Raw genomic sequence first — 72,089 nt, 5'->3', positions numbered from 1 at the left:
ACCATACCACTATACCCCCCATCATCCTCTTGTTCCATCATCATACCACTACACCCCCCATCATCCTCTTGTTCCACCACCATACCACTATACCCCCCATCATCCTCTTGTTCCATCATCATCATACCACTACACCCCCCATCATCCTCTTGTTCCACCACCATACCACTATACCCCCCATCATCCTCTTGTTCCATCATCATCATACCACTACACCCCCCATCATCCTCTTGTTCCACCACCATACCACTACACCCCCCATCATCCTCTTGTTCCACCACCATACCACTATACCCCCCATCATCCTCTTGTTCCATCATCATCATACCACTACACCCCCCATCATCCTCTTGTTCCATCACCATACCACTACACTCCCATCATGCCCTTTAAAACAAAAAAATCTTTACTCACCTGAATGGTTCCTCTAGTCTTCTTGTCACGCGCGCTGGCGGGCTTACCGCGGCTGGGGGCGGGGCTTCCAGCGGAGGGGGCGGAGCTTCACGGGACCTGTTTTTTTGCCCTCAAGATGCTCCCAGCCCCGCAAGTCAGCCGGGGGCCGTCCCAGCCTCCTCTTGTGATCGCAGGCAAAACATTGCTTGCGGTCACAAGAAGGAGCGGGATGGGAGCAGTACAGTGGCAGTACAGTAGCGGCCCGGTCGCGGCGGCGACCGCTGCGACCGTGGTAGCTACGCCACTGAATGCCGCCCCCATGATAACAGCTGGTGGCGCCGCCTGAGGCAGACAACTCAGGTCGCCTCATCATTGCGGCGCCACTGGGTGTTACAGAGTCCCACCCACTGCCTGTACCAAAAAACAGAAGAGGACAGCGTATGCCAGAAGAGCAGCATCAACAGGTAAGCATGTGGAGGGTGAGTTGCACTTGTTTTTGTTGTTTTTTTCCCCATCATTTATTGCCATCATGGGGGGACATCTAACAGCCCGAGTCTTGGGGTACATTAAATCCAGCACTGCATGTATACATCATTAAACAAAATATACAAGTATACAAGCATGGAGAAGCAAGGGCCCCATTGACTTGAGTGCCCTAACATAATCAGCTAGTGACTATATTTGAGTCACATATACGTCTGATTAATTACCCATATGCAGTCAATGGCTGACTTTGCTAAGGCCATTGCAGTCAATGGGGCCCATACCTGTCAAATACATTGGCATTCCATTTTGACAAGTTGCCAACATATATGCGCCATACAGGGCACAACTTTATTGTGAAGCCGACCTTATACAGACATACATGTAAACACTTCCACTTTCCCAAATGTAAATCAGACCTGGTCTACAATGGTAACAAAGGTTACGATTAGTGTTGAGCGGATCTGTCAAAATGTTCAGGTTCAGCAACGTTATCTAAACCCGAATGCTCCGAGTTTGATTCCCCGCGGCTGCAGATGTTGGATACCGCCCTAGGGAGTCTTAGAAAACATCAGCCAAAGGCTTTATCTATGGTTTCCTGGTAGCCCTAGCGCAGTATCCAACATCTGCAAATGCGGGGAATCAAACATTGAACGTTTGGGTTCAGATAACATTGCCGAACCCGAACACTCTTACTGACCCGCTCAACGCTAGTTATGATGGATTTGCCCAAATGGCCTATGTATTATCTATATATGTTATCTGAGTGTCCCTTTCCCTTTAAGCTGCTTGTAGTAGAAGACGGAGAGGTCCCCTCCGGTCTAACACATGGGACAGCAGTTTGTTTCCAGCTTACATATGAGTGATTTAACTTCCCCAGCTAACAAAGTCTCCATTCACTTGACTAACTGAGCAGCTTTAGGAGCCTGTGGGGTTTTCTGCAAATCTTTCCAAGTTTCCATTTTTACGATGAGATGACCGGTGTGAAGTCAGAGCGAACATCTGGGCAACATTGACTAATTCTCCGGCCCTCTTCTGTAGAGTCGTTGATAATTAGCCAAATCTGTAAAACTGCTTTTACATCACATTTCACATCTGCCCTTCATCCTGAACAAACTATATACATATGTATAAAGATCGGTGACTACACTTTCCTCCAGGGTCATAGGATTCACCATCAAAAATGGTTCCCAATGTCAATGCGTCCATGACTCATAGGCGTGCCAGCAACCATTTGTGGCTTCGGAGGGGAAAATGTAGAATACAATCCATTCTAAACCTTTGTTAAGTAACACAGAGCAGAGAAATCGTCGGGAAGATGTCATACCGAGAACATGGAACACTAGGGTGGCCTGGCCTGATTCCCACACTTTCCCTTGGGCCTTCATAATAACATAAGAACTTCCTGTTATGTAGAGTCAGAGGTCACCGTCATGTGTTAAGCTTGGCAGACACCATCTGGAACACTTCAGCTAATACCAATTGTGTATTTAACCCTTTATGGTCTTCCTTAAAGTATCATTTAGCTCCAAATGAAAACCATCTTGGGCCTAGGGGATGTTTTTTTTTAGCATCGGTTCCCTAGGTTAAAGGATTAGGTAAAAATACCCCTCTAATGGGTGACCTGGTGGTTTCCGATGACCCCACAGCTGAAACATAATTTTCAAGGTAATGAAGATGGTGCAAACAAACTTCATGCTGGAAAATTGATGCAATTTCGACTTTAGACATCACAAGGAATTGTGGAATCTATCATGTTGATCCCATGACAGCAAAGATTGGAGTTTCCGATTGTAATTATTTCCTAGGGAGCCCCTCAGATTTCATTATATTCCCTAGTATATGTTTTGGCACACTGTGTTCTAGAGAGGGCTATATATATATACTTGCGCTAGTGTCCCTTTAGATCAATTGGTTAGCCGAGTTAAAGCGGGATGAGGTAAAGGGGTATTCCAGTATCAGAAAATGTAATTTAAATAAAACTATCACCCCAACACATATAACACAAATATAGAGTTATCACTAGTAATACTGTAGTACGATTCACCCCTGACAGGAAGTTGATAATTGAAGATCTACAAGATGTGTATTGTCTCCAGCCCTCCAGCTCATCCCTCTCTCTTTGTAGACAACACATTATCCTCTGATGTCACAGGAAGCTTGTCTGGATCTTATCCCTCAACTCTACCCCTGCCCCCAGTGTTATGTCACCATCTCTGACCAGCTCCCCCAGCCTATATCATTATCTCCCAGTCATAAACACAGATACATATATCTTCTTTGGGACAGTTAGGGAGATTGAGGTAAGAAGTATGATGTTGCCTGAATGTGCTGAATGATGCTACAGAAAAAGGAGACAGAGATTGAATGCAGCAGGTGCTGCAACCTTTACCAAATCTGCAGTAGTCTACAGTGAAATGAGATGGATGTCTGGCTTTGGTATGTCCCTTGTCATGGCGCTATACTTGCACCTGAGTTAGACTTTGATGTAAATTTTCTGGTATTTACCTATTTGTAGCAACGGGCTCAATGATTGTTGTGTTTTGCTGCAACAGCTCTAGACAGAAGTGATGTGCTGCGGGAGGGCAGTAGGCAGGGTGGGAGGATTGTAATGAAGACCTGGCTGAAAGCAATGCATTCTGGGAATTGTAATACTATCCAACTGCTCATCCAAGAACTATAGAACAAAGATTTTTGGTGGTTTAGGATCTGAGGCTGAGAAGTAAGCAATGCTATATGCTTCCGCAGCAATTTATGTTTTTTACTTGATGTCAGAGTACCCCTTTAAATGACCCCAACTTGCATATTATTCCATCATCTGGTACTGTATAGATCTTGGATATTGTTATATTCAGATGAGTCATGTTATAAAGGGATTATCCAGGCTTTAAAAACACATGGCTCTTCGAGAAACAGCCCCACTCTTGTCCTCAGTTTGGGTGTGGGGTTTTGCAGATCAGTTCCGTTGAATAAAGCTGAAAGGCGCTGTTTTTGTAAGAAAAAATCTGTGCTTTTTCTAATCCTGGATAATCCCTTTAAGTTATGAGTGCATGTTAAAATGGGACTTTGATACAATGAACCATATTGGGATGTATGGGTCGGACCTCGTAGTGTAGCGACATCTGAGAGGCCCCCACAACGCGGAACTATAACATTTTTCTCTCTTGGACCCTGTAGGACCATCTGTGCTTTTTGGCATTCCTGTGACTCAGCTTGAAAACCCTTGAGTCCGTGGGCTACTACCCTTATAGGATGCAGTGTAATAAAACGCCAGAGCCTTCATATATATGGAGGAGGAATGCAACCGACGGGATAGGTTAGACGTTCCTGGGCTGAAATACTGCGAGTCGTTCCTTTGTGCGCCTTCCAACGTTGGCCTGGGAATAATAAGGAATGGTAACAGATGTAGTAAATGTAGAAAATCCTTGTGTGTGTAATCACGCTTTGTGCAAGAAGAGCCGGACAATGTGTCTCTCTGTAAAACAAACACACACAAAGAAAGTGTCCTATGGGGGTGGGGATGAGGAGGTTGAAATAAAGTCCATATGCCGTTTTACTGTGCAATTTGTCTAATGAGACCGGTCCTGGGGCCAAGAAGGGTTCACGCTCACATCCACCAATGGCCTCCCGTTATCATGAAGCTGGATGGGAAGGGGGGGGGGGGGTGAAGCTAACCAAGACAAGTTCTGCTGAGTTAACCATTTTCCATCCAGAAGACCTGGCCCGATGCCAAGAACATCTGCAGTCGGAGCACAGTGACAGGAAAGTCAGAAAATACGGGCAGCTGGAAACTTATGGAACAAATCCACCCAGCTTTAGCTGTCAATTTGTCATGAAATAGTAAGAGGAAGAGAAATGGTATTATTACCGGTTTATATGGATGTCATCATCTTACAGATTTCAGGGCAGGGGACCAGAAATGTGCATAAGTCTGTGTACCGCCCCGCCTAATCATACATACTATGGAAAGTTTATGGAGTGCAAAGGAAATCTATGTGACCATAGTGAAAATGGACCAAGATCAAGTCCAAGCTTCCAAGATATTCTTGGTATGACCTTCCACCAGGCCACCAGTCGTACAACATCCAAAGGGTCTAAGGCATGGAGTCATGTTAAAAATATTTTCCCTTTATTTCATACATCTAAGAGGGGCAGCAACGTTTCGGCCAATATGGCCTTTATCTAGCCAAGGGAGAAGGGTAAGATCCTGGTCTTTCCAAATCCAAGGTGGAGCGACACATGTGTTGTCTATGTACCACCAAGACATTTGCACTATTATGGGTTATTGAATAATTCAGTAGAAGCTTTTATGTTGTGTCTGTTAACTCCAGTATCTGGTAGCCCCATCCAAATCCATTATGTATATGGAGGAGCCAAGGGTGAAGCTAGGATTCATGGGGCCCCATAGCAAAAAACTGTAATCAACCCCCCCCCCCTCCTTTGCACAACACAAAGCACTGCATATATGCAGAGGTCAGGGGTTATCAGAGCAGTGAAGCAGAGATCTCCTTGTCCTCATCCCTTTTTTGTGTTGCAGCATGTAAGTGAACCTTGGGTTCACTTGGGTTCACCTATACATTGCAGTACATAAGGGGTTAAGCAGAGGATGGCTCTTATTTTCCCTGTGCATTCCTGGGCCCCCCTCCCCCACAGGCCCCATAGCAGCTGCCTACCTATGGTAGCTACGCCACTGGGAGGAGCTCACTAGGTGCACCAACACTGGTCTCAAAATGGAAGAACTGTACCTCACCTACAGCAGTGTTCTTTCCTGGGCCCTGGGATGGCCCACCAAGTAATGTGCAGCTGCAGGGCAGTCCCTTTACTATTCCAACTAGATCTACACAGGGCGCCATCTTCTATAGGGGGACTATACAAGGGGCCATTTACTAAAGTGTGATCTACACAGGGGGCCATCTACTAAAAGGGAGACTACACAGGGGGCCATCTACTAAAAATATTTTTCCTTCATTTATTCATCTAAAAGGGGCAGCAATGTTTATCTTTATCTAACCAAGTGAGAAGTGTAATGCTGCGTTTACACGAGCGATAATTCATCCAATCGATCGTTTAACGATTTTGAAGCAACAATTTGGTTTATATAACGATCAGCATTTAGACGAATAAATCATTAGAAAAATCGCGATCGTTTTTAAGATCGCTTAAGCCCATCTTTTACATAGGGTGAATCTTTGAAAGACTGTTTACACGAAACGATCTGCGAATTTTTGGCGAACGATGAACGACGATTTGAGAACATGTTGAAAGATCAAAATAAACTATTTTTCGCTCGTTGCTTGATCGTTTGCTGTGTTTACACAGAACGATTATCGTTCAAATGCAATCGTTTTTGCGAAAATTCGAACGATAATCATTCCGTGTACACGCAGCATAAGATCCTGGTCTTTCCAAGTCTAAGGTGGAGCGACACATGTGTTGTCTATGTACCACCATCTACTATAGAAAGTCCTACACAGGGTGCCATCTACTATAGGGGGACTATACAGGAGGCCATTTACTAAAGGGGGAGTACACAGGGGACCATCTACTAAAGGGGGGATTACACAGGGGGCCATCTACTATAGGGGAACTGCATAGGGAGCCATCTACTAAAGGGGGGACAACACTGGGGGCCATCTACTATAGGGGGAATACACAGGGAGCCAACTAGTAAAGAGGAGACTACACAGTGGTCATCTACTTTAGGGGGACACAAGCAAGGTCGTTGCTTTAAGTTCTCACGTTAGTGCACCTGCATGTTATGGGGGGGGGGGGGCAATATGTGTGGACCCCAGGGTACATTTAATCCACCCCTGTCTCTAGGAACCAGAAACTTGCTGAGCAGTACTGAACTCAAGATCTAACTAGGAGAATTAAGAGCAAATACAAGTTACAGAAATAAGATCTATGTGAGGATTAAACAAGAAGTAATTGGACTGACTAGGAACAGGACTATTGTACAATTAGATACATACATATGAGGAACGATACAAGACTTGCTGGCTTCCAAAGCACAGCGCATATGCTATAATCCATACCGCGCTGCATGAGTCAGGGATACTTGCAGAGAAGCTAACCAATCAGAAACACTAAATGAGCCTTGAGCTGGTCAGCAAGATCAGCTGATCCATACCAATCATTAAGCTGTGAGGGGGACTCTAAACAATTTAACATTATCAAATGAAAGGGTCTGCAAGTGACAAAAGGCCACTTAGTACCCGTCTGGTGCCATTATAGGGAAAGAAAAAATATTTGGTCCCCTATGACATGTGGCCTCCTGAGGGTGTGGAGTCACGGAACACCATGGAGAGAATTCTGGGGTCATGCTCCACCCCCTCAAACCTAGACCAAGGCATAACAATAAATTAGTTTTGCCCTAATGTGTTTCTTTAATTCTAGGTGGAAATGTAATAAGTCTACTAACTGCCCCCTGTTGGCCATGGTAAGTAGCACCCTCTTAAAAATGAAAAAATAGCTCTTTCTGTCTCTGAACTTGAGGCTGAGCCAGAATCAGATTTCTTCACATGTGTTTTGTATTTCAGCTTCTAAGAACACAGTGCCCTAGATTTTTCCAAGGGAAAACAAATGGACTTTTCTGGATCGGGATCTTCACATGTGAGAGAGCATCATATCTTACATGACTGGCGCACACATTTCTGCAGTCATTCATTATTTGTGTGAATGGAGTCAGAATTTCCATTATGCTTCAGTCTTTCGAAAGTTTCACTTTTAGGCCATGTTCACACAATGTAAGTTTAGTATTATTCACCGCTGTTGTTGCCGATTTGCAACAACGGCCGTGATGAATACTAAACTTACATTGTGCTACAAGTAGAGGGAATCCCACACATAGTATACGCTCTGGACGTGATTCCATCCAGCTGCACAAAAAACAGAACATGTCAGTGCACACAATGGAGCGTTCGGCTCCGGCTGCATGCTCCATTGTGTGCATTGGTGAATTCGGATGACAGAATACTGTCCTGCACTTTAATACTGGTTCTCGGTGTGGGCTGGGATGATCCCTGACTTGTCCTCTCTAATTGTGCGTTCAGCACTGAAAAGTGTGTAGAAGTGCTGCTTTCAAGAAAAGAGTGCTCTTTGGTCCCATGTGCGTGCGTCTACCACCACACTTCAGACTACACTACACTGGACTGACTGTGTGAGTCCCGTAACAGGGGACCTGGCATAGGTCAGGGCCCAGCTTGACCACTGTAGGGAGCTTTCTAGTCTGCGTCCTTCCTCTTCAGAATCTAAGGTAAGACTCACAAAGGTGTGGCTACACTTCCTCTCCCCATGTGACAACTTCCTACATCTTGTAACGTGTGCTGTGAGTGGGTGAGAAGAGAGTGCAAGGAAAAATGAAGGATAGAGATAGGTAGAAAGAGAAAGCTCTCATTGGTGCACAGATCACAGAACAAATAACCATTTAGACACCACAGCTGTGCAATACTTAGGCATACAGTATACATACTAGTGACATCTAGTGGGAAAACTTAAGTAATACTTCACCACCACTAACACTTTAACGTACAGGCTTTTGCGAGAGGTGTAAGAGGTGTAACACCTGTGGTGGGACACCACAATACAGCCATATATAGGCTTGTTCTTTGCTGGACCAGTTGTACTTTTCATGATCATGTCTCATTTTATCATATACTACATTGCAGTACACTTGGGTGAAGAAGATTCATTGGTTAAGGAGAGAGAGTCTGGCATCACTGTGAGTTCAGTCGGGGGGCCCAGGATGGGAGAACATGGCCCTGATACGCAATGACTAAAGCATCTTCAGAACTCAAGGTCAACCTGGAAATCCTGATCACTTTTTGCCACGTTCCTATTGGTTGGGAATTTTGTCATTGAACTGACAGACTGATGGAGGGTTGTCTGCCTTGGTTTCATCCCCCACCCCCCCACACGCACAATTTCACATCTCAGGGCTTCCAACCAGGACATATAGCTAACCGCCTGCGGTTTTAGCCGGTTACAATGAATTCCTGCTGGTTACAGTCACCTGCTGTAAATATGAGCGCAATATTCCATAAACAGATCACATAGTATTGTAACTCCTACCAAATGCGTCCCAGGTGCCGGGACTGAGGCCATCTATTATACCTGACAGTTATTGGGGGATTCGTGGAGACAGATCCACATGTTCTTCTGAAGTTACTTTATTATAAGATGACACCGGTGGGAGAATCTCTCCACTTTAGGGCATAATCAGCTATAGGAGGGTGTTCCCTGGTGTTAGTACTACGTTCGGCTTATTGCACTACTTCAGGCTCACTTTATCAGTTGTATTTCGTATTATTGTGCATTAGGCTGTTTGCACATTGCATTTCTTTGTTGAACCTCTCACATTAGTTCTCCGTTCTCAGTGCTCCATGTGCTATAGCATTTTTCACTGGAGGGTTAAAGGATTTGATAGGGAGTCCCTCAGAGTTGGGCCTTAAAGGGGTATTCCCCTCAGGTAAAATAAATGCTGAATCATCCCCCCTCCTGGAGACTAACAATTAATAGTATCTATTAAGTATCCTTCCCTTAGTTCTGAGCTGCTTCTTTCTGATGAAGACACAGAAAACTGTGTCTGAGCTTTTCTCTCCATCCCTGCTCTGAACCCCTCCCCACCCTCCCTTCTGAGATGGCTCATATGGACTCCTCGTTCTCCGCTCGCTGCTGCTGCTATTCCACGCGGCAGCAGCGAGCAAGTGAGTCCGGGGAGGGCCGGGGGAGCTGCAGGGGGCTGTCCGGGTGATTGCTGATCGCCCGGGCAGCCCATAGAGCGATGGCAGCAGATCGTTGCTATATAAGTCGTTTGTCTTTCAACATGTTGAAAGACAAATGACTTCAACGATCAGCAGACATGAACGATGTTGGCTGATCGTTGCCTCCTATTCCATGGGACGGTTATCGGCCGAAAACGGCTAATAATCGTTCCGTGGAATAGGGCCTTTACTGCATGTGTTTACATTAGCAATCTAAAAAAGCAAGAGGGAGCAGGGGGAGGGAGAGAGAACAGCTCAAACACAGTTTTCTGTGTCTTCAACAGAAAGCAGCAGCTCAGAACTGGGGAAGGAGACTGAAAAGGTAATAACAAGTATCAAACAAATTGTTACTCTCCAAGAGTGGGGGAATGATTAAGTATGCATTTTACCTGAGGGGAATACCTCTTTATTGAGACACTGTTGCAAAAAAATAAAATTAAAATTAATTAACAGGGGTTGTGATCGCAAGAAGTTTTGCAATATACTCTCTTTATTTTTATAACTGTTTAAATCATTATACATATGGCCACTAGGTGTCTCCCTTTCTGGCAAACTACAGTCCATGCTTCCTCCATGCTGATATTTGGTCTATTCAAAAAAAGAGACCAAACACAGGAAGTCCCAGTCCTCGGTTCTCTTCCAGACATGGCTTGGTATTTATTGACAGCCATTCCTGTAGCGGGACAAGTCTTCACTGCACATGTGTACAGCTGATTTTCTATGTTTAAATCCACATTATACATATGGCCACTAGATGTCTCCCCTTCCGTCAAACTGCACTCCATGTTCCCTCCGTACTGATATTTGGTCTTTTCTCTGTTCAAAAAAAAAAAAAGAGACAAAACTTTAGTCTCAGTCCTTTGCACACTCACAGACATGGCTTGGTATTAATTGACAGCCATTCATAGAGCAGGACAAGTCTTCACTGCACATGTCTACCGCTGCTGCGCGTCCACATTCAGTAGGAGAGAATACTGGGGGTGCCTGCATTGTATGGTCAGCTCTCCTGTCACGCCGCACCAAAACCTCTGGAACCACATAGTGAAATTATACTGACTAAATTGTTGCATAACAACAAATCTTTATATAGTATATATATTGTAAATTACTTTTATTTAAAAATATCAAGTCTTCCAGTACTTATCAGCTGCTGTGTGCCCTGCAGGATGTGATATATTCTTTCCAGTCTGACACAGTGTTCTATTCTGCTCAGATTTTCTATGTTTAAATCAACATTATACATAAATTGTAAGTTGTAAATTATTCACAAGATAGCCAATAACTAGTCAATTGGTGAAGGTTCCACCCCATCGATTAGCTTGATTCCTGGCCTAGCCTTTTAAATAAATTTTACATGCCCAATATTACCATTAGCCAGCTACAGCCATATGCATTTCATAACAACCATCTATACATTCAAATACTATGAACTGAAACATCTAGAAAGACGACAGCGGGAAATGTTGAAGTTTTGGTTAGAAGGGAGCGGCAGACGTATAATTGCTCAATAAAAAGAAAACAAGAGAGACGTTTACAGCTCCCCAGTGTTTGTGGTGCGGATCGCATGAGAAGCAGGCGAGGGGATGGCTCAGACATTGGGATAGACAGGAAATGTGGGAGTTTTCTGGACGAATCGGTCATTGTTTTCTTTTTATTGTCAGAATTAATGAGGGGCCTGGCTATCATCAGACTTTTATGTATTCTGAAACATGAAATCCAATGAACTCACTTATTTTAGTGAGCGGCTGCTGTCTCCACCCCTGCTCTCTAATATGTGGGCAGAGGAAAGCGGGAACTGGGCGAGGGGCAATACTCATTGATAGATATGAGCGAAGCAGATGGAAATTCGTTTTGCGAATTTTCAGTCAAACTCGTTAATATTCATGAATCGAAACCTAACAGATTTAATTAAAACAGTCAAAACTATAGTAGACTACAATACTGGGACTATTACAGAAGGACAGATTTGTTAAAGCAGGTTGTTGCAAAAGTGTCAAAAATCGAAAAATCACACTTAAAAAAAAAAATCAGCCAGTCACTCATCCAATCTAATGAAACCCAACTTGTATAACCCAGTAGGAGTGGAGTGCGAGCTCTGATTATGTAAGACGCACGCTCCATTCAATGATCCCAGTAACTTGGTATAACTCAATAGGAGTTTACAGTGCCCAGTGAGTGAATAATATGGACTGTGTCTTCACTGGTGCCAGTAAAAACCTATAGGCACCCAGTTACTTGGTAAACTGGACACTTGGTACAACAAACAATCTCCCACAATTAGCCCTGCTATCCTCTCCTCTCTGTCCCTATATCGCTCTCTTAGTCTCTCCCTGCTCTGCTCTAACTGCCTGCTGCCATCCTGCTCCTCCACACACAGCCGACTGGCCACCTCCTTTACCAAACTGCCATATATAGAGGGGAAGGGGGAGGTGCTAACCACCCACAATCAGCCCTCCTATCCTTGCCTTCCCATTCCTAAATCACTCTGTTTGTCTCTCCCTGTTCTGCTCTTAATGCCTGCTGCCATCCTGCTCTCTCCTCCACAGCCAACTGGCAACCTCCTTTACCAAACTGGCCACCTCCTTGACAAACCATCTTACATCACAGAGGGGCCTGCAGCTGATTGGACGGGTGATAGGGATTATAGTTAATCCCTTTCTCCCATCCAGTGATGCTCCAGACAGCATGTGTGGCCATCTTTTTTTTTTTTTCGCGATTTTCTTAACAAATCCGTGGGAATTTGCTTTGCTCATCCCTATTCATTGACCCCAATGGAGAACAGTTGCCTCGCTGATGGGTCACTGTGCACCAGACACCCAAAGTACCTGCTTCATAGTGGTCAAATAGACCAATGAACTGCGAAGAACAATGAATGGGTATTGGTGATCACGTTAAGCTCTATGGCGAGTACTTTGATTACAGGACATGAGCCTTAAGGAGGATGTACATTAGGTAAAGAGGATTAGGTACATCCTCTTGAATATGACCCAGGGATAGAATGGCGCTGTCGCGGGGAAGCTGGTGCCGCGGTCCATTTTTTGAACCGCAGCCCGATTCCCGTGTACTGCGCTGTTCTATCTTTAGAAGTAATGGAGCTACATCATAGAGGGGCGGGGGATTCCTCCCACTGGGGGTGGATCGGCCCGCCTCCTGTGCTTCAGCCACGGTGCGGTACTCGTGAATAGAACAGTGCCGTACACGGGAACCGGGACGCGGTTCAAAAAACGGACCACGGCACCGTCTTCCCCCAGACGGCGCCGTTCTATCCGTAAGTCGTATTAAAGAGGATGTACATCCTCTTTAAATAATGTCTATTAATAACTATGGTGCTGAGGTTCAGAGACAAATGATTCTATGACTTTAGCCTTGGGCCGCCATAGTCTGTCCCGCCCCTGCTTAGGGAACCATTTCCAGCTATTTTTATATTCTATGGTATATAATACATTAGTAGGTTCTCTGTTTGCCATGAAGATCATTATTGTATTACAAGCCCCAGTGCACATTTGCCTTTAATAGGGATTTATGAAGTATTTTACAATATAGCTGTTCATATGTAAATGACTTTCTCAGCTCTGAATTAGTATTATTAACGCCTCTGCATTTAGTATTATGAGCTCAGATCATCACTTTATTAACTTCTTAGCTGAAGTCGGTTTTCCTTTTCTTTCCCCCACAATACCATTAGACCCATGTTGTTCTCACAAGTTGTGATCCTTAGAGAGAAGAGATCTGGGTCACTATCCTGATAGACGTTAGGGACTGATGGAGCATTGGAGCAGGTGAAGGTCCCAGTCTACAGTAAATACCTATGCAAAAATACTGCAGAGACACCATCACATGTTTTTCAATGTCAATGTTGGGAAACACGTTATGGTGTCTACACAGTGTTTTTGCATATTTTATTTCCCAGGGGGCAATGTTCCTAGATTCATTGATGTTGAGAACCACGTGATGGTGTCTCTGCGGTGTTTTGGTTGATCTCCCTGAATACAACCATCAGTCTCTTAAATGTAATTACTAGGCTTTTTTTCCCAGAATTGTACTCCACACTGATGAGGGGCAAATCCCCCGAAACAGCTGTCTGTTGATGGATACCTTGATTGGGTATTTTCCAAGTCCTATCATTTTGACTGTGGCTTATTGGAAGGTGGTTTCTTCACTGGATACCACCTCTTGGTTAGGTTGTTCATTTCCAGTAGAAGGTCTGGCTAGCTCACTTACGTTGAGAATCACGTGATGGTGTCTCCGCAGTATTTTTGCATATTGGATTTCCCAGGGGGCACTGTTCCTAGATTCACTGACATTGAGAAACGCGTGATGGTGTCTCTGCCGTGTTTTGGTTGATCTCCCTTAGGTCAACCATCATTCAGACCAAACAAACTGGATTTTTTTTCTTAGTTTAATTTACGATTGCCTTTTTGCCACTCTATTTGTGAAAGAAAGTAAAAAAAAGATTTCAATTATTACCCACACTTTTTCACGCCCCTTAAATGTAAATAATCAACAGGTTAGAAGCATCTAACGTGCTGATATTTCCATATAGTACACAGGGCGCTGAGGATGAAGGTGATTTTCTTACCTTCATCCTCAGTGCCATTTTTGGGAACTTAGATATGTAAATTAGGCAGTTTAGTGCACTGGGGGCGGGGCTACCAACCTCAGTACACAAATCCACCTTTTCCAGCCCTGTATACTGATAGGTCTTTGAATTTGTCAGTCAACTGGTGAAAATGACACATTCTTCTTTGAGGAATAAATAGAATCTTGTAGAGATTTGAAGATTTCCCAGGGGGCATAAATTTCATAAAATTAGGATTATAGCACCAATAAAAAAAATGAGCAGATGATAAGGATCTAGTTTGATAATAACTTATTCACAAATATGTGGCATTGTTTAATTGCTTGGTTTGGGGACATAAAGAGGTCCAAGTAAACCAAGAGTTTTGTGTAAACCCAAAATAGTCTTGGTCTTCCCAGATTTTAGATTGTACTCCCTGGCATGTCATCTTCAATATATAAAGGGAGAGGAGGAATCTGAATGTTATGTCTGTTAAATAAAATTAAAGGACGGTTTCCAACATATGCGATTTGAGGCTTTGGAGTCAGGACAATTGGGTATGTACGCCAAGGGTGATGTCCCACTGCAAACGTAGATAGATGCTGGAAGTGGTTGCAAAATATTATGGGTTATATAGGCTCTTTTCTATTCCCCACCTTATGGTTTAACAATAACTGGAATTAATACGATTGGCACATTTAAAGCTATGAATGTGAATGTGAAACCTAACGTCCGGGCTGAAAGGAAAGAAGTTAGTGGCTTCTACTTAAATTCTGGTTGTGAGATAGGGATAGGTTTGAATATATTCAGTTACAGCATGTCAGTCTGGAAAATGACTGTAGTCCAATGCCAAAAATAACTAAAAAAAAAGAACATAAAAGATATTAAGTTTAAAAGTCATGAAGGAGTAGAGAATGAGGAAGGGAAATTGAAAATATAAATATAAGGCACTCTTTAATTAACTTTAAAGGGGTAGTGCGGCGGTAAAAAATTATTCACAGAATAACACACATTACAAAGTTATACAACTTTGTAATGTATGTTATGTCTGTGAATGGCCCCCTTCCCTGTGTCCCACCACCCCCACCCGTGTACCCGGAAGTGTAGTGCTTTATACATACCTGATCCGTGCCGACACGCGTCCGCCATCTTGTGCCAAACGTCATCTTCGGCCGGCCTAACACCTTCGATCTTCCCGAATGCCGGCCGCGTCATCAGCTGCTCAGCCGCGATTGGCTGAGCATAACTGTGCTCGGCCAACCGCGGCTCAGCGGCTGATGACGCGGCCGCACTCGGGAAGATCGAAGGTGTTCGGGCCGGCCGGCCGAAGATGACGTTTGGCACAAGATGGCGGACGCGTGTTGGCACGGATCAGGTATGTATAAAGCACTACACTTCCGGGTACACGGGTGGGGGTGGTGGGACACGGGTAAGGGGGCCATTCACAGACATAACATACATTACAAAGTTGTATAACTTTGTAACGTGTGTTATTCTATGAATAATTTTTTACTGCCGCACTACCCCTTTAAAGAAGCTGGTCACCATATATGGACTCTTTTCTAAAGTGTGTCAAAGGATAATATATGCCAGTGATTTTCAACCTTTTTTGAGCTGCGGCACACTTTTTATACTTAAAAAATCCCGGGGCACACCACCAACCAAAATGGCACAAAATCAGTACACATTATACATATAGTTAATAATATAGATTCTAAATGTATTTATACTTACTCAGTGTGAAACCTGGGCCTGTTTTCTTCTCCCCCCTGTGCTTCTCTCCACCATACTTCTCCCCCCTGCTTCTCTCCTGAGCTTCTCTCCCCCATGCTTCTCATCTGTGCTTCTCTCCACCATACTTCTGCCCCCTACTCTCCTGTGCTTCTCTCCACTATACTTCTCTCCCCTAGTTGTCTCCTGTGCTTCTCTCCACCATACTTCTCCCCCCTGCTTCTCTCCTGTGCTTCTCTCCCCCATGCTTCTCTCCTGTGCTTCTCTCCACCATCCCCATGTTTCTCTCCCCCCTGCTTCTCTCCCCTATCCCTAGGTTTCTCTCCCCCATGCTTCTCTCCCTGTCTCTCCCCCCGTTTCTCCCCCATGCTTCTCTCCCCCATCCCCAGGTTTCTCTCCCCCATTGTTTTCTCCTGTTTCTCTCCCCCATCCCCAGGTTTCTCTCCCCCATCCCCAGGTTTCTCTCCTCACCTCCTCCGAGATGGTCGCCGCTGCTGTCCGCCTCACCTACTGGCCGCCCGTAGGGCCCGCACCGCGCTCCCGGTCTCCGCTGATTGGATAGGAGGAGCACATCCGGGCGCTACAGGCCGCCAGTAGGTGAGGCGGACAGCAGCAGCGGGGCGATCTGCAGGGGCACCATAGTTTGGGGAAAATCACCGCGGCACACTGGTTGAAAATCACTGATATATGCAGCACACTGCTCACGTCTAGAGATGATCGAACATCGCTAATGTTCAGGTTCGTACGAACTCGAACCATCGGTATTTGACTCCCGCTGCCTTCCCGTTCCGCGGGGAAGGTGGAGACAGCCCGAGTCCCGCCTGGAAAACAGGAATACAACCTATGGCCCAGGCTGTATTTCTGTTTTCCAGACGGGACTCGGGCTGTCTCCACCTTCCCCGCGGAACGGGAATGGTTCGAGTTCGTACGAACCTGAACATCAGCGCTGTTCGATCATCTCAACTCATGTCTTTAATTGACCCTAACCATCAGCATTTGAATCCCGCTGTCTTCCCAGTCTATGGGGAAAACGGAGACAACCCGAGTCCTGCTTGGACTAGGTCATAGGCTGTATCTCTGTTTTCCGGGTGGGACTTGGGCTGTCTCCATCTTCGCTACTGTCCAGGGAGACGGCTGGATTCAAATGCCAATGGCTTAGGTTCACACAAACCCAAACCCGAAAAAGTCAGCTCTAGAGATAAGCGAACCGGGTTTGGGTTCGAGTCCATCCTAACCCGAACGATCGGCATTTGATTAGCTGGGGCTGCTGAATCTGGATAAAGCGCTAAGGTTGTCTGGAAAACATGGATACAGCCAATGACTATATCCATGATTTCCACATAGCCTTAGGGCTTTATCCAAGTTCAGCAGCCACTCAGCTAAGTTCAGCAGCTAATCAAATGCCGAAAATACGGGTTCGGATGGACTCGAGCATGCTCCAGGTTCGCTCATCTCTAGTCAGCTCCCCTTCATCTTTCACCTTCATGTCCATGGGCGAAGACATCTTCATAACAATCATCCACAAAAACCAAATGAACTCCAACGCATTTCAAACCACTGCCGTTTTTATTCATGGCATAAATTTCATCAGTTTTTTTTTACAGATCGAGGCTATGTTCACACACAGTATTTTGGTCAGTATTTTGCAACCAAAACCAGGAGTGGATTAGAAACACAGAAAGGCTATGTTCACACACTGTTGAAATTGAGTAGACGATCGTCATTTAATGTCAAATTATTGGGGGTTTTAAAAAAATGGCCGTTGTTTTGAAATAATGGCCATTATTTGCCATCAAATGACAGACGTCCACTCTATTTCAGCAGTGTGTGAACATAGCATTTCTGTGTTTTTAATCCACTCCTGGTTTTGGTTGCAAAATACTGAGCAAAAATACTGTAAGGGAACATAGCCTTAAGATGTTTTAATGTGTCTAATAAAGCCCAGGTTTTTTTTACCTATTGGAGCTGGAGAGCACTATTTCCGGTACTGGAGATGGAGAGTCATGTGGTGCCACATCTCCATGAGTGTTCTGCACATGCCCTGGAAGTAATTGTGATCAATGTATATTACCCAAATCTGCTATTCTGCATGTGAAGAGTAAGAGAATACTTCTCATGCATGTTACATCTTCTGAAATGGAGATCTGCTACTCATCAGAAGCATGGCGGACAGATGCTGCTCTACACAGATTCACGATTGGACGTCACTTGGACTCCAATGTGCACACCTGGCGTAGAGCCTGTTTTCCCCTGCAGCGGTTCCAGATATGCCTGAAGATGTTAGTAATTTCATTGGTGAGCTGCGGCGCCAACTGCAGGACAGGATAAGGAACTGCCTCTAGTGTAGCCTGCAGTGAGGAATGCTGGGAGTCATGTAGCCAGGATGATGCAGGCTTCTCACAAATGACACTGGGGTGTCACAAAATCCCATATTATTGGAAGGACATATTGAATACAATGCAGAATACATTTAAAGGGGATGTATTGTCTACATTTTTTTAGCCAGATACTGAAATGTTTTCTTTTTTATATAATCCGATTCTATTCTCTGAATGTAATTTATGTTTTTTTTTTTTGTATGTTATTATAGGGGTTGCCATCTTGTTATTTTACCAGCACTCAGTAATACTTTTACAGCAAGTCCCATGGTCACAGATTACATTGATTACATAGTGAGTGTATAGTGGGCTCGCTACAGTGGTCGCAGAGGTCGCAGCCGCCACCTGGTCTGCCAGCAAGGGAGACCCCTGCAGGCTGTTCCTGTCTCCTTGTCTGTATCTCTTTATTTATTTATTACAGCAGGTCAGGTTTAACCCTTCTACTGCTCTTCTGCAGCTAATGTAACAGAAGTATCTGGAGGAAAGCAGTTAAAGGGTTAAACTTGACATGCTGTAATAAAAGCCACAGATATGGAGACAGGAGCAGCCAGAGAAGAGAGGGAAGTGTATATTGTGTGTCCCTAATACACACTACACTGTGAGAGCAGCACATCCACATCAGGGCCATCTTTCAAGTGTACCTGTCATTATAAAAAAAAAAAAAAAGTTTGACACGTCTCTATGATGTCTCTATGACAGGTCTCTATTATGTGTCTCTATGACAGGTCAAATGTTTTTTATAATGACAGGTACAGGCACAGCAGGGGACATTCTTACTATATGGAAGGCACAGCAGGGGGCAGTATTACTATATGGAGGGCACAACAGGGAGCATTATTACAATATAGAGGGTACAGCAGGGGGCATTCTTGCTATATGGAGGGCACAGCAGAAGGCATTATTACTATATCGGGCACAGTAGGGGACATTATTACTATATGGGGGCACAGCAGGGGGAATTATTCCTATATGGGGTACAGGGGACATTATTACTATATGGGGGCACAGGGTACAATATTACTATATGGGGCACAGGAGACATTATTACTATATGGGGGCCACAGGGGACAATATTACTATATGGGGGCACAGGAGACATTATTACTATATGGGGGCCACAGGGGACATTATTACTATACGGAGGCACAGCAGAAGGCATTATTACTATATAGGGCACAGCAGGGGACGTTATTACTATATGGGGAACAGCAGGGGGCATTATTACTATATGGGGGCACAGGAAACATTATTACTATATGAGGGCACAGGGGACAATATTACTATATGGTGCAAAGGAGACATTATTACTACATGGGGGCCACTGGGGACATTATTACTATATGAAGACACAGCAGGAGGCATTATTACTATATAGGGGCACAGCAGGAGGCATTATTACTATATAGGGGCACAGCAGAAGGCATTATTACTATATGGAGGGCACAAAAGGGAGCATTATTACTATATGGAGGGCACAGCAGGGGGCATTATTACTATATGGGGCACTGCAGGGAACATTGTTACTGTATGGAGGGCACAACAGGGAGCATTGTTACTATATGGAGGGCACAACAGGGAGCATTATTACTATATGGAGGCACAGCAGGAGGCATTATTACTATATGGGGCACAGCAGGGCACATTGTTACTGTATGAGGGTACAGCAGGGCAGTTGGAATTACTGCTATATGGGGGCACAGTAGGGGATCTTATATAGAGAGGGCAACTAACATACCTACTCACCTTACTGCACATAACACTGAACAGAGGAATTACTACTGTATGGGAAAAGGAAAATGACGCCTCAGATCAAAGAAGATGTCACCTGTGAGTCACTGAATGATGGTTTTTGTACTTTGTAGAACATTGGGAAGGGGTGCCCCAGGTGGAAAAGGTTGGTAACTGTTTGACTGTAAGTTAGAGGTACAGGGAGTTTCACTTTTTGCTTCGGGCAAGCTAGAAGCAGCCCTGCCTGTGCCACCATCGCTAAATTATCACATTTCTGCGTGTGGAGTTGGGTTCGGGTTGCGGTTTTGGAGTTGCGTGGCACTGCATGGGGGAGGGGCACAAGTTCACTTCTTGCACCAGGGCCCATGAGACATTAGCTACGCCCCTGTGAGTGAACACTGTGACCTTTAAAGAGGTCATTCCACATGGGGGAGGACTGAGCTGTGAGCTTCATCAACTGAAATCTATTAATGCTTCCTCCTTATCATCACAGACAGAGAAGAGAGATTGGAGCAATGGGATCATAGACAACAAATTTGGAGGGAGGACTCAGCAAGAAACAATCTTTCTGGGAGGGATGGGTGTAATCTTTACATTTGACAGTAACTTCAAATTTAGAATTTGTACATGAAGAACATATAAATTCAAAGAATAAAATGGTAAAGTGAATAATAGACTAGTATACAGTAAGCTCTTTAGCTTCCCCTAGTGGCCACCAAAGGCAACTAGAAATTTAACATGTAACTCTTAATATTTACAAGAAATTTGGTGCTGTATACCAGAACAAGGGAGCTCTAAGTGTAGATCTAGTATTAAATGAACAGTGATATATAAATATATCATGTGAAGCGGGAGTTGATGAAGCCGTCCTGTCATCATACGTAGCTTAGCTATGTCACGTAGTGATAAATAGCTGGTTATTAATAACTTAATTCCATCGCTTTGAACTTGAGCCTATTAGGATAATTTACTTTATGGACCACATCATACACTTGGCTGAGAACTTTAAACGCTTAAAAAAAGAGGAAATGACTTGGGAAGCGCTGTTTATAGTCACATACTATTGTAGAGCCCTGGGAGGATTAGAGAAGGTCGCGATATTTTCATCATTTGAAGCACATAGAGAAGACAAAAAAATAGTTTTTAATGGTGATGTTCTGTATATGACCACAGCACCACTCCTGTCCATGCGCCATGTCTGGTATTGCAGCTTGGGTCCATTCTATGAAAAGACAGTGAGTATGTCCATATATTCCTGTGACCCCAGCCCCTGTCAACTCTCAACACTCTTGTTGACTACTGTCTATAAGAATCCCTACTGGGCCTGCGCTGCAGAAATGTAAAATAACTCCTCAGGATAAGCTGTCCTGTGTGTACATGAGGAGCAGCATTATTTCTGGCCATTGTATTACTTATATATGGCATTTTGCATCAGTTTTTCTCCTGCAGACTCCATCCCTAACTTTCAGTTGTCCCTGTGCTATCTCTATAGCACACCTCAGCTGCACTATGGATGACATTATAGAGCAGTATTAAACAGTATAAGCTGTGAATTAAGTCCTGGGCTAAAAAATTTAAAACTCACTATAAGCTCCATGGTCTTTGTTCTTCTGTCTCTTTCAAGCTCCTCCTCCAATATTTTGCCCCCCTCCTCCCTCTTCGTAGACTTATATGGGCAGCATGTAACCTTATCCCTAAGTTAGCTGTGTAAACACAAGATAAACATGAGCTATTTTTTTGTATGGGGGGGGTCAGGAAAGAAACATGGTAGGAGGCGAAAGAAGCAATTTTCTCTGATAAGATACATTACAAAGTTTCTTTTATTCGCATGTACTATTGATTTTTGTAAACTTTTTTTAAATGACAGTGACCATTTAAAAAGAGTCTCCACCTTTAACACCATATTGTATTGATATAGATAAAAAAAATTCTGTGCCTAATTTTATAATATATCCTTGAAGATTCTCTCAGCAAATGAGTTCAGCTATAATAATCTTTAGCCATAGGCTGAACTCCTATCTGGACTGCTACGTTACAACAAACAACATAGTATAGATGGATGTTCAGAGAAGGTGCCACTTATTGACCAGAAATCCATCTGGAAATAAATTTTTATTAACCTTTTCATAGTTGTTTGGGATGAGCACCAGCACTCACCCCCCTGTAATATATCTTGGCATCAATGGTAGTGTAACAATCTGGTAACAGTATGGTTGCCCGCACTCATGCTCGGTATAGCTCAGTCCTTCTTTATACATATATAGGATTATGCTGGGATGGAAGCTTCTCTGGTATTATTGAGGTCTCTGTCTTTAGTAGTCCTCATACTCGTCATGTTGAGGTCGCAGGATGACGCTGTAGTAGGTTTTAATGCAGGAGAATGCAGTCGGCGGGATGAGGCGTCGGTTGATATAGTTGTTTTCCAGATGCACAGAGACCAGGTTGGAGTCTACAGATATTCTAGTATCACATATCGAATTTAGAGGCACGTACCTATGGATTGTTAAAAAGAAAAGAAGGTTATTGGGGGTATTAACCCTTTTAGTCACAGGTGATACTACAGCAGCATTTTTTTTCTTGGACTGATTAGAAACTATTATCACCGTGATAAAAGGGGTATTCCACTCAAACATTTCATATATTGCTGCACATAATGAGACTAACAATTTATTCCATACTTGTTCTTATCTATTCAGTCTCCTTCCCTAATTCTGAGCTGCTGCCTTCTGCTGAAGACAAAGAAATCTGTGTGTGAGCTTTTCTCTCTTGCTGATACAGCCTGCCAGGAACTTGTTTACATGAGCTTTCTCAGAAGGGAGGAGGGAGGAGAGGAGACAGAGAGTTAAGCTCACACACAGCTTTTTGCAACCCTGTGTCAAATTGGCGTGGCCCAGAGTGTCTGTTCTCTAGGCCTGCAACGTCTCACCATTAGGAATGTCCCAGGCAGGATCTCTCCTAATCACCACTTGGGCCCTAATGATCCAGCACATGTGCAGTGCTCAGAGAAGTGATGAATAGGAGAAATCCTGCCTGTGGCGTTCCTAATGTTGAAGAAGGTGGGGAGGAGGGATGGAGAGGTGTTGCAAGCCTAGGGAACAGACACTCTAGGCCACGCCACTTTGACACCGCGCAGCACTGTTTAATAGTTGTTTTTTTTAGGACAATAACTGTATCACCTGCCGAACGGACCCCAGGACAGATCTTGGATTAAAGACAGCTATCTGACGGTACAAGTGGTTTTGGGGGGGGGGGGCAGATTGTGGGCACAGAGTCACTTTAAGAGTCTGATCTAATATCGATGGCCTATCCTGAGGATACCCAATCAATTTAACAGAAATGCATAGCCCCTTTATCTAAATGTATTGTTTGCACTTTATGGTTTTGTTCTCTGATATTTAGCCGAGAGTTACTAATAGTTTATTGAGTTGTTTCTTTTCATCCTCATTTGATAGGACACAGATCTTACACCGGACACAACTGCATCTACAGGGGACCCTTTGGTAGAACCCAGGACCCAGCACAGTTATGCTCAGCCAATCGCGGCTGAGCGGCTGATGACGCACAGTTGTGACGCGGTGGAGGGGGGACGGCGGCAAGGATTCAGCCGTCCGTCCGAAGATGACGTTTGGCACAAAATGGCGGACGGCCCTCGACACGGATCAGGTAATGTATAATGCAACACACACTTCTGGGTACACGGGCGGGGGTGGTGGGACACGGGAAGGGGGCGATTCACAGACATAACATACATTACAAAGTTGTATAACTTTGTAATGTGTGTTATTCTGTGAATAATTTTTTTGCGCCGCACTACCCCTTTAAGGGCCCTATTTCACCAAACAATTATCGGCTATATCTGGCCAATTACCAGCCCTTCCAGTTTATAACTGTTTGGTGTAAAAGCACTCAACTAGCCAACATACACGATAACTGCTGATTGTAGTTATTCAACAGATTGAAAAAGAATTACGACAACAATGGTCTGCAACGGACCGCCGCTGACTTCAATGAGCCAACCGGCCGATCTAAGGATTCTCCAGGCTGCGCCCTGCGCCCAACCCCCATGTTCCCAGGTACACCGGGCTTGACTGAGTATGAATTTTCAGAAAAGTATGGGGCTAACTTGGTGGCATCTTATCTTCCCTAAAATGTTGAAATTCATCTGTCCTATCGTTCTTTCCCCAAACGTCATCTGTCAAAAAAAGCCAGGATGCCCCATACACTATAAATCAGAGGTATCAAACTCAGGCCCTCCAGCTGTTACAAAACTTCAATTCCCATCATGCCCGGACAGCCAAAGACAGCCAAAGCTTTAGCTTTGACTGTCCAGGCATGATGGGAATTGTAGTTTTGTAGCAGCTGGAGGGCCTGAGTTTGACACCTATGCTATAGTTGGTGGCAAAGTCACTACTTTGGTTGACAAACACCTAATGGACAGCTTTGGGATAGGCTGTCAATGTAGGGTCAGTAGGGGTCCAACCCCTTGGGCCCCCAATATAAAAATACCCTTTAATCCCATAAACCCACATGATCTGATGTTGCTTCTTCTAGATGGTGTTTGGTAAAATTTTCCTGCTAAAGATATTATCCTCATTATTGTCCAAAAATGTTCTATAAACCATGTGTTTAGTGCATTGCACCCGAGGCCATTGCCTTCTCTATATCATCTGTAACGTGTCCCTTTTGGCCTCCAAAGCTAATAAGTGTCACAGCTGGACATGCAGCAGCAACGTTTCCTTTTGACACAGTACTAAAACATCAGTATAAACCTATTAAAAAAAGCTAGTAGTATCCTTTAAAAACAAACACATAGAAGCTGTATGGAAGGATCCAGAACTTAAAGGGGTATTCTAATCTGAGAGGTTAGGGATTAACTAGCTGGGGTTCCAACCGCTGGGTTATCGTTGAAAATGGGGACTCTTGTTAGAATCTGCAACCCACTGCCCCACTGTATTGGGAGACTGGGATGAGGGATAGCATTGTCAGATGGGAATACCCCTCTAACATGCTATATGTGTAACGCCTGGAGTAGTGGATCCACTGGACCGTCACCAGCGTTGGCACTAACCTCCCCAGGGAGCGGAGTCTAAGGGGCCGCTGGTTTTCACCAGAGCCCGCCGCAAGGCGGGATGGACTTGCTGCGGCAGGCGACCCCCAGGTCGCTACCCCTGGCTTGGTTGCTGGTGACGGCAGGCGAGGCGTGGCAGGAGCAGTAGGCAGGAGATGGTGCTGCAGAGGTCAGTGGACATAACCGCAGGTGACAGACTGTACACCGGAACAGTGGTGACGCAGGGGGACAGGGACCAGGAATAAGGACTAGGGACCAGGTGGCGGATAGGACTCAGGAACAGGGACTAGGAACCAGGTAGCGGACGGGAATCAGGAACAACAGGGAGCTGGGCCAAACGCTAAGGAAGCATGTAGAGGCTCCAACACCTGTGGTGGGGCAGGGCTAGAATAAATAGGGAGTGATTGGTGCAACTGGCCAATTAGGGGCGGACTGGCCCTTTAAACCTGAGACAGCCGGCGCGCGCGCGCCCTAGGAGGCGGGGACGCGCGCGCCGGCCGGCACAGACGGAGGCAGGAGCGGGACCAGGTAAGGCGCCCCCCGGGGCTGAACATGTAGCAGCGCCGGGTCCCTGCACAGGGACCCCGGCAGCTGCATGAGATGGAGGGAGGTCGCGGTGGCGGCCCGGAGCACGGGACGCCGCCACGGCCGTGACAGTACCCCCCCCCCTTTGGCCTCCCCCTCTTTCTAGCCTGCAGGAACCTCTTGATGAGATCTTGGTCCAGGATGTTAGCCTCGGGTTCCCAGGACCTCTCCTCAGGACCAAATCCTTTCCAGTCCACCAGGAAGAACCTTCTCCCTCTGACAGTCTTCATGGCCAGAATGTCTTTAACAGCGTAGACGTCGTCAGAGACGGCTTGAGGAGCAGAGAACGAAGACTTATCGGAGAACCGGTTCAGGACCACTGGTTTTAAGAGGGAAACATGGAAAGAGTTCGGAATCCGCATAGTGGGGGGTAGGCAGAGCTTGTAGGTGACAGGGTTGATGCGTCTTAGCACCGAGAAAGGACCGAGGAATCGAGGGCCCAACTTGTAGCTGGGAATCTTGAGTCGGACATATTTGGCCGAGAGCCAGACTTTGTCACCTGGGAGAAAATTTGTGGCAGGTCTCCTCTTCTTATCAGCCTGATCCTTCATGCGTTCAGAGGCTTTGAGTAATGACTGTCGAGTTTGTTCCCAGATCGATTGCAGGTCAGATAACAACTCCTCCACGGCTGGGACTTCGGAGGATGGAGAGAGAGGCAGAGGAGGACGAGGATGATGCCCGTAGACCACATAGAAAGGAGACTTGCCTGTGGAAGTCGAGTCCAGATGGTTATATGAGAATTCTGCCCATGGGAGTAGATCGGACCAGTTGTCTTGGCGGCTGGAAACAAAATGGCGTAGATAGTTACCCAGAATCTGATTGACTCTCTCCACTTGCCCGTTAGTCTGAGGATGATAGGCCGATGAGAAGTCCAGCTTCACTTGGAGTTGCGAGCAGAGGGCACGCCAAAACTTAGAGACAAATTGAGAGCCTCGGTCGGACACAATGTGAAGAGGAAGTCCATGCAGGCGGAAGATGTGTCGGAAGAACAACTGAGCCAGACGAGGAGCAGAGGGCAGACCAGGAAGGGCCACGAAGTGAGCCATTTTGGAGAAGCGGTCCGTCACCACCCAAATGACTGTATTGCCCGCAGATGGAGGTAGGTCTGTGATAAAATCCATCCCAATGTGGTGCCAGGGATGGTCCGGGACTGGCAAGGGCAATAGTAGGCCGGCAGGTCTTTGACGGGAGACTTATTCCTGGCACAAACTGCACAGGAAGCCACAAAATCCTTGACATCCTGGAGGAGATTGGGCCACCAGTAGTGACGGGAGATCAATTGCCCGGTCTTTTGGGCTCCTGGATGCCCGGCTACCAAGGAGGAATGCCCCCACTTCAAGATGCGTTTACGGAGTGCGGGGCGCACATAAGTCTTCCCGGGAGGCAGTCTCTGCAGAGCAGAAGTGGCAACTGGTACTAGGCGGTCGGGAGGTATTATGTGACGAGGAGATTCCTCTTGCCCCATGACATCGGATGCTCGGGATAATGCATCGGCCTTTAGATTCTTCTCGGCTGGACGGAAGTGGATGGTATAGTTGAACCGAGAGAAGAAGAGGGACCACCGAGCCTGCCTGAAATTGAGGCGTTGAGCCGATTGGAGGTAGAGGAGGTTCTTGTGGTCCGTGTAGATGTTAACAGGGTGTTTAGCCCCCTCTAATAGATGACGCCACTCCTCCAGTGCCAACTTAATGGCCAGGAGTTCACGGTCCCCAATGGTATAGTTCCTCTCGGCAGGGGAGAAAGTCTTAGAAAAGAACCCGCAGGTTCTGGTCTTGCCTGATATGTCCCTTTGCGAGAGAACGGCTCCTGCGCCCACAGAAGAAGCATCGACCTCGAGAGAAAACGGCCTGGAGACATCCGGGCGGACTAGAGCAGGAGCAGAGGCAAAGGCAGACTTGAGGCTATTGAAGGCTTGTTCGGCCTCTGGAGGCCAACGTCTGGGGTCCGCCTTCTTTTTAGTGAGAGCCACTATGGGTGCGACCAGGGTAGAGAAGTGAGGGATGAATTGCCGGTAATAGTTGGCGAAGCCAAGGAAACGTTGGATAGCTCTAAGTCCCACAGGGCGTGGCCATTGAAGGACAGCTGCGAGCTTGGCTGGATCCATTTGTAGGCCCTGATCGGAGACGATATAGCCAAGAAATGGAAGACTGCGCTGATGGAAAACACACTTCTCTAGCTTGGCGTATAGATGATTGGCCCGTAGTCTTCGTAGGACCTGACACACTTGTGCCACATGAGTCTGCTGGTCCGGGGAGAAGACCAAAATGTCGTCCAAATAGACAATGACGCAGACATAGAGGAGGTCTCGGAAGATATCGTTCACGAATTCCTGGAAGACCGCTGGGGCATTGCATAGGCCGAATGGCATGACCAGATATTCGTAGTGCCCATCTCTGGTGTTGAAAGCGGTCTTCCATTCGTCTCCTTTACGAATACGGACCAAGTTATACGCTCCCCTGAGATCCAGCTTGGAGAAGATCTTAGCTCCACGAAGACGGTCGAATAGTTCCGGAATAAGCGGAAGAGGATAGCGGTTCTTAACAGTCACCTTATTTAAGCCCCGATAGTCTATGCATGGGCGGAGGGAACCGTCCTTCTTCTGAACAAAGAAAAATCCGGCGCCAGCTGGAGACGTGGATTTACGGATGAAGCCCTTTTGTAAGTTCTCCTGGATGTAGGAGGACATGGCTTCAGTCTCGGGCACAGAGAGAGGGTATACTCGACCACGTGGAGGAGAAGCCCCTGGAAGAAGGTCTATGGGGCAATCATAGGCTCAATGAGGTGGTAGTGAGTCCGCCTTCTTGGCCGAGAAAACATCGACAAAGTCTTGGTAGTCCTCCGGTAGCCCGGATAGAGGCTTGACATAAGCAGGTGACCTTGTAGAGCACTTGGGTTGAGGAGATCTCAGACACCGGTTATGACAGTCCTGGCCCCAGCTGAGAACCTCCCCAGTTCTCCAGTCCAGCTTAGGGGTATGGAATTGCAGCCAAGGAAGACCCAGCAGGAGGTTGGAAGAGGAATGGCGCAAGACATAGAAGGAGATCTTCTCCTGATGTAAGGCGCCCACCTGGAGGACTAGGGGTGCCGTCTGGCTGTACACAGCTTCGGTAAGAATCTCCCCCGTAACCGAAGAGATAGGGCGGGGTTGGGCTAGCTGGATAACGGGTAGCCGCCATCTTTGGACCAACGAAGCAGAGATGAAACTGCCAGCAGAGCCAGAGTCGATGAGGGCAGTAGTCTGGAAAACTTGCCCTGAGGGTGTCTGGATGGAGACGGGCATAGTCAACCTTGGAGAGGTGGCATTCACACCTAGGGAGGCCTCCCCCACCGGACCTAGGTGCGAGCGTTTCCCGGACGCTGAGGGCGTTGGGGACATCTCTACCGATAGTGATCCGCGCCACCGCAATAGAGGCAGAGATTTTGGTCCAGTCGACGGTTCCTCTCATCAGTCGTCAGGCGAGCACGTTCCACCTGCATAGGAACCTCTGGAGGCGACTGGGACATAGGAGCCACGGGATTCTGGAACACCGGTGCCAGCCGAGGATGGCGACGGGGCAGACTCAGACGCCGTCCTTGCCGGACCTCCTCCTCTCTCTCGGAGAACCTGGTGTAGACTCTGGTAGCCAGTAGGATAAGTTCGTTCAAGGAGGTAGGCAGGTCCCGGGCAGCGAGCACATCCTTCACTTGACTGGACAGGCCCTTTTTAAAGGTGGCAATCAGAGCGGCCTCATTCCAGTCTAGTTCCGCAGCCAGGGTGCAGAACTGGATGGCGTAATCACCAACGGAGGAAGTACCTTGGGATAGATTGAGAAGAGCAGTCTCAGCCGAAGACGCACGGGCAGGTTCCTCAAAGACAGAGCGGAACTCGTCCAGGAAGATTCGGAAATTGGCAGCAACCGGATCATTACGGTCCCATAGTGGTGTGGCCCAGGCCAGAGCTCGACCCTCCAATAGGCTGATAATGAAAGCCACTTTAGAGCGCTCGGTGGCAAACTGACTGCTTAAAAGTTCGATATACATAGTGCACTGGGTCAGGAATCCTCTGCACAACTTGGGGTCACCTCCATATTTACTTGGGAGAGCCAGTCGTAGTTTTGAAGAGGTTGCCGGGGGTGATGACTGCTGAGCTGTGGTATGCTGCTGTACGGCTGCAGTCAGTTGTTGGATCAGCTGTGACTGTTGCTGGATCTGTTGAGCCTGTAGGGCGACCACTCGGGCTACCTCGCGGATATCAGGCACCTCGCCGGGATCCATGGTTGGAGCCTACTGTAACGCCTGGAGTAGTGGATCCACTGGACCCTCACCAGCGATGGCACTAACCTCCCCAGGGAGCGGAGTCTAAGGGGCCGCTGGTTTTCACCAGAGCCCGCCGCAAGGCGGGATGGACTTGCTGCGGCAGGCGACCCCCAGGTCGCTACCCCTGGCTCAGTTGCTGGTGACGGCAGGCGAGGCGTGGCAGGAGCAGTAGGCAGGAGATGGTGCTGCAGAGGTCAGTGGACGTAACCGCAGGTGACAGACTGTACACCGGAACAGTGGTGACGCAGGGGGACAGGGACCAGGAATAAGGACTAGGGACCAGGTGGCGGATAGGACTCAGGAACAGGGACTAGGAACCAGGTAGCGGACGGGAATCAGGAACAACAGGGAGCTGGGCCAAACGCTAAGGAAGCATGTAGAGGCTCCAACACCTGTGGTGGGGCAGGGCTGGAATAAATAGGGAGTGATTGGTGCAACTGGCCAATTAGGGGCGGACTGGCCCTTTAAACCTGAGACAGCCGGCGCGCGCCCTAGGGGGCGGGGACGCGCGCCGGCCGGCACAGACGGAGGCAGGAGCGGGACCAGGTAAGGCGCCCCCCGGGGCTGAACATGTAGCAGCGCCGGGTCCCTGCACAGGGACCCCGGCAGCTGCATGAGATGGAGGGAGGTCGCGGCGGCGGCCCGGAGCACGGGACGCCGCCGCGGCCGTGACAATATGTTAGATATATTAGCGACCATGGTGCAGACATCAGAAATCCCAATGAGGAAGACTAGAATGAGTGTCTTCCCAGCTGCCATGACTGACCAATGTGTAGTAGTCCAGTTAAAGTAGGCTTTAAGGTATTTTTACATCAGTCGATTCCTTACCCATGGGTCTCCGCAAATGAGCGCCGATCAGCGAGATTGGCGCTCGTTTGCTGTGCCTTTACGGGGCATGAGAAACTGAGCAGTTGGGCTGCACAAACGATCCATTTATCGTTCATGAAGCCAAGGAAACTGACAAACACACCTTCAGGCCCCGTCTGTCAATCATTCTGGAGGAGGCGATGGTTAAAAGATGAAGCTGCTGGTCGGGAGGGCCGGAGAAGAGGATGCCAGATGACAGCAGCAGCACTAGGTAAGTATGTACTGCTGTGTGATCTGCAGACTAACAGCATGGATACTTGTACTGTATGTCAGTGCTGTCAGTTTCCCTTTATGATCATCGGTCTCACATCCTCTTTTTACACAGGGAGATATGCGTCCGGTAACAATAAAGTTTGAAGCGTGTTCTAAACACACGATCATGAGTTGATCGCATCTTTTGAGCTGATCATAAAATCATCGTTAATTGTTCGTTAACCGTTCGCAAATCTGTGTACGTACACATCGTTCGTTTGCTGGGATCAAAAGGAGTAAAGTGTATACAAATGATTATTATAGTGATTATTGTTCCGTAACAATTTAACAAGTGCTTCTTTGCAATCGTTTATCGTTATTCAGAAAAAATAGAAAATAGCTTTGTTTATTAGGACCCCAAGATACGGGTTTAAACTTTTTTTTTTTCTAGAGTGCATCTTGTCTTGGCCATCTTCCATAGAAGAATCACCCATCCTTAGTTTAAAGGGTTTTTCTCAGAAACAACACTCATCAACTGTCCATGGCGCTGTCCTGTGTTGGAATGGAATGGCAGTCAGGCACGGTTCGCGCACTACGGGTCAAGTAAAGTAGAATTCCATTCGGATCGGTTACTATGGGAAGCATGTGACCCATAAAACAAATCGAACCATTCTATATAATCAGAGGATCTTACCTTATTTTATTATAGCTGAGTCGGAGAACCTGTAAGGACTTCAAATTCAGGATCCCACGAGGAATGCTTAGAAAGTAGTTGTTATCCAACAAGAGTTCATTAAGTGATTTGTAAAGGCCGAAGAAGGACACGGCATGAACACCGTCATCACTTAGCTGGTTATGTGACAGGTGAAGAAATTCCAGCCCAGGTTTCATGTGAGCAAATACATAGCCAGGAATAAGTTCAATCTGGTTGTGATGGAGGATCAGTTGTTTTATTCCACGGGGCAAAAAGGATGGAACATGAACCAAACGGTTGTGAGACAAATCGAGAGATTCCACATTCCTGAGGAGATAGATGTGTACATTTAGTTTGATATTAGGGAGGATGAACCATTTGGGCCACGACCTAGTCGTTGGCACCAACTCTACTCTTAACAACACTTCTATGCATATGGGTCATCATCTTTGAGAGAACCATCAAAGCAATTTAGGTAGATGTCTGTTGGAACTAAAAGACTCTCTCAGATTTATTGTCAAGATGGATATTAAAGCCAGGGCTTTCACTAGCTACTGGCAACACCATATTTGCCAAACACTTCTACTATAGTTTGAGAGTTTCTCCCCATAATTACTTAGATGGTGATCATTTTCCTTTGTGTAGTATTCTCCTGATAAAATGCTCCCTAAGGCTTTAAAAGTATCTGTTAATAGAGACTATGGTGAGTTAGGAATAGGTAGGTCGATAACAGCTGAAGGTCCCGAACACTGAAGAATGGAGATGGGATTACTCTACAGCAATTATTCTACTCAGTTATAATCATAAATTGGATAAAGATGAGTGAACCTTGAGCATGTTCGGGTTTTTCTGAACCTGGTCATGTAGCATTTGATTGGTTGGAAGCAGACCTGAAGCTGCCTGGAAAACATGGATACAGCCTATGGCTGTATCCATGTTTTCGATGACTTGTATCCAACTTCTACAGCTAAATGCCGCGTGCTTGGGTATAGAGGCTCATCTCTAAAGATGGAGTCTTACAGACTGAGGCCATGTTCACGCTACGTAAAAGTACGACCGTTGTTTCCATCGGCCGGGTCACGGAATGGCCGGTCTCACACGTTGTGTGAACATAGCCTGCGAGTAGTTCTTGCTGTGGGTCTCCACTGTGCCTTATATAAGGGGCTGCCTTCAATGATCCCATATGTACTAATAGGACACACGAATGAGGTTGTTTTGCTGGGTTATCCTTTACATTTCGATACACTAGTAATTGCCACTAGAGTTCCCTTAAATTCTGATATGGAGCCCTGTCAGACTGTTGACTAGTGTTGCCACATGGTGCCCAAAATACTGTCAATAAAGTTAGTATTCATCAAGATTACGGACCAGGCTTAAGGAGAGTCGTAAAGGAACCTGTCTTCATCCATATGTAGATCCATTATGACTATAAACTCATATAAACTCAATTGTGGGTAACAAAAAGTACTAGTGGCATTGGGTCAAGTATGGTGAAGGGGCCCAGATATGGCATAAATATGCCTGTTTGTGTCCCTAATTTAGTACAGAAAGAGTTCATACTCACATGAGGTGAATCCAAGCCCGAGGGGCAATGCGGTCTTCCTGAAGTCTGTTGTTACTCAGCACAATGATACTCAGGTTGAGGGTTTTGTTGAGTATCCCTTCCGATACGACTTCAATGCGGTTATTGTCTAAATGCAGTTCCTGTGCCAGATAAAACTGTAAATCTGAATATCTGATCTGTAAACGGACATCTGTCCCATATTAAGAGGTCTGTGTTTTCGGGGAGCTGCCGCTAGTATTTAATAGCTACATCTTGTTTGATTAAAGTCAGACACAGAGAAAAAGTACAAGCGGGATGCACACATTCACTTAGAATCAGCCCAGCGTGGATGGACGCGATACAGCTGGGTGCGTCTACCGTCTGTGTTTCTTGTAAAATGAGAATCTCCAGATTCATTGGTATGTTTGTTCTTTCATCCCCCAAAATGCAGAAAAAGGGCCATCACAATTTAATTTAGTTGTGTATGATCTTTAGTATCTATAAAAAGACTTAGGGGGAGATTTATCAAACATGGTGTAAAGTAGAATAGGCCCAGTTTCCCCTAGCAACCAATCAGATTCCACCTTTCATTTTTCAAAGACTTTGTGAGGAATGAAAGGTGGAATCTGATTGGTTGCTAGGGGTAACTGAGCCAATAGTCTAATAATTCTATTTTACACCAGTTCTCTCCCCTTAGGGCAGTGTTTCTCAACTCCAGTCCTCAAGACCCACCAACAGGTCATGTTTTGAGGATTTCACAGGTGATATAATTATAGTCAGTGCACCAGTAACTGCCACAGCTGTTTGTTGTATGGGATATCCGCAAAACATGACCTGTTGGTGGGTCTTGAGGACTGGAGTTGAGAAACACTGCCTTAGGGCCTTATTACATGGTCCGATCAATATATAAATGAGCGCCCATCTGCTAGCGGCCTGTCACTTCAGAGACCGTCCTTGAAGTTTCAGTGATGACTGCTGTATCGGGCAGATACCAGAAAGATACCAGGGAGCAGGCAGAGGCACTGGGGAGTAAGCACAGGTAAGTATAAACTTTATTATTTTCTTTACACATGCATCAGCCGTCGGCCATGCATCGCTATTACACATATCGATGCACAGTCGGTGCTGGTGATTTTAGGCAGAACCAAAAGACACAATGAGCCAATGATCGTTGTCATCGGCTGATCGTTGTCTTTATTACAATGAGTGATAATCAGCCAAATCGACCTGATTCAGGAGATTATCGCTCTGGGTAATAGGGCTCTAAGTCATAGATGTTCAGTTCATTCCAATTTGTCTCCAGAACAAGGGCATAATGGCATCTAACACATGTGCAATAACCTCTGCAGATAGGGCCACAGCCCTGGTTGGCCATATACTGTACGTAAGGGGCTCATATACGTTATACTAGTTGGTCAGTTGGTGAAACCCACCATAGCGTAAGTGATATGGGGGCCTCCCAACTTTACAGGATGATGGTGAATATAAGGTTTGGGCGTGATAGCTTTTCACTGTCTGCCCTTTTGTTCTTGGAGGGATAACCGGTGCAGAAGCTTACATCTTCCCATAGGAAACATATAAATGTTTGACTGGATGAGACCCTTAACAACCAGACGAAGAATCATTTGATAGACAGATTTTAAAGGTGTATGGGCCCTTTTAGGTTTCCCATATTCTTTCAATGGCTGTTAGTCAAATGTTCATCTGACCAACAGCTATCTCTCATTTTCACCCCATACAGAAATGGGGAGATAAGCCATTGTCAGAAAGCTCAGGCGCTCCCCCTGGAAAACAAAAGAATTGGGCAGTCGGAATTCAACATACCCAACCCTTCTGTTCCCTGAGATCATCTGCTGGGGGGGAGTAATGTAACAGCCATCAGTGGTGTCTGCCAACTTATCACTTAAAGAATATGGAGACCTTAAATGAGAAGCGGGAGTGACAATACCTTCTGAATAGTGTCTACTACACAGGGAAGATTGGAGTAACCAAGTCCAAGGGGAAAAGGGCCCTAAATGGGCTGATTATCAGCAACCAGTGTTGCCAGAAATGCTTATTTGGCCAATAGTTGGCCTGTGTAAAAGTGTCAGCGATCAGCCGAGGAACAGAACAAAGCCTGATCAGTTGATCGCATGTTCTGAGTAGGCCAATAAATCATTGTTTACCGGCCTCACGTCTCCGCCTGTGTTTTTTGGTAAGTGTAAAGGAGATCTATCTACCTATCTATCTCCTATCTGTCTATCTATCTATCTATCTATCTATCTATCTATCTATCTATCTATCTATCTATCTATCTATCTATCTCCTATTCATCTATCATTGTGGTTGCAGAGGTAGCTGTTGTACACAACTAAGGGCCCAAAGGCCCCTTCTCTCCACAAGAAGATATTAGTATTGTAAATGGCACTTGCTAAGTGAGAGAAGACCTGTTAAAAATTTTGCATTGAGGCCCAGAAGCTTCAAGAAATGTGATGTTTCCATAGGGATCTACTTAGGTATCCTGACCTATAGTCAGACATTTTGCTAGCCCCAAAGTCACACTTGCCATCACTATTTTACCCCATATGTTAGTATTTTTAGGCTACCGTCAGAATCCTGACTGCAGTGTTGGCTTTCTGGTAAGACATCACGGGAGACGTAGACACTGTTATTTTGACTCAAAAAGGACGTTTGATTTCCCGATGTCCAAGGAAAACAGTACAATGCTTTCCCCTGTGAGAGAAATAACCCTCCGCTCTGTTTTTTGGATGTAGAATACAATTCTTGTGGTTTGTAGACTCCAGCATGACTGTTTGCATTTATGCACACTCATGTACTGTACGTCTACACATAGTTACAGGAAAGGACGCGCCAGTTGGCATCGGAGATAATTATCAACCAGGAGCATGTGTTGATTACATTGGCAAAGACTGAAGAACCAGTGTTGGCCACAAAGAGTCACTCTATAAAGAATACAGGCTGCTGGAGAACTATGTAGATTGTAGAGCTGTCAGTCTCCGGGAGCCATGTTTTAGAGATCCCCATGTGCAGATGGTATAAAGAGCTTCCTCTTGGTACCTTGATTTATTTTACCATTCCCTTCCACTAAGAGCTCTATTAAATGGCCTGAGGCTGTATGTAAGCTAGAGCTGACCTCGGTGATCACCATTACAAGGCTCAGTCAGTCATGCAGCCCTTTCTGGCAGGCAGCTGTCAGCGACACTTCCCACATTACACAGGGAGATGTGCGGCTGACAGTTGATAATTTTTCAGCATGTCAGACTGGCCTTGTGTAACAGGGGCCTATGTCACATAGCACATATTTATTACAATGCTCATAAAGCATAAGCATCTTGCAACTTAAGGGGTACTCCAGTGATTCTTTTTATTTATTTATCTTTTCAAATGAACTTGGGCCAGAACTTCTATTTAAAAATCTACAGTCTCCATCACTTATTAGCTGCTGTATGTCATGCAAAAAGTGGAACATTCTTTCCAGTCTGGAGAGCAGGAGAGGTTTTCTGTTTCAATATATTTTATTTGATTTTAACAAAATTTTTATGAATAGCAGAGGTTTTCTATGGGTATTTGCTACTGCTCTGGGCAATTCCTGACATGGACAGAGGGGGCAGCATAGGGCACTGTGTTAGACTGGAAAGAAAACACCACTTCCTACAGGACATACAACAGCTACAAGTACTGTAAGACTGGAGATTTTTAAATAGAAGTAAATTACAAATCTATAACTTTCTGACGCCAGTTGATTTAAAGTGACTCTGTGCCCACAATCTGACCCCCACCCTCCCACCCCCCAAACCACTTGTACCTTCGGATAGCTGCTTTTAATGGAAGATCTGTTCTGGGGTCCGTTCGTCAGGTGATGCAGTTATTGTCCTTAAAAAATACATTTAAACTTGCAGCCCTGTGCCAGACGGGAGTATGTGTGCCCTTACTTTGCACAACCTCTCTGTCCCTCCTCCCCGCCCTCCTCATCATTAGGAATGCTCCAGGCAGATTGCCTATTCCCCACCTGTGGCAGCCCGTCACATGGGCTGGATCGTTAAGGACCTGTGCAATGTTCAACATGGAGAAAATGTTTCAGTAGCATTCCTAATGATGAATCGTCTGGGGAGGAGGGACGGAGGGGTTGTGCAAAGTTAGGGCACAGATACTCCCATTTGGCACGGGCTTCAAATTTAAAAGTATTTTTTTAGGACAATAACTGCATCAGCTGCCGAACGGACCACAGGACAGTTCTTGGTTTAAAAGCAGCTATCCGAAGGTACAAGTGGTTTGGGGGGATCAGATTGTAGGTACAGAGTCACTTTAAAATATATATATATTTTTTGCTGAAGTACCCCTTTAAGTCATCATGAGTTCTACAGACTGTCTGTCTGTGCCTTTTTTTTTTTTTTTGCTGCACCATCTCAGCCAACGAGGTGGTCACCACCATACCCCTTGCTGTACCATTTCAAGCCAGTAGGTGGGGTTACTCACTATAGTGCTCCCCTCCTACAACCTTCTTTCATAGAGACTAGAAATGCCCAGGTAACTGATACTAATGCTACATATACAAAGTTACAAAATCAATAAGAAATGTCCCTACGAAGGTACAGAAAAATAAGGAAGGGTAAGTGTTGGGGTGCCATAATACCCATTTGGCCTATATGTTTATTATTGTGGGCCATTCTGTACTGTGTTCACATATGGCTGCAGGCAGTCAGAATGTTGTCATCACTTTCATACAGCCCCAGCCATGAGTCATTGGGGCAATCCCTGGAAACTTCTCCCTGTCCCACCAACCTTGATTGACAGACCTCTTCCTACACCAAAACAGACATCTATCAGACAAGACTTGTGGAGTGAGGAGGAGCCACCAGGGACCGCCCTCATGACTCTAGGTTTGAGCAGCATAAAGTTATTGACAGTGTAACATCTGTATCCACACAGGCTTCAACAACCTCTATCCGTAAAGTACGTCAGAGTATATGCTGTTGCCTGTGACTTTGTACATATATATATACGGTTGTATTACATCTTGCACTGGTCTAAACATTGTTCTATTTCTCTCCTTGTTGAGTTAATTGGATTCCACCACACCCGGCTGTTTCTCCTGCTGACTTTGTTCTGGGCTGCCAACGGTTAAGCTAGTGATGATTGACAGTTCCTTCACCACTCATATTCCGCCACAACCAGTCTGTGATCTGTGTGTCAGAGGACTGGTCCAGTCACTTCCTGGACTGGGACTCTGAAATCACATAAGTATATCTCTGGCTCTTTACTCATTGCTTTCTATAATTCTGTTTAGGACTTGTCTGGAGTTTACCTGGATTTCTATTTGGATTTTCTGACCTATATGCCCACTCGCTCTTCTGACCCATCTTTGTACGACCATTCTTTAGTATCCATCCTTCTTGTTTTGTCTATGTGTATACTTTAGCGCAGGAAGGGACTGTCGATCAGTTGTCACCGACCGCCTAGGTAGAGACAGCTGGGGCCCTAGCGCTAAGGCTCACTGTTGTGTCTTCTCTACCTATTCACCCTGGTCATACGTTCCTTACAGACAGGTTCCCTTTAATTTTTTGTCTAGGAGATCTGGAGCTCTATATCAGGAAAATTAAGCACCGTCCTCTGCAAACCTACTGTATTTAGTTCACTGTAATAGTGGACATACACTTTAAGGCTTCTAAATAAGGCACCATGTAAGTCCTATATAATAGCAATGGTGGACAACCCCACTAAAATCCCACCATCAAAGTCACTGTCACTCATTGAAATCATTCCGGAGACATGTGGTGGGATCCTCAGTCTTTACTTAGTATGAAAGAAGAAATCATAAGCTAAAAGTATATGCAGGATAAAGAGGTAGTATGAGTCACAGAGCGGGATCCTACACAGAGCCATTATTTCACGGCAAGTCATAATGAGTATGTTTATTACCGCCGTGTGAGTGACAGTCCCCACATTTATTCAGACTGGGGATATGTACTTGGTATAGGTATCATTTATAAAAGGTCACGGCATTTAAGATGTGGTGGGCGGCAGGTATAATGGCCTAAGCTGCTAAATGTACTGGGCTTACAGCTCCGCAATGTGAAAGGGAGCCGGCGGAGGAGACAAAAGGGCTCAAGGTGGATTAAATGTGCACCCATTGCTGCCCAGCTCTAGGTTCACTCATATCATATAGGATATTTTACCCTTATACACCTAACCAGGCTTGTATATTAGATAGCAGATTGATCATAGATAGATAGATAGATAGATAGATAGATAGATAGATAGATAGATAGATAGCACCCAACACTGATTTATTTTCTGAGTGCCACACATTTCTTAAAGTCTAGATAGATAGATAGATAGATAGATAGATAGATAGATAGATAGATAGATAGATGATAGATAGGAGATAGATAGATAGATAGATAGATAGATAGATAGGAGATAGATAGATAGATAGATAGATAGATAGACTGATGATAGATAGGAGATAGATAGATAGATAGATAGATAGATAGATAGATGATAGATAGATAGGAGATAGATAGATAGATAGATAGATAGATAGATAGATAGGAGATAGATAGATAGATAGATAGATAGATAGATAGATAGATAGATGATAGATAGATAGGAGATAGATAGATAGATAGATAGATAGATAGATAGATAGATAGATAGATGATAGATAGGAGATAGATAGATAGATAGATAGATAGATAGATAGATAGATAGATAGATGATAGATAGGAGATAGATAGATAGATAGATAGATAGATAGATAGATAGAAGATAGATAATAGTTAGATACTGAAGGAAAATCCACAGCACTCCTCGGTAAAGCTTCAGAAGGTGTGATTTATTACCAAAACTTGTGCAGCATACAGATGCAACGTTTCAAGCTGCCGCCGATTGAAAATGGTGGCGGATAGCCGCCTGAATAGTTGCGCCTGTATGCTGCACAAGTTTTGGCAATAAATCACACCTTCTGAAGCTTTACCGAGGAGTGCTGTGGATTTTCCTTCAGTATTTAGCACAGTCTGTGGTCTCGACTTTGATCCGCTAGCACCCGACTTATACCTTGCATGAAGTGCTGCTACTACTTTCAACATTTAGATAGATAGATAGATAGATAGATAGATAGACTCTATTCACTTCTGTTGAACTGAGAAAGCAGCTATGTTTTTCCAATCATGGATAACCCCTTTAAGGCTTTTCAAGCTTAACTGTCTGACCTCACAGCCACATGACCAAACCATAGCCGTATTGCGAAACCACACTGTATCCGCAGCAAACACAGTAACATTAGCACAGGGAATAAAGGCACACTACAGTATTCTGCTGAATCCCCTGCAAAGAAAGGCATCAGAAGTCATAGTAATCTTTAAAGGGGGTTGCCAATTTTTTGTTGGGCTATTCCTAAGAAAGGTCATCAGTATGGTTGAAAGAATTTACAATATTAACAAATCAAAGCGCTTTGTTAGCTTGGTAGTTTCAAGCAACGCTCTTTGCTGATAATTGACCAGCGTGAAAGTGTGATGTCCCACAGTTAAGTGCCCTAGGCACCAGTCGTAGAGTAATCTTTTCAGTTCAGTGGTGATGAAGGTAGCATTCTATAGTTTCACCTCTAGGCAGGCTCGGACTGGCCCACAGGGGAACAGGGGAAATCCCCGGTGGGCCCTACCCCTTGGTGGGCCCCTGGCAGGAGGTGGGCCTCCTAGACTGACTCTTTGTACCAGAGAATAAAAACATATTCTATGCTATAGAATCAAAGACAAATATATTTAAGGTACCACGTCTCCTTCTTGACCTAACAGCATCTAATAGTGTCAGCAGTTTGGAAGACGAATTACAGCTGACAGAAGTCTCGTAACAAATGATAGGCAGGCAGTGGAGTGTAGGAAGATAATAAAGAAACTATACTTATCAGTCCCCATGCCCCTGGATCGCCCCTGGATCGCTCGCTCTCCTACAGCTGCTGGAAGTCATTTTCGAACAGATTCTGTGTATGTCACGGCCCCAGCTCAATGTAACATACTCAGCTGATGGATTGCCTGCTCAGCCAGTCAATGACTGCAGCGGTGTCCACGCTCAGTTATTGATTGGCTGAGCGGGCGATCCATCAGCCAAGTATGTGATGTTGCAGCTGGAGGAGCTGGAGGAGGCCGGTAACTACTGAATATTATTAAGGAAGAGTTTCGGGGGCACAGGGATGGGTAAGTATATTTTCTTTATTATGTTCCTGCACCCCCCCTGCCTACCTGAGACTTGTTAGTTTCATGGGACTTGTTATGCCATGTTATGCTGTTTGCATAGAGTGACTGAAGAGTTACTAGGAGTGAGCTATCATCGCTGGTCACATACACAGCTCTGTGCAAAGTCGCTATAGTAATGTGAAAGGTTTGGTGCTTGTTATATATGCAGGGTGGGCCCCTAGAACCAAATTCCCAGGTGGGCCCAATGTACCCCAGTCTTACACTGGCCAGCTGGTGCTCCTCCTAAAATCCATAGGATAACGGATATAATGCTAAAAAAATTCTTTTAAATCAACTGGTGTCAGAAAGTTATATAGATTCTTAATTTACTTCTACTAAAAACCCGCAAGCTTTCCAGTACTTATCAGCTGCTGAATGTCCTGCAGGAAGTAGTGTATTCTTTCCAGTCTGATACATTGCTCTCTGCTGCCACCTATGTCCATGTCAGGAACTTACTTGGCAGCAGATATCACTGTGTCAGATTGGAAAGAATACACCACTTCCTGCCAGGGGTGGATTAACTTTACCATAGGCCCCGGGCTGTTCACCAGGCCTGGGCCCCCCCCACCCCCACCCCATTGTAACTATGGCAGCACTAGCATGGTGTTCATAGTACAGGATACATAATATTTTATGATTCCCTGAACTGTGCAAAATTGCTGCAGAAAAGACACAATTTTTTGCAAATCAGGGCAGAACTGTAGCCAGGAGACATTTCACCACTAAAAGTATCAGTCTTTTTGGGTGGCCATGGCCCCCCCCAGGAGCTTAGGGCCCCGGGCTACCGCCCGAAACGGACCTATTATAATCTGCTACTGCATCCTGCTGAACATACAGCAGCTAATAAGTACTTGAAGACTGGAGATTTTTTTTTAAGTAAATTACAAATTTCTGTCATCAATTTATTTGAAGTATTTTTTTTTTTTGGAGTACCCCTTTAATACTGTAGACTATTTTACTTTTAGGGTAGCTTCACACACACCATATTGCAGCGGATTTTCTGCTGCGGATCCGCAGTAGATATGCAGATTTGTTCTAAAGAACTGAACACAGCATCAAATCTGCAGCGGATCTGCTTCAGATCCTGTACGTGTGAACGCACCATTAAACAGCTTGACAACCCCTTTTGTACAGTCTATGCAGTTTCTCCAGGTGATGACCGATTTCCTATAAAAGCCTGGGTAATATAGTTTTACATGCCACCCATACTGTCTTTACTCTGGATCCCCTCCTTCTCTATTCATTTCAACAGCTTTATTTATAATACTCTTTGGCTGCCCTTTCCACATACAATTACATCAGATATAACCGTATACCAGTGGATTCTAAACTGAGTGACCGGAAATGCTGGGAACTGTAGTGTATAGAAATGTCTGTGAACCACAAGTGTCCCTCCAAAAAGTTGGGAGGTATGGAGGAAGGGCTGACTGCAAAGCATTATGGGGATGTCATATGTTTTCAGTCATCATCATCATAAGCTTTACAGCAATGAAGCAGCTTTATGAATCTGCCAGAGACAGACTGTCTGATTTGCCCCTAGCAACCAATCACAGCTCACCTTTCATAGCTTAACAAGCTCTTATAATATTAAAGCTGAGCTTTGATTGGTTGCTATGGGCAAGTTAGACTGTCTAAGTTACGCATAGTAACCAATCACAGTTCAGCTTTTATTTTACTAGAGTAATTTGAGAAACGAAAGCTGAGCTGTGATTGGTTGCTATGGGCCACATCAAACCATATTATTTCGCGTTCTTAGTGTGACCTAAGCATAAGCTGTTTGCTCGGTCACAAGTGTGTTTAGTGACCTCTGCAGTAAAGTGCATTGCCAGTCATTAATGGGTTAATGCTTCAGATGTGTTTACCTGCAGTAACCATGGCAACCGTGCACTGTGACAACAAGCGCTTATGTCATAAAGAAGGTTCCATAAAGAAATGCACCGCGCCCTGATCAGTGCCATCTTGGATGCGCCAGAGGACCTTGAGCTTGACTACTTTACTGCCCCCTACCCTTGATGTAATTTGGAGGTTCTAGCAGGGGAAAAGGGGTGGTCTGCTTTAGACTACCCCTTCATCAAGTCTCCCCCTTCTTGAGAAGTGAACCTAGATCTGTGAAGGAGAAAAGATACAGCCGCCTAGCCATCAATAAGGTGACAGATATCGCAGCCAGATCTCTCTCACATCCAGGTTATTATATTTATAGTATGGTATTACCCTCTAAGCCCAGGGGAGGGGCAACTCTCCAGCCATGGCTCCCTCGAGGTTTCCCCCACAGGGGGTTTTTCCTTGCCTGAGTGCTGGAGGGTGACTCTTTGTGAGTCTGGGGTCTGCCATTTTCAGAGTCATGTAATTTTAAATAAAATCATGCCCCTTTGACATCTGATTACAATTTGTTGTGTCTTTATTATGCGTTCTTTGGTTTAACTTTGGTTTATGCTTGGCAGTTGGGGGTCCATCACATATAGCAGAGTCATAAAGCTGGACATCTGCCTGCTACACAGATCCATCACCTGCACAATGAGCGCAGGTAGGATGGAGCAGTGGATGGTAGAACTCCTGCATGTATGTGCCTATCCCTAGATTAAAGGAACACTCAAATCTTGAAGAAAAAACATGCATCACAAGGTTTATACCAACATCTGCAAGGTTTGTCAAAAGGTTTTTTCAAGTGAAAGGGTCAAATAGCATATAATAGCAACATGGACAACATGGACATAAATATACATCATATATACTCAACACAGTGGCTCGTGTCTGTGGGCAGCATGAGGGGCAAGGCAGAGTATTGTGCCCCCACACCCATACATGCAGGTGTGGGCTAGGTAGTTGCCCCCTCCCCCTGCAAAATCCACAGGATAGGGGATATTAAGCTGATTGGTGGGGGTCCCAGTGGTCACCAGAATGTGGGGAACGTGTCCCCCTCAAATAAACAGTAGCGACAGTGCTCCATTAATTCTCTATAGGTCTTGTTATCCCTAATCCTGTGAATAACTTTGGGAGAGGGGTATGTTCTCATGTACTATATGGCTGGGCCCAGTCTAGGTTTTTTTCAGAAATATGGCATATGGCATTTTTTGGGGTTCAAAAACGTAGAGACCAGATGTTAGCAAAAAGTCAATAGGGAAAAGCAAAACGCAATACCCATAGGACATTTTTCTGCTATGTTTTTTTTTTGTTTGTGTGTGTGAAATCATAGCAGGCTGATAAATCCAGTACTTATCAGCTGCTGTATGTCCTGCAGAAAGTGGTGTATTCTCTCCAGTCTGACACAGTGCTTTCTGCTGCCACCTCTGTCCATGTCAGGAACTGTCCAGAGCAGGAAGGGTTTTCTATGGGGATGAGCTACTAGAGATGATCGAACAGGGCCGATGTTCAGGTTCGTACGAACATTTGACCCCCGCTGCCTTTCCCGTTCCGTAGGGAAGGTGGAGACAGCCCGTGTACTGCCTGGAAAACAGGGATACAGCCTAGGTAATAGGCTGTATCCCCATTTTTCAGGCGGTACTCGGCGGTAAATGAAAAATGAAAATTGCTTCTGTCCTTAAGGGGTTAAGGGAGCGCTACGAGGGAACGGGAATGGGTAAGTATACTTTCGTTATTATGTTCCCACACACCCCTGCCTGCCTGAGATTTATCAGTTTAACGGGACTTCTCTTTTCAAGAAACTTATTTGGCACGTTATACTGTTTGCATAGAGTGGCTGACAAGTTACTAGCAGTGAGCTAGCATTGCTGGTCACTAGAGATGAGCGAACCGGGTTCGGGTTCGAGTCGATCCGAACTCGAACTTTCGGTATTTGATTAGCTGGGGCTGCTGAAGTTGGATAAAGCTCTAAGGTTGTCTGGAAAACATGGATACAGCCAATGACTATATCCATGTTTTCCACATAGCCTTAGGGCTTTATCCAACTTCAGCAGCCACCGCTAATCAAATGCCGAAAGTTCGGGTTCGGATGGACTCGAGCATGCTTGAGGTTCGCTCATGCCTACTGGTCACATACACAGCTGTGTGCAAAGTCACTATAGCAAAGTGAAAGGTTTGGCACTGGTTATATCTGATATATGTAGGGTGTGCCCCTAGTATTAAATTCCCTGGTGGGCCCAAGGTACCCCAGTCCAACACTGCCACTAGGTGTTAGTGTTACTTTTAAGCCTTGTTATGTGTTGCACAGCGGAAGTAAGCAAAGGGTTACTGTTGTTATTGTTCCATGTGGTATGTGCTGACCTATAGGAGATACTCTTTCTTCCTCTACCTATTCCTGCTCTTTCTACACACACAGAGCCCCTGGGAAAGTAACTAGTTAGCCCAGTGTGGACAGAAGATTAGTTCAGTCTAGTTTTGGTCTAAGTCTAAGATACACATGTATGAAGCAACCAGAGACACTCAGTTTCTCCAGTCTATCCACTAGTTCCACTATGCAGTGCTAGATACTACAGTGGGAGAAAGTCAGGGATAAACCCAGCCCTAACTAAAAACCACTCTACAAAGTGCAGGGCAGTATTCTGATACACAGAGGAACTATCCTGGATAGAACAAAGATACCAGAAGGTCTACATATTCTATCTCGCAGTGCAGGTGACAACGGGACACCCTCAGACACTTAGCTTCAACCAGTTAACCATGGCTGAAGCTTGTATCACCCTAATAGGATGAGTACCTCGACACTGTAGGGCAGAAGGTGGTCAGACACTAGTCTAAACACGGGTACAAGTATCTCTCACTCTCAAGTCTCAAGTATTTCTCGAAAGTTCCAGCAGAGCACAAGTACTGCAGTGGGTTGGGACTCCTTTGACAAACTCCTCTCATCTACGCTGCTCCACTCTGTTTCCAGCTATACAAGCACCGCTACAACTACCTCTGCTATACTCAGCTCTCTAAAGTATCTCCGCAGCACAGATCCAGTTAAGCACTAAAGTCTGTGTCAAGCTTATCTATTTGCTGCCAACGTGTTTTATATTATTCAGAGACTGTACAGTAAAGCTGTTCTATTTTTTATCACTGGCACTCCATCTGCACCAGCACCTACACACATCCGCTACACACCTTGGGTCACTTCTCTTCTTTCTGTGGGTGGCGGTACCGATAGTCCAGGTGGGTCAATTGCCACTCAGGACTGTCGTGACAAGAGCCCAAGAGACCCATCACAGCTTGGCAGATCAACGATCATTTTGGGGAACAGTACAAACCGTCCACACACAAAGCAGGTACCAACATCACACCTGTGTGCTGGACTAGCACTGGCGTCACGACGGCCGTGTACTGTAGTGACAATCGCCCCATCACCAAAGGGCCCTAAAAGGATGTCCAGCCGACAGCTTTTGAAGGTGTATGTGCACCTTTACTCTATGGACAATACAGTGGCTTCTTTAACCCTTTCACGACCTGGGGTCATTGATGCCTCAATGCCCAGGTCGTGATTGGACATCAGCTTATGGGATCATAATGATCCCATAAGCTGATGTCCCAATGTCTGCCCCCTCTCCTCTGTCCCCTGCCGCTGATACTCTTGTATCAGCGACAGGGGAGAGAGGGGAGGGGACAGAGCTCACGGGCTCGCGCCCTGTGCGACCAGCCTTCCCTCCCTTCCGTAGCTAAGAAACTGGAAGCCTGAGGCTTCCAGTTTCCATGGCTATCATTGGGGCTCTGCGATCAGTTTGCAGAGCACCGATGGACACCAGAGAGAGAATTCTCCCTCTGGAGAAGGAGAATTCTCTCTCTGGAGCCCTATAGATGCTGTGGTCTTGCTGACCGCAGTATCTACAGGGTTAACTCTCAGCACCGCAGCGCTGTGTCACTGATAGCCGGGACCCGCCGGGGATGACACAGGTGCAGCTTCTACACCTGTGTCATCTTAAAGTGTTAATTAACGTCGTTGCAGCCTTGGGCATAGGCTGCAACTACGTTAATTAACAGTGGAGCAGCAGGAGGGGGTTAAGGAGGTGGACAGGTGCACCTATAAACAGGTGTATGAGGGGACACAAAGACCCCCTCCATCACATAAAGGCAAGGATTATCAACAGCACATGGTGCCGGAGGGGGGATTTGTACAGATTTTCCACTAGGACCCAGAAGCTTCAGGTTATTCCTCAGGGTCCAAGCAATAGGATGACCCTGTGATCCGGACAGGATTGGTCATAAAGAGATGAAGAATCCTGTGAATGTACCATCTGTCCTAACACATTCATCACTCATATACTGAAACAGTCCAAACCTATTTTCACACCCCTCTTATTTGACTGTCTGGAAGCCTGAGATTCAACAAACAAGTTTCCAAGTAAATTATTCAAAAGAAAATCCAATTCCAGCCATCAGTATGATCCTAGGGAAAAGAAAAGGTGAAGGCCAAAGAAGGAAATAGCCACGTAATTTACCTCATCCTGGCTAGATCCCTCGACAAACACTGAGCAGCCGGGTGGAGCGTTTGCTCAGACTGAGGTTAGAAGGAACAAGGACAGAACTTGCACTTTCCATATAACATTGCTTCAAAGTCTTAATACAAATAGCAACAACTCCGTCAAAGAGCGCCCTGTACTAAGGATTAAAAGAAGTCCGAAGAATAGCTGCACCTGTACTGTGTATTATTGTCCCACCACTATGAGAGGAAGCAAGAGTATTTGTGTGTGTGGGGGGGGGGGGGTTAAAATATAATATAATCTCCACAACCACTTGGTTCAACATTGATCTTGAAGATGAGAGTACCTCCTCCATCCTTCCCTGTCACTCCATGTTGATATCTATTGGGAATAGCTGAACAACTGAGAAGATAGGCGTTGACGTCAATGGGGGAGGATATAGCTAGTTACTTTGCTTCTTAAAGGGGTTGGACATGTTATTGTAAAATTGCTCAGTGTACAGTACTAGTAAGTGTACTCACTGTATATACTGACAGCAGCTCCCTGTGTACCTCATAGAGCTAAAATCATATTCCCCTACTCCAGGCTGTGCTGTCCTGCTCTGTGGTGAGTCTGTCCATAAGATGGCCTACATGGAGTAGCATGTGACCATGCCCTGCCCCCAGTGTCCACCACTGAGTCTGTACTTGCCTATAAAGGTCACCAGGATGGGCGGGGCATGGTCACATGCTCCTCCATGTACGCCATCTTATGGACAGACTCTCCACAGAGCAGGACAGCACAGCCTGGAGTAGGGGAATCTTTTATTCTTTTAATCTTTTATTTTTAGCTCTATGAGGTACACAAGGAGATGCTGTCAGTAAGTGCAAAGCGCACTAATACTGTACCCTGAGCAATTTTATTATAAAGTGGACAACCCCCTTTAAGTTTCAGTAGGAATCAATACAGATAGTAGTCTAAAGGATAGGGGTGCTCACCTTCCCAATCTTGTTAGTAATTACATTATATTGAATTGTTTTGATGAAAAGTGCAATGAGGTGGTGACCACAGTGAAGAAGGAAGTAACTAGCTTCTCCTCATATCTGTGCAGTGTCCTACTGTGCATGTTGTCATACTTGTTGGTTAGGTCTGTGAATTTGATTCTTTATCTTGAATATGTGTTGTTTTATATAAAGATTTAGCATTTACAATACTCTTCTGTAATATTTGGTATTTGGTATTCTGCTGCCACCCTCTGTTATGTTCCGGTGTGTAACTTTGTTGTAAAATAAACCGAGATTAACTTACATACAATTCACCTGCCTTGTGTGAATGGTGTTTTAGGACAGCTGACCATATTTGTCTTTTTTCTGTCTTCCAGTTGGGGGAGTGGCTGCCTCTACTTGGTCGTGCACTCCACCTATCCCACCCAGGTGGTGCAATTATTTTTGCAGGTAAAAGACGTATCTTGCATGCCCAGAGCATAGGCGTATTACACGCCATGGAGAGGCCATAGTACAGTGTAGGGTCTTCCCTGATATGAGTCCACCTTATCGTGGTGGGGTGGTTTACACTGTTTGCAAATAGTAACCAAGAGCCTCATTATTTTTGTGGGAATTTTTTTTAGCAGTTGGGAGGGCTGCTTTTAACTATTTTCATTTCTGTAGTGGGTCTGTATCTTGCTATTGCGGTGAGCTGTTGTATTTTTCTGTGTTTTTGTGTGTTTCCAATTCACCTAGTCATGTGTTCACATAGAAAAAAATCTAGGTCAGAGAGGAGTAGGTTATTACTAGAGATGAGTGCAACTGGAACATGCTCAAGTCCAATCATTTGGCATTTTAATAATGGTGGTTGAAGAAAATGGATGCAGCACTAGGGAGTCGGGAAACCATGGATAAATCCATAGGCCATAGGCTGTAACTATGTTTTCCACGACTCCCTAGGGCTTCATCCAACTTCTTCAACCACCAGTATTTAAATGCCAAATGATTGGACTTGAGCATGTCCCAGTTGCACTCATCTCTAGTTATTACTATTATTAACCAGAAAGCTTGTAGCTTAGGGGGGAGTTTAGAGTATCCTTCCTCAGAAAAGAATGTGAGCCTAGTACCTAGCCTAAACCCAGGATTACTAGGGACAAGCTTGCTTTTGAAAAAGTTTATTCCTTGTTCCTAAAAAATTGTAAGCAGTGATTCAGAAGTTTTGGAGAAAAATTGTACATGGACTTTCCAGGGGTTTCAGGCCTAGTGCAATGTGGAGATCATGTTATGAACCTTGCCTACAGTTTTGAAAATTATAGAACCGGGAGATAAGCAGTGAGCCGTGCCAGAGGAGTCATACAGATAGGAAATTCTTACCAGACCCTCTTGCATCTGAGCTCATTACAGGGGTGTAACTACCACTATAGCAGCCATAGCGGCAGCTATGGGGCCTGTTGCTTCTGGGAACCCTTTTGTCCCTACTGCAATACACTGGGCCCCCTGAGCTGTCAACATTTGCAGCACCAGGTGTCCAAGCGAGCCTACCTGGTTCTTCAAATATCCCTTTAACTGCAAGCAATCCTAAAACTGATTGCAGTTATGACTAGACTTGAAGGCTTAGTGGTCGGTCTGGAAAGGGGGGCCCCATCAAAAGTTTGCTATGGGGCCCAGCCATTTCTAGTTACGGCTCATTGTATTGCTTGAACACTGTACCCTACTTTCATAAGAAGACTACTTAAGGCCAGTGGACTACAAGAAACAGGTAGCCTACCACAGACACTATTACTCGTGGGTAGCATCTCAGTTTGAATACAGCTTGTTGTTATCAGAGATTGTTTCTCCATCATATGAATGAGTTCATGTTTTCAGGTCAACACAGTTGCACCTGCTCTATGACCCCATTGTCTGGTCCTCACTGGCTCCTCACCACCAAGACTACCTTACTTCACTTCATGAATAGCGAGGTAATAACTAGCTGGTTCCTCGAGACACATCGGCATATAAAGTTTTCATTCAGAAAAAGTTTTCAGTACCTGTATGGTGGCCGGGAGTCCTGACGGTATAGCCCGGAAGTGATTACGATTAAGACGTAAATAAATCAGCTTCTTTAAGGGCCTAAAAGTCAGAGGGGAAACATTTCCATCGTGAAACCCATTACCCTCCATTTCAAGGGTTAGTAAATTACCCAGACCTAAAAAAAAAAAAAAAATAACAAGCACATCAAGATCAAACCTTTCAGTGTATTTTGTGTAATTTTACACCATCTTCTTTACTTCACTGGTTTTCCTGCAATTATAAAAACAGTATGAAAAAATCTAAATTTTCAGGATTCTGTCAACACAGACCCCTCCTCTACTAACAGATCTCTTCATAGGAGCCATTCCTCCAGCCTCGTCAGATTTATGGGCCCGGTCACAGCTGCACCCCCTGTGACCCCTATAGTTATGCCACTGCTTCTACTGCTGGTTCTTGCTATACTATTGCAGATTGTTAACATTGTTTTTATTGTGTTGATTTTCAGCATTGTTTTATTGTGTTTTCAGCGCAGTACAAAGAGAATCACCCACGCAGAATGGAAAAACAGTCAATGGCATATGTAGATTGTGACATAAAGGAACAGTAAAATAATAGGAACCCTGAATAATAGGAACCATTGTTACCTACGCAATTGTTCTTAGTAAGAACAATAGTTAACACATTAGATCTTTGCTGTACCCTTTGGCGCTGCTCTCGTTGCAAGGAACGCTCCTGGGACCGATAATCGGCCCATGTAAAAGAGACGGCGAGCAACCGAGGATAGGGAAAATGCCCGAACCTCGGCTGATTGTGTATTTTGAGAAAGCTTCAAAATGTATTGTCATCTGTTGCACATCTTTCAATAATGATAACGGCAAACTGACAGCATGGATATACATATATCCGTGCTGTCAATTTCCAGATCACACAGCAGTACATACTTACCTAGTGCGCTGCTGCTGTGATTTAGTATCCTGTTCTCTGGCTGTATTGTCCAGCCGCTGTATCTTCATGACGCCACTTTCTCCAGAATAACTGAAGGAGGGACCTGAAGATCCAGCAGCTGGGAGAGCCGGATAACAGGATGCTGAATCACAGCAGCAGCGCACTAGGTAAGTATGTACTGCTGTGTGATCTGGAAACTGACAGCATGGATATATGTATATCTGTGCTGTCAGTTTCCATCTCTGCATGAACAATACATGGATCGTTCACGCAATGCAGCTGGTCAATTTGTCATGCCGTGTAAAGACACAGCAAACTAACGCTGATCTCGCTGATCAGTGCTCGTTTAAGGCCGACAAATCTATTCGTCTAAAAGAACCTTAAGCTTGACCAAGCACATTTACTAGGAGACATATCTCTGTGGAATCAGAGCTATTAGATCAGGCATGGGTAACCTTCGGCTTTCCAGCCATTGCCAAACTACAATTCCTATTATGCCTCAACAGCTAAACTTTTGGCTTTGGCTGGCCAGGCATGATGGGAATTGTAGTATGGCAACAGCTGGAGGGCCGAATGTTACCCATGCCTGTCTTAGATGGTATAAAAGAAATCTACTTCCAGTTACAGTAAATCTTGATGACTTATCATGTTCAGCCTCTATAATGGCCCCACACAAGTTGTTGCTGGGCCTGCCTCACGAGTGGCGCCAGAAGACATGAAGTATATGTTATACAAGGATGAGCTCTGCAGTATATACTGTAATGTATTCTGTTTACAAAGCCTATTTCATCATAAAGTATCTGCACAGTGTAAGAGCAACAATAAACTCTATCCTGGAGCATCTTCAAAAAAATCTGGAGCACGAGAAGCACACGGTGTCACATGAACATATGATAAATTACCATGCTATCTAACAAATGTGTTGCAAACCTCAAAGCTATATTGCACAATCATGGCGACAACTTGGACAGATATTGGCTCGAGAAAGAGATTTTTTTTTTTTTTTTACTTAGGATTGTAAATTAAGAAAATAAGAAACAAAATTCCATTAAAGGGAATCAACTCTTCTCTCCAACCAACTATGGAAGGGCACAACATAGGTATACATAGAGTGGAGGTGTCTCATTCCAAGATTAAAATAAGGCTTCTTCATTTCGATGTTAATTTTAATCTTTTTTGTGGAGGGTAGCCTGGTGACAAGGCCCAAGCCACGACAGTAGCAGAAGATGGTTTATATCCGGTCCAAATCTGTGTACAGTCCATATGGACATATACAACATGATGTGCATTGGAACCAGGTTAAGACCTGCTCTGTCCACAGTCACAACCAGACCCTATGGTGGGCCCAAAGCAACCATCATTCATTATGGTTAACAGGCTCAGGTCCCACCGGCTTTACTAAAAATCGTGCAAGAAAATGAGGGTAGGGCTGACATAAGAGTATGCCGGTCTTAATAAATCTCCCCCTAAATGTCCAGCATGCTTCTTAACTATCTACCCCCAAAATGTTAGACAAGTTGGTACCTCAAATTCAGGATTATCAAGCACGACTGTGAGATGATGAAGCACAAAAACACATGTAAAGAAGGTAAAAAGGCAAATAATTCCTATCTACATTTAATTCTTACCCCGGAAACTGTGTCGGTTTAGTTCCAGAAGTTTATTGTCGTTGACTTTCAGTTCCTGGAGAGATGTTGGGAGTTGCGGCAGGAAAGTCAGGTGGTTCCCATCCAAATTAAGCCGCTTCAGTTTGGTTAAATTCTGAAATGCAAAGCTAGACAACTGATGTGCATGGACTGAGATATAGTCAATTCAAGTCTAAATTATGTCATCGAAAAGCCACCAGTAAAGGCTCAGAAGGTATGTTTATTCCTAGGGAGGTAAGTGATTAGCATTCACCTTCCTGGCTCCCGCTGGTATACCATGCCACCCCCACTGTGTGGCTGCTGCTGGGTTTGGATTGTGGTTGCACCCCCTTAGCCAATTAGTGCTGCTGATTGGTTGGGTGGACCTGTGACTAGTGATGAGTGGACACCAGAAAAGTGACTCTCAGCATTAAACTTCTGGTTTCTGGAGAAGTTGGATGCCGTCCTAGGGTGTCCTAGAAAACATGGATACAGTCATAGGCCACAGAATATATCCATGTTTTCTTGGCAGCCCTAGGTAGTCCAATTTCTCCAGACGCGAGTTAAATGCCAAGGGTTTTGACACTTATCAGATTTTTGCTTATCCCTACCTGTGAAATCGGATTGAAGAAAGGGTGGCATAATATTGACAGCAGTATAGAAGCCAGGGAGGAGAGCGCCAATTTCAGCAGGGCCAGACAACTCTAATGTGTATGGAGGCCAACCTTTTCTCTCTCTCAATGGTGTTGGGGGAGAGAAGGGTTGGACATGATGGATTTCGACTATGTTATCATTTAGTTTTCCAGGAGATAAGCTGCCACCAGATCTGTCTGGCAGTAGCTTACATCCCCTTTCTCTATGCACACCCTAACAAACATTTGTGTGTATGGGCTGAACGGGAGAGATAGTATGGGATTGTCAGCCAAATGAATGTTAAGTTGAGAGCTATTGAAGTCATTTGGGCACCTTCACATCACATACTATTTACTAGACCTAAAAACTCTACAGTAGGGTCTACATAGGCAGCACATCCAGTCCATGATTTAACCATTACAGTGTAATTCTTGGATGTCATGATGGCAGGACACAGGATGCATACTTTTACATGTATTACCTTGAAGACATCATCTGATAGGCCAGAGTCATCCAGTCTATTCTTGCTTAAATCCAGCCACTCTAAATTCGGGAGACCTGCAAAAGCTCGGGCGGGAAGTTTGGAAATCTCATTCTCTGGAAGAGAAACATGAAATAAAAAGAGTTCAGTGTTACCTGGTTTATGCCATACACCACTTACATACAGGGCCAGTCTTAGGGGTGTGCACAATTGCTATCTAACAAATGTAGAACGATCATACTGGAGCATGCTTGAGTTGTGCTCATCTCTAGCTGTTTTGGCAACCATCTAGCACCATTATTTGGATGCTCTATGAATATATTATTTGGGTACATTAGTTAAAGGTGGGGATCAATAGAAGGTCATGTACAGGCCAGCCCTAACACCGATAACTAAGTCAATAACATCATTCACTGTAACCTCTAGATAAGGAAGCATCCTGGTCCTTTGTGGTTTAGCATTTGAAGACGTTCTCCTGAAACCATCAGTGGGCAGGCAGAGACCTATTATTATGAGTTTATTTTAGTTATTGCAGTGTGGGAAGTAATGTAATAGTCAGTGGATTAAGAGTCAATTTATCATTTAACTACACTAGCGCTTTGGCATAGAATAATTGAAAATTATTTAAAATAATTTAACATTTTTTTAAATAGTAAAGGGATGGGGAATCTACAGTCATCCAACTATTGCAAAATTACAATTCCCATCATGCCTGGACAGCTAATGCTTTGATGATGGGAACTGGAGTTTAGCAATAGCTGGAGGGCCGCAGGTTCCCCATCCCTGCTTTAGTTTTATAAATGGTGGATTTTGTATCGGGCCCCAACCACTTCACGTTCATATCTGACATTGACATTTCTTGGCACACCATTTTCGTTCACTTCAGAGGTTTTTCGGTGGAAACAGGATGGGCCATATAAGGATTTACTGCAATTCACTGAAAGGGGACAATTTCCTTTCACCCCTGAGGAAGATACAGGACATACTCTTGGATGCACATGAAAGTAAACCTCGGAGATGAAGAGATAGACTGTCCCTGAACTTGCGCAGTAGAAGTCACATGAGAATTATTAGAACAAATAAAACCTTCTTGGCTTTCTCTAATAAAAGACTCTAAAACCATCAAAACAGTCCACAAAATGCAAACTATACAGGTTTTCTATATTAAGAAAAAGCCCTACTGATATAGGAAGAAAAAAAAAGTTATAACCAACCGGTTGACCTCAACTGCCGCCACATGTGAACTAAAAAAAAAAAAAGTAACATAATACTACTGTCTAAAAAATAAAAATAGCCTATACCCCTTTCTATAAAATGATACATATGTGGGCAGCAGGTGGCACCCATATGGGCCAGGGGCACACATAAGCAATCACTGGTTTCAATCAAATTCCTGTTGATTCAGATATAGCAGGAAAATGGATGGAATAACTTAGCATTACCAAGCGTGGCACTATGTGTGAATAATCCAAGAGTAGCATGCGTTCATGTTACTATAAACTTTTCGGCATTTTGTGCTTTGTCCTTAGAAGGATATACAGTAAAGAAGCTCTGTGAGACTTACATCAATGACCTGATTGGTAGATCATCCATGATCAGTCTACTTGCTAGGATACCTGCCTACTAGTGGCTGTGCCTGGTAAAACAGCTCATCCTACTGTACAATGAGAACAATGACGGGGACAAGGGCACCTCTGTCCTCGTAATGTGCTGGCTGGTAGGAGGCCCAGAGATCTTACCAATAAAACTTTGGTTAACAATCACTGTTAGGGTGGCCATATACCTTTAATAACTGTTGGCCATCACTTATCTCTCTTGTCTTCTGCATACACATGAACATTCAGCATGGCCAAATATTCCTGTTCTCTCTCCGAGGAGGGGTATGCTGCAGTAGCTTATGTCTCTTAGAACAAAGGGGTTGGGCAATGATTTTCCAATATGCCTGACCCCAATGACCTAGGTATCCCCTATCCAGTAGATTTATTCTTGGAATAACCCCTTTAAAGCCTTTCAATATCTAGGAAGGCAGTGTTATATTCAGTCGTTGGCTACACTTTTTTCTTAAAGTGACCTATTTAATCATCAAACATCCCCGATTTAAAATATTCTACTGTTTTGTATATACAGCACCAATACAGATTCAGGTGTCTTCATAGTATCCCAATCCTGCAATCACGTGATACTCCAGTCCCCCTGTCCTCTCTTATACTGTTGATTTAGCAAGAAGAGGGAGAAAGGATGTGGGAGAAAAGATGACAGCAGGATCAGGGCTTGTTTGTGGTCTGTAACCACATTGATCCGTGTAGGAGCTGTATACACAAAACAGCCCCCCCCCCCTCCTCTTTTGTTATTGTAGAGCAGCAGAACCTTGTAAGTGCATGATGTAACAGCTCAGAAAGTTCTGCTTTGTCATAGCGGAGCGTAACAGGTAATTCTATTCCTCTATATCCTTTCTGTGCTTATGTCATTCCTCATACTGAAAAATATAGTTATAGGAGAATGTTGACGGGCTTGATCCATACGCCAGAGGAACATCTGGAATAGACTATGAAATAAATGTCTCCTTCTTGATGTGTTTGTGACGGCGTGGGCTATAGCTAAGCCAGCTCTACCCCAGCGCTGTCATGGCTGAGGCTGTACACCTGGTGTAGGTACTCGCAGTGCTTCTACGCTGCTGTGTCATGTGATGTATGTTTAGTTTATTGCTTAGCGGATTAACTTGTATTTATGCGGGTTGGGAAGTGCCTGCTTTAACTTAAGCCACTTTTCTTCTTCACGTGATCAGATTACTAAACAAGGCCAGATGTGTGGACGCAGAGCTGGTGGAAAGCATCTACCTTGTGACTACACAGAGACATATATATTACAGACGCCGCCATCAAATGACAGGAATAGTGTAGACAGCACGGCTCCATTATCTCACATCTAACCAGGCTCCACCCAATGCCTATTCCAACACCACAACCATGCCAAGCGGGCCAGCTGTGTCTCTGGTGCCTGGTTATTATCACGGTGAATTGTGACAGAACGCTGCTCCAATGAATGCAGGACAGAGTATTTCAGCTAACACCTACAAGCCTGCATCTATGAAGGGGACATTGTTGCCCTTTTAGGTCTCCCTATACTAATTCATGTTTTACATGGATAGACTAGAGGCCAATGTGCTACAATCTGAATATGAAGGTTACTATGTAAACCAGTGTTTCTCATATCCAGTCCTTACCCCATACAGAGAACACCAGTGATAATACCTGATGCACTGAATATAATTATATCACATATGAGGCAGGGTCCTCTCTCCCTATGTAAGCCCTCACAGGTAGGGTCCTCTCTCCCTATGTAAGCCCTCAGGGGCAGGCTCCTCTATCCCTATGTAAGCCTTTAGGGGCAGGGTCCTCTCCCCCTATGTAAGCCCTCACAGGCAGGGTCCTGTCCCCATATGTAAGCCCTCACAGGCAGGGTCCTCTCTCCCTATATAAGCCCTCACAGGCAGGGTCCTCTCTCCCTATGTAAGCCCTCACAGGCAGACCCCTCTCTCCCTATATAAGCCCTCAGGGGCAGGGTCCTCTCTCCCTATGTAGGCGCTCAGGGGCAGGGTCCTCTCCCCCTATGTAAGCCCTCAGGGGCAGGGTCCTCTCTCCCTATGTACGCCCTCAGGGGCAGGCTCCTCTATCCCTATGTAAGCCCTCAGGGGCAGGGTCCTCTCCCCCTATGTAAGCCCTCACAGGCAGGGTCCTCTCTCCCTATGTAAGCCCTCACAGGCAGGGTCCTCTCTCCTTATGTAAGCCCTCAAAGGCAATCTGCTCTTTCCCTATGTAAGCCCTCACAGGCAGGCCCCTCTCTCCCTATATAAGCCCTCAGGGGCAGGGTCCTCTCTCCCTATGTAGGCCCTCAGGGGCAGGGTCCTCTCTCCCTATGTAAGCCCTCAGGGGCAGGCTCCTCTATCCCTATGTAAGCCTTTAGGGGCAGGGTCCTCTCCCCCTATGTAAGCCCTCACAGGCAGGGTCCTGTCCCCATATGTAATCCCTCACAGGCAGGGTCCTCTCTCCCTATGTAAGCCCTCACAGGCAGACCCCTCTCTCCCTATATAAGCCCTCAGGGGCAGGGTCCTCTCTCCCTATGTAGGCCCTCAGGGGCAGGCTCCTCTATCCCCTATGTAAGCCCTCAGGGGCAGGATCCTCTATCCCCTATGTAAGCCCTCACAGGCAGGCCCCTCTCTCCCTATATAAGCCCTCGGGGGCAGGGTCCTCTCTCCCTATGTAGGCCCTCAGGGGCAGGCTCCTCTATCCCCTATGTAAGCCCTCAGGGGCAGGCTCCTCTATCCCCTATGTAAGCCCTCACAGGCAGGCCCCTCTCTCCCTATGTAAGCCCTCAGGGGCAGGGTCCTCTCCCCCTATGTAAGCCCTCAGGGGCAGGCTCCTCTCCCCCTATGTAAGCCCTCAGGGGCAGGCTCCTCTCCACCTATGTAAGCCCTCAGGGGCAGGCTCCTCTCTCCCTATGTAAGCTCTCAGGGGCAGGCTCCTCTCTCCCTATGTAAGCCCTCACAGGCAGGGTCCTCTCTCCCTATGTAAGCCCTCACAGGCAGGGTCATCTCTTCCTATGTAAGCCCTCATTGGCAGGGTCATCTCTCCCTATGTAAGCCCTCACAGGCAGGGTCCTCTCTTCCTATGTAAGCCCTCACTGGCAGGGTCATCTCTCCCTATATGAGCCCCTGCGGTTAGGGTCCTCTCTCCCTATGTAAGCCCTCACAGGCAGGCCCCTCTCTCCCTATGTAAGCACTCACAAGCAGGCCCCTCTCTCCCTATGTAAGCCCTCACAAGCAGGCCCCTCTCTCCCTATGTAAGCCCTCACAAGCAGGCCCCTCTCTCCCTATGTAAGCCCTCACAAGCAGGCCCCTCTCTCCCTATGTAAGCCCTCACAAGCAGGCCCCTCTCTCCCTATGTAAGCCCTCACAAGCAGGCCCCTCTCTCCCTATGTAAGCCCTCACAAGCAGGCCCCTCTCTCACTATATAAGCCCTCACAAGCAGGCCCCTCTCTCCCTATGTAAGCCCTCACAGGCAGGGTCCTCTCTCCCTATGTAAGCCCTCACAGGCAGGGTCATCTCTCCCTATGTAAGCCCTCACAGGCAGGCCCCTCTCTCCCTATGTAAGCCCTCACAAGCAGGCCCCTCTCTCCCTATGTAAGCCCTCACAAGCAGGCCCCTCTCTCCCTATGTAAGCCCTCACAAGCAGGCCCCTCTCTCCCTATGTAAGCCCTCACAGGCAGGCCCCTCTCTAGCATTGTACTAGGTCATGTACTTTATTTATGTTGTTTTCTATATGTTATGTTACGCCCTATTAACCCTTTATTATATGTACACTGCTCTGGAATGAAAGGTGCTTTAACAATAAATAATAATAATCTGGATACTGTTGACAAGCTGCTGTTGACAGATCTTTATCGCTAGCACATCAACAACCCAACAGTCTGGTCAGTATACATCTAGCTAACACACAAAGAACATTTGGTGCTGACGTTCTAATGAGGTATTAAAAGATTTTTTCTGCCATTGCTGCAGCAGACGGGGCCTTACAACTCCCTAGGTTCACAATGAGGAATAGGTGAGAAATTAGTTAAGGAATTGAAGAGGAATCCGCTCTAATTTCAGTTTAAAATTATGTACAGAGCAATCTCCCATTGTGTTCACACTGCTGAACTTCTGCCCAAAAAGAATTGACATGTCAATTCTTTGGGCGGATTCTGCAAGAGGAATCCTATAGAAGTCAATGGGTGCTTAAATTCTGCTTGCATTCTACTTGAATTCCGCTCAAATTCTGCCAGAGCTGAATAGACGAGGAGTTTCAATCAGAAAACTTTCCTCTACAATTCCTCGAGAATTCCTTAGTGTGAACCTACCCTTAGACTGGGTACCATGCAACTCTACAGCCTGTTACAGACTCAGGCCTTGTCCCTACCAGAAGTTCCCCACCAAAGGCAGCTTAGTCCCACCCTCCACTATAAAGCACCCTGTTAGTTCCTGAGTGGGATCTTCTAGTCTAGAGGAGGAGAAAGAGAGGTTCTAGCTAGTAGGTGTATTGCAAAGTACTATGGAGTGCTAAAGCCTAAATGTGGGGTAACTAACACATAGGGTACACCTTGTCTATGTCAGGGGTGGCATTCCTTACCTATTCAGGACATTCCAGTAAGCTATAGGATCATCTGCAGCGGAGTAAATTGCAGATTAAGCCGAAGTACTCCACTGATCTTCGCTCGTCCATCTCAGGGAACCTTGAGTGGCTAGCTACACCCGGTTGTGCAAGACTGGGGCTTGTGCTACCAGACTTGGTACTCCCTGATCTTTCCAAACCGTGAGTATGAGTTCTTCTATTAAGATTTGTTCACCAAGCCAAGTTGCCCCGACAGAGTACTGCTACTAATTAAAACACGCCCCTTCGTAGCCCCTTAACCTTTAATAAATCAAGCCAATCTACTCTTCCACCTAACTCCTTAAACCAAGCTAACGTACACCGAAACTGCCCTGTTCACACTATATACCTCAAGCACCCAGTCTAAGCCCTCTGTGTTGTCCATCAGGAGAAAGGACTGTTGTTTTTTATATATTTTTTTGCACCTTGCTGCCAAAGTCTGTTTTGTATTGCACTGAAGAATTCAACAGTAAACTGTTCAACTTGTTCAACTTGTGACTACTCTGTGACTACTCAGCTATACACCTAAACCTGTATATACCTCAAAGTCATGTGTTAGCATACTTAGGGGTGGGCATACCACTCCTAAAAAAAAACCTCTCTCTGGACAGTTCCTGACATGGACAGAGATGGCAGCAGAGAGTACTGTGTCAGACTGGAGACACTACTTCCTGCAGGACATACAGCAGCTGATAAGTATTGAAAGACTTAAGATTTTTAAATAGAATTAAATTAAAAATCTATATAAATTTCTGGCACCAGTTAATTAGATTTTTTTTTTTTTAAAGATTCCATGCTAGGAGAATGAAATCATAAGTAGTGTATATGACCACCCCCCTTCCCCAATAACACACCACAGACCTATAAAAAAATACTACAATATCTATCATTCCGGGATACCTAAATAAATATAGACCCCAAACTCTATAGATACTCACACTTCCTTGTTCCCACAGCTTGCAGTCCTCTTCACATCTGGGTGCTGATACAGACTATGGTGGCACCCAGAACTAAACAGGACTGCAGGAGCACGGAGAGGTGAGTATACAAAGAAGACACAGCACTCCTAAGACTTGATAGCTTATAGGCTGTTGGTTGTCAAGGAACCTGCAGGCCAATAATTCTCCTGTACTGCCACCACTGGGGAAATGTAGTATTACAACAAACATATTCCTCTACTTCTAATAAAACTGGTGGCATTTCTCTTACCTGCCAAGTAGAGAACCTTCAATCCTGGGTCAGTCATGAGCGGCAGGTAGGTCATCTTTGTGTTGGCACAGGCGATGGTGGATTCAGAGAGGAGACAGCCGCTGGGTAGAGAGGGGACGTGAGGTAGTGTCGGACGGATGAATGATGGCACACTGGGCATGGTTGGGGTCGGTGGCAATAACTTAGCATCCTCATGTTTGTTAGGTTCCGTGTGTGGAGTCTTTGGTTTCCTTGTGCTTGGGATCTGTGATGTCACCTTTTTTATGGATTTGTTCTTTGCTTTCTCTGAGGATACAAAAGAAGAGCATTATGATTACATATGTATCACTGTAAATATGTTTATGGTGGTAAAATTTAGGCTCTGTTCACATTTGCATTGGATTCCCATGTGGTACTCATCATTTTACAGGAGAGATGAATCCAGCGCTATTATTACCAATAAGTCTGACAGGACCACCAACACAGGAGACCCTGATAGCAGTGTGAACAGTGCCTCAAAGTGGTTCCTTTTGTGGATTAGAAAAGTCTTCCAAAAAGATACTGCCCCCCCAGGATGAGTCTGGTATTACAGTTGATCTCCATTTGAGTTAAAGTGGACCTGTAGCCACCCCAAGAAATGAGATAGTACTACAATTCAGTAGGGTGTCCTAATCACACACCTTTTTACAGTTCAGTTTCTTGATACTCCCACCACAAGATATGTGGGTTTATAATTTGTCTGAAAGTTCAGGGAAAAATCAGATGGGTGTGAATTTTTTTGGGAAATCTTTATAGTGTGAGTGGTTATACAGTCAGGGGAACAAATCTTACATAGCTCTGACTGTAAAATCACACCCGAAATTCCCTCCCATTATTAAAATTAAGCCCACACCCATCTGACTATATCCTGAATTGAATGACAGTAAATCTAATATTTTGGGGTTGACTACAGGTCCTCTGTAAGGCCCTTTTAGACAGGCTGATGTTACCAAGATAACAAATGTGCTGAGCCTTCACAAGATTCGATCAGTTGAGATCAATCGCTTGGCCCTTTAAATTCTAGTGCCCAACCCCTTTAAGACAGAGCTGCAATTCCAGACCCATCCCATGACCAAGAGTGGTGTGGCGCTTTTATTGGAGGCAAAAAAAAAACACACCTTTCTTCTACTTCGGGACAATCCCTTTAAAGGGAATTTCTCCTTATTTACATATACAGAGATCTGTCAATCAGGGGTAGGGACCTCCCCATTCACTCACAGACCAATTACCATCTGAATATAAAGCTGTAGGTGGAGCCATTTAAAGTGAGTCAAGTGAGTGGAATTGGTGTTTGTGTCAATTCTTATTTTCAACTGTTGCAAAACTATGACTCATAACATGTTTTTACTGCCGACATGCTGGGAGTGGTAGTCTTGAACCAGATGGAGATCTACAGGTTGGAAACCACTGTCAAAATATAATCTAGCCATTGGCCGCCATTGTTGGTTGGTTTACATATCTAACCCTCTTTTGGCTGCTTCTTCTGAGGGGTCTTCAGGTCTTCGACTTCTGAATTTTTCTCCCCATTCGTCTCTTTTTTTGGCTTCACTTCTTTCTTCTGGACGTTGGTTTCTTGTTTTCTATTATTCATTTCCTTTTTAGCTGGAGATTTCCACTGGGTAACATCCACCAGTCTGTGTATTGCCGGTGTTTTCTTTGATTTCGGTGGCTTTACGGTGGTAGTGTTAATATACATTGTTGTGCTCAGTCCCGCGGCTGGTGTGGATGTCCTTGCAGTTTCCCCTTTGACCTTCAGCTGCTTTGTGTCCTTTTTTACCTCCTTGTTTTTTTGGGCTGTTGCTTTTGCTTGGCCGAGCGTCGCTGCTGACTCAAGGGGAACTTGCGTAGTTTCTGGAAGATACAAGATCTCGATTACAGTGATAGACCTGATATACTTAGATACAATAACTACAGCAATATGATTCTTAGGTGTAATGGAAACAATAAGAAGACTAAATGACTGAATTAGCAGATATGATCACACTCTTCAAATAGACCCACTGAATACTAGTTAGAGGACTGCAATATAGTCCCTATTACACGGGGCTATCAGCGCTCGTTTGCTCTTCGTTCCCCGCTCGCTGCCGCTGCTATTGCTCGTGTCAGCAGCGAGTGGGTGAGAGCTGGGGGGGCCACGGAGAGGTGCAGGGGGGCTGCCCGGGTGATCACTAGATCCTATTCCAAGGAGCGACGACAGCAGAACGCTGCTATATGAGTTGTTTGTCTTTCAACATGTTGAAACACAAACGACTACAAGGATCAGCCAACATTGTTCATGTCGGCTGATCGTTGTGTTCTATTACACAAGACGATTTTCGCCCGTAACGGCCCATAATCGTTCTTTGTAATAGGGCCTTGACACATACTGAAAGGTAAGAAATATGCCATCATCCTCAGCGCCCCTTGCACAATAGAAAGCTATCAGCAGATTAGATTTGTTCAGTCTGCTGATAATTTCCCTTTAAAGGGAATCTGTCAGCTCCCGGGCCCTACCTAAGGTGATGACAGTGTGATGTAGCTGGCAGTCCCCTAGTGAGCATGATGCCTTTTGGTAATTTTCCGTGCAGTGGATTATGTACAATCTCAGGTCTCCTACAGTACTGAAGAGTCAAAGCTGTTTGTGTCACACTCTCGCACACCTCACCACTTCTACCCGTCCCTCCTTTTCATGAATAATCAATGCATGCCCAGCCTCCTGCTCACTCAGCTGTCAGCCAGTGTCTCTGATTGCAGATCAGTCCTCTGTAGGCAGGTTATGTCTAAAAGAATCACTCAGATATAGTTAAATCATTTAGCCCAAATGTGTTGGAGCTGTGGTCTAGGGGTAACAGACCTGCCCGCAGTTTATTCTCTGGTTCAAATCCCCTGATGGAAATGAAATATAGGGCCCATGAGCTGACAGATTCCCTTTAAAGTCAACTATGTCCGACTGATTGACTTCTTATAAGGTAAAACAATCCAATGAAACAACGTTTCATTCTTGAACTGACACTATATGGAAAATCCAGAGTCCCGGATAGGATCAGTACTTACCTGTTTTCATACAGACAGGGCAGCATTCACCCGGAGGGGTGTGTAATTTACCACCAGGACATGTGATGTCCTCGTCACAATCCAGAGGCTCGCACACTTTCTTTCCTTGGTCACATACACATATGGTACATCGCTGAGGGGACCAGGCCGCACCATTGTACATGATCATCCCGTTCACCAAGCATTGTCCTTTTCCTGATAGACGATAGACCAATAGGACATGAATGATACAGCTGCATGTAATACTGTCTCATTTCACCAAACACCATAAGGTTGTTGCTACAGGTGGTTGCAGAATTACCCAAATTCTCTCATACACATTTAGATATAGCTACTTCCCAACTAGTATAACCTAGTGACCTGGACCTCTGGACACCTCCAGACCTCTAATACTGCAGGGAGCGATGTGGCATCAGCACTAAAGATGAGCAGACCTCATGCATGCAGCATTTGATTACCAGTGGCTGAAGAAGTTGGATACAGATACTGTAGATAGATAATAAATAGATAGATAGATAGATAGATAGATAGATAGATAGATAGATAGATAGACAGATAGATAGGAGATAGATACATAGATAGGAGATAGATAATAAATAGATAGATAGATAGATAGATAGATAGATAGATAGATAGATAATAAATAGATAGATACAGTGGCGTAGCTACCAGAGTCGCAGCGGTCGCCGCTGCGACCCGGCCCGCTACGAGGGGGGGCCCGCGAGGCCACTGCACTGCTCCCCCCTTAAATTACTCTTGTGACCGCAAGCATTGATTTGCTTGCGGTCACAAGAGCGTGCTCGTCCGGGCCTCCGGCTGATGCGCGGCTGCCGGGGGTGTCCCATCCTATCCCGGCAGCGCGCCGCATCAGTGAGCTGCCTGGGGCCCTGACTTCCGGCACAGGAAGCGCACGTCAGAGACGCTTCCTGTGTCAGAAGTCCCAGCCCCGGCGTACAGGGAGCTTACTGATGCGCCGCGCTGCCGGGGATAGGACGGGACACCCCCGGCAGCCGCGCATCAGCCGGGGACAGCGCCTGAAGAAGAAGAGTATCGCCGGGGGAGCGGGTTGTCAGGTGAGTTTGTGTGTTTGTTTTTTTTAAATACTGCTTAGCATAGAGGAAAGGGGGGGGGGGCATCTATAATGGGGGAAGAGAAGGGGGGCATCTATAATGGGGGGAGAGGGGGGCATCTATAAGGGGGGAAAGAGAACAGGGGGGCATCTATAATGGGGGAGAGTGGGGGCATCTATAATGGGGGAGAGGGGGGTATCTATAAGGGGGGGAGAAGAGGGGGCCATCTTCAAGGGGGGGGAGTGGGGGCCATCTATAAGGGGAGGGGGGCATCTATAATGTGGGGGAGAGAGGGGGCATCTATAATGGGGGTAGAGGGGGTCATCTATAAGGGGAGAGGGTCATCTATAAGGGGAGGGGGGAGAAGAGGCCATCTATAAGGGAAGGGGGGTGCAACATGCAGTGGGGGCCATCTATATATACTATAAGGGGGTCACATAGTGTCAGGGCTACCCACTAAATGAGGGTGTAAAGGGGCCAGTACAGATGTGCAGTGTGTATAGAGATGAGGATGGTGTCAGTGTGAGGAGCCTAATATGTCTGTCTGGCAGATTCTGTGGATTCGTGGCTCGGAGAAGTTCTCATAACGGCCCAGGATGGATGGAGAAGATGAAAAGGAAAGAACTCCGATCAGACAAGACGTCCCCTGTGAGTCACCTGATATATCTGTGCTGTAATTTATATGGTGTATACAACCTGTGTGGAGCTGCTTCCACCTCTATATGAGTGTATGAGGTGATAGTGATCTGTGTACAGTGGATCTTATTCAGTAGCAGAGGTGGTGTTAGTCAGTATGTGGCGGTATTAGTCGGTATGTGGCGGTGTTAGTCGGTATGTGGCGGTAATATTTGTTACTTGTTATCCGGTACTGTGTTTTATTGGTCTCAGTATACTGGTTTTGGTCAGTAACAATATGGTGGTGATGGTTGTGGTGTGGCGTTAATATTTGCCCCTTGTATACTTGTATTATTGCCAATATTGGTCTCAGTATACAGTAACAGTATAGCGGTAATATATATGGTGATAATATTTTCACTTCCTATATGCTGGTGTTATTGGTAATATCTGTCTTGGAGTGTATATATATATATATATATATATATATATATATATATATACATACATACATACATACACACATACACCTACCAGTAGCATCACTTGGTCGTGAAAGGGGGGGGGGGCCCAAGTTGACCTCTCGCACCAGGGCCCAGGAGACATTAGCTACGCCCCTGGATAGATGGATAGATAGATAGGAGATAGATAGATAGATAGATAGATAGATAGGAGATAGATAGATAGATAGATAGATAGATAGATAGATAGATAGATAGATAGATAGATAGATAGATAATTTGGCTTTATACTTTTCTTCTGGCCTATGCAAATACACCATTGTGTTATTACGGCTTTTTATCTGCAGTTTTCTATGTAGTTATAACTTGATTACTATACTTGTCACTGACATATTCCCATAAGACATCACGCCGCCCCCTATCCTTTCTTTTCACCCCAGAGGTAATGACATTATTTTCCTTGAGAAACACTGCAGCCTTTTCCCACTGCTCCCAGACGTCAGATTATACCTATATACAGCAATGCTGCGGCAAAGGTAACAATTCCCCCCCCCCCCCCCCCGCTTTATACTCACTCACTAGCTATGAGCCGCATGATTTATATACAGTATATATGATGCACTATAGTAGTTCTACTCATTGCTCATCAGCTATTAGTACAGGATCGCGTATAATCTGAAGAATGGAGGATCAAGGGTAAAGGTAACGGCTTGTGCCAACTCCTCGGCTTAGTGATGCCAAGCATCTGAAACCAATATTATACAGAGGAAGCGGAATAATGATCTCTCCATTACTGGGGCTGAGGATTATTAACACTTTCCTTCTACATGGTACAAGCTAGGAGGAAGTCATAAAAATATTGGAACGTTCCAAAAACGTCAAGTTTGATATTTTTACGGGAAATGGGATGACAAAGACAATAGGACATGTATAGTATAGATAGGGACATAGTACAAAGGAGTTAGGCATATGATGAATTGAAGCTATAGGACCATATTGGGTAACGGCATGAATGACTCTTACCTGGCACCCCCCACGGAGTGCACAGAGCCAGAAAGAGCTGTACTCAGTGGTTATGCTGGGTTACTACAGCTCTGCTCCCCTTTAAGCCAAAGAGTGCTGAGCTGCAGTAACCCAGTGCAGCCACTACACAATGTATGGCGCTGTCTATCTCCAGTTCTGTTCTCTGTGTATGCAGGAGCTCCTGCTCTGGCACAATTAGGACAGTTAAAAAGCAACTGGGAGGTATGCTTTAAGGAGTGAGAGATTTATGTCCTGAAACGGGATGTAACCTCAATGCTTTAGGACACTGGACCTGACCATTAGGCCTGTACCTCGCCTTGATCACTTCTATGTTGGTCCTTTTTCCTGCAGATCTATCAGCTTTGTTTAAGATCATCTCCATAGGGAATTATAACTGAGAATTTATTGAGAACATTATAGTCTTGATTCATTAAAGGGGAACTGTCAGCAGGTTAGATGTATCTAACCTGCTGATAGCTCCCTAGTGGGCCTCAGGCACTAAGGATGAAGGTATGTTTGTTACCTTCATCCTTGGTGCTGTTCTTGTTCTGTTTATTCTGAAATCCTCTGCCCGGTAAGCCATTAGGAGCAGTGGGCACAGCCCCTGAGCACCGATTCTGTCCCCAGCCCCGTCCATTGATAATAATTAGAAGGGGCGGACTGGTAAGGGCCGTAGCGCCCGCCCCCGACCACGCCCCCCTAATAATTATCAATAGAGTGGTCGGCTGAGGGTGGGTCAGATGGGTGCTCAGGGGTGGTAGCCTCACCCCCAGTACAGAGGATTTCACAACTAACAGCACGGGAACAGCAACAACAAGAAGGTAGGAGACACATACCCTTATCCTCAGCGCTCAATGCAAACTAGGGGGCTATCAGCAGGTTAGAGTCGTCTAACCTGCTGATAGTTCCCCTTTAAAGTTGACAAAGCTACAACTTTCATACATATTTAGAACTATATTTAGAACTACTGCCCCTAGTGGCTGACTTTTGACATATATATTTTAAAAATCAAAGTTATACAGATTTATAAATTATCTTCCAATTCTTATCAGCTGCTGTGTGTCCTGCAGGAAGTGGTGTATTCTTTCCAGTCTGACACAGTGCTCTCTGCCACCTCTGTCCATGTCAGGAGAGGTTTGCTATTTGAATATGCTCATTCTCTGAACAGTCCCTGCCATGGACAGAGGTGGCAGCAGATAGCACTGTGTCAGACTGGGAAAAAAACACCACTTCCTGCAGGACATACAGCAGCTGATAAGTACTTGAAGACTTGATTTTTTTTTTTTTTTTATTAATTTACAAATCTGTATAACTTTCCGTTACCAGTTGAGTTTTTTTTCTGGAGTGTCCCTTTAAATACCAATGTCTCTATATGGTGTTAACATTTGATTTTTTTCCGTTAGCTTTGGGAGAGATCCAAACATGCAGCAGGGGCAGTGTGGAATACACATATGTCCTGCAGCTAACCTGCTATCCTCCTCTAACCTACAGACTATCTCAGGACAGCCTGCTGACCGCTTCAAGGATAATAACTGAAAGAGATCACTGGATTTTTGAGGTGCTGGTGTATTCTGAATTCTCTCTGCAAAAGATAAAGAGATAGATGATAGATAGATAGATAGATAGATAGGAGATAGATAGATAGATAGATAGATAGATGATAGATAGAAAGATAGATAGATAGATAGATAGATAGATAGATAGATAGATAGATAGAGAGATAGATGATAGATGATTGATAGATAGATAGATAGATAGATAGATAGATAGAAGATAGATAGATAGATAGATAGATAGATAGATAGATAGATAGATAGGAGATAGATAGGTAGATAGGAGATAGATAGATAGGAGATAGGTAGATAGATAGATAGATAGATAGATAGATAGATAGATAGATAGATAGATAGATAGAGAGATAGATGATAGATGATTGATAGATAGGAGATAGATAGAAGATAGATAGATAGATAAGATAGATAGATAGATAGATAGATAGATAGATAGATAGATAGATAGATAGATAGGCAGGCAGGCAGGCAGACAGATAGATAGATAGATAGATACGAGATATGCTACATTTACACGGAGCGATAATTCACCAAATCGATCATTTAACGATTTTGAAGCAACAATTTGGTTTTATAACGATCAGCGTTTAGACGAATAAATCGTTCTAAAAATCGTAAGAAAAATCGTTAATGCGATCGTTTTTAAGATCGCTTAAGCTCATCTTTTACATAGGGTGAATCTTTGAAAGACTGTTTACACAAAATGATCTGCGAATTTTTAGCGACCGATGAACGACGATTTGAGAACATGTTGAAAGATCAAAATGAATGATTTTTCGCTCATCGCTTGATCGTTTGCTGTGTTTACACGGAACGATTATGGCTTAAATGTGATCGTTATTGCGAAAATTCAAACGATAATCGTTCTGTGTGAACGCAGCAATAGACAGACAGACAGACAGACAGATAGATAGATAGATAGATAGGAGATAGATAGATTCTAAATGCAGTCATTCATTGAACTAGGTTAAGTAGCTGAATCCTGAGCCTCTGTATAGGTCAGTCCATTAGGGCCAATGGCTCCCCATTCAGGAGTGACAGGAGATGACTCTATTCGAGTGCACAGGTTGACACCTACATAGGCTGGTCTTGTATATGATAGATAGATAGATAGATAGGAGATAGATAGATAAATAAATAGATAGATAGATAGATAGATAGATAGATAGGAGATAGATAGATAAATAGATAGATAGATAGATAGATAGATAGGAGATAGATAGATAGGAGAAAGATAGATAGATAGATAGATAGATAGATAGATAGATAGATAGATAGATATTTAGATAGGAGATAGATAGATAGATAGATAGATAGATAGATAGATAGATAGATAGATAGATGCAGCCATTCATTGAACTAGGGAATGTAGCTGCATCCTGTGCCTTTCTATAGGTCAATCCATCAGGGCCAATGGCTCCCCCTTCAGGAGTGACAGGTGATGACTCTGCACAAGTTCTCTTTCCCTGTATGAAATGGCCCTGTGTGGCCTCTATGAGATGACAGACAGACAGATTACATATAACCAGACAAGAATCTTACCTGCAACTAAGGGGTTGCCCAGCATCGCTGCGTCTCCTTTGCTTTGCCTGCTACTGCCGCGCGCAGGGACCTTCTTAGTTGAGGACGTGTCTTCCACAAAATTGGAGTTACTTGTCTTTGAAGCCTCTCGGTGAAGGCTCGCGCCTAACTTCTCTTGCGACTTTTGGGCCCAGCAAGAGGATCCCAGAATAACGAAAACCACCAGGGTAAGAAGTAGATTCATAGTGTCTAACTTGACTATTAAAGCCCTAAAGTTGGATGTTGGTATCTGCTCCTGCAAAGTGACTGCAAGAAGATCGACCCCAGCCTATTCCAAGAGGAGATTTCCTGGAGGGCTTAACTTACACACAAGGTGAACTCCTTTCTCCTTCCCCTCTACAGAATTTATTTTCTGTCCAAACAAACACTTCCATCACTTGTGATCACCTTCGACTACGGGACGCAAACAGCTCCTCGGGATGGTTTCTCTATGCCTTGAAAGCATTGGTGGAACAAGCCCATAGTTTTTATCAAGCTTGGGAGAGATTGGACGTTTCTAAGTGTTTGGAATATAAAATTACCGTAGAGCATCTTGCAGCTAGGTCTGCGGCCTAGTCCCCATGAATAGGACCTCTGTTTGTTCACAAGCAACACTCAGTAGGGTTGGTGGAGGGGGGTTGGAATTGCGCTCAGGTTAATACACAGCAACCTTTCTCTGCTATTTCCTGTGTAGAGTTGCTATGTAGACAGAGCTCTGGAGGAGCAGCATATGGAAACATGACACATTTCGAGTATACCGATACTGCTTCGAGGCTGAGAAATTTAGGTCTCAGGGGTCAAATGAAATTCGACAAGTTTTCATATT

The 72,089-nt window shown here is 45.1% G+C and overlaps 1 protein-coding gene across 1 annotated transcript; it reads right to left on the bottom strand.

The window, feature by feature from the left end:
• Positions 1–21,867: 21,867 nt before the first annotated feature.
• LOC138802714 (extracellular matrix protein 2-like) lies at positions 21,868–71,468 on the bottom strand. The gene is made up of 10 exons (XM_069986314.1): positions 71,246–71,468; positions 64,964–65,158; positions 63,395–63,781; positions 61,913–62,197; positions 54,519–54,634; positions 53,408–53,540; positions 50,852–51,009; positions 33,300–33,439; positions 31,736–32,062; positions 21,868–22,526 (listed from the first exon to the last, which is right to left on the bottom strand). Exons 1-10 carry the CDS (start codon positions 71,466–71,468, stop codon positions 22,346–22,348), a joined length of 2,145 nt encoding a protein of 714 aa, XP_069842415.1. The 3' UTR covers positions 21,868–22,345.
• Positions 71,469–72,089: the final 621 nt, after the last annotated feature.

Source organism: Dendropsophus ebraccatus, chromosome 10 (assembly GCF_027789765.1).
Source record: "Dendropsophus ebraccatus isolate aDenEbr1 chromosome 10, aDenEbr1.pat, whole genome shotgun sequence".
NCBI lineage: Eukaryota > Metazoa > Chordata > Amphibia > Anura > Hylidae > Dendropsophus > Dendropsophus ebraccatus.
The sequence above is the reverse complement of the archived record's forward strand: the minus strand, read 5'-3'. Positions and strand labels throughout refer to the sequence as shown.

Bases quoted from the DNA above. Each gene is read 5' to 3' on its own strand.
- LOC138802714 (XM_069986314.1), bottom strand. From the start codon at position 71,468: ATGAATCTACTTCTTACCCTGGTGGTTTTCGTTATTCTGGGATCCTCT. The intron at 63,782-64,963 runs GTAAGTACTGAT...TGTATCTTCCAG, and splicing joins CCCTGTCTGTATGAAAACAG to AAACTACGCAAGTTCCCCTT. The intron at 53,541-54,518 runs GTAATACATGTA...TTTGCATTTCAG, and splicing joins TATCAGATGATGTCTTCAAG to AATTTAACCAAACTGAAGCG.